This window comes from the organism of the source record quoted next, unplaced genomic scaffold (assembly GCF_019419815.1).
Source record: "Pyrus x bretschneideri cultivar Hongxiangsu unplaced genomic scaffold, Pyrus_bretschneideri_v1 Contig26, whole genome shotgun sequence".
Classification (NCBI taxonomy): Eukaryota; Viridiplantae; Streptophyta; class Magnoliopsida; order Rosales; family Rosaceae; genus Pyrus; species Pyrus x bretschneideri.
The window spans coordinates 3,835,755-3,907,843 of NW_025999568.1; the positions used below are offsets into that span (position 1 = coordinate 3,835,755).

Consider the following 72,089-nt stretch of genomic DNA (forward strand, 5'->3'; position numbering starts at 1 on the left):
ATCCATTCCCTTCCTATAATAGCATTATACGCACTTGGTGTGTCGATGATGACAAAAGTGACGAATGGAGTTTTACCTGCTGCAGCAACGGGGAAAGTCACGTCTCCAATAGACCGGACCTTAGTTCCTTTAAACGCATAAATAGGAGTTGGATTTGGCCTTATCTCTTTCTCGTCTAATTTCATCCTTCTAAATGTGCTCTAGAATAGAACGTCTGTGCTGCTCCCCCCATTAATCATTATCTTTTTCACTCTTGAATAGGCAAAGCGTAGCGACACAACCAGTGCATCATTGTGAGGGAATTGAATTCCTTCAAGGTTTTTGTAGCAAAAGGAAATGACTCTGAGATTCTCTAATGATTTGGACGCTTCAGGGGTTGATGTTATGTTGTTGTGCACGCATTTAGATTTCTCGATTTCTTGTCTTTGCGACTGAGAGCGTGCTTTGCTTTATTCAGGAGGTTAGGGTCCACCATGTATGACATTGATATCCAACACCCTTTCATCAACCCCGATGTTTCCTGTTATTGCTTTAAGCCCTCCATCATTCTTACATTTGTCCTTTAATTCTACGCGGTATTGTGATAACATCCCCTTATTCAGCATAACTTCCACTTAGTTCCTCAGGCTTTGACAATCATTGTTGGTATGACCAAAGTCATTGTGATGAGCGCACATCTTGTTCCTGTCTTGTTTCTTTAATGGTGCTTGAATCGATGCTGATGCACTAAAGATTCCATTTTCCTTGATCTCATGGAAGATTTTGCCCAAGCTTATTGTCAGCTTGGTGTGTGGGCGATCAGGCTTGGATCTTTCATTAAACCCATCTTTCAGATCATGTGAGAATGTTCCTTCTTGCCTCGGTTGGGTCGTGGGCTTCAGGATACACACGGTAGTGCCCGTTGGAGATGCAGCAATAGTGGTTGTGGCCTACTTTGACTGAATAAGTTCCTCTTCCTCTAGTCTGATGATTCCATCAACTAGGGCCATCACCTCCCTCATGTCCAGTGTTTTGATCAATGACATGCGCATCTTCGTTTTGGGCAACACCCCTTCTTGAAATGCCAAAGACGTTGTGTGAGAATCACATTCTTCTAGGATGAACATCTCTTCAGTTAACCTAGTCATGTAGCTTTTAAAGCTTTCGCCAACATTTTGTTTGGTGCTGAACAAAATCGTAACATCTTTTCTTGGCCTCCATTGCATACGTATTAAGATATGAATGCTTCATAAAGCTCCGTGAAACTTCTGATAGACCTCGGTTTCAGTTGTCTAAACCAAGTTAAAGATGATCCCAAAAAACTTGAGGGGAACAACTTGCACAGGAAAGCCTCGTCGTCTCCTTCAAGCGCCATATGTTTTTGGAAATGGTAAATGTGCTCGACAGGATCAGTCGTACCTTCAAACAACCTGAACTTTGGTTAGGTGAACTTGTCAGGTTTTTTAACTTTTAGGATATCCTCTGTGAACGGCGATTTGCAGATCCCTCTAGCTGCTTCTAAAGCAAGTTCCACCGGGGTCTATGGCTTGTATCCGTTCACAATCTTCTTAATTTGCTCTCGCAAATAAACCTTATGTACCTTCTTCGATCATTTTCCCTTGTGATCCTCTTCGCCTTGATTTTTCATCACCTTAGCACGGTTGCTGGATGGCTTGCTACTAGAGCTACCCTCCTTATCTTCCTCTTCTGCATGCTGTCTCTTGGTGTCGGTCACATCTTCCACTGTGTTTCTAGCTTCAGCCTTTTTCAACGCCTTCTCTGTTGTCTTTTTTGTTTCACGCAATTCCCTCATTAGCCTTCTAAGTTGTTCCATGGCGAGACTCGGTTCACTATTTTGGGATTGAGACCTCGCATGCATCAATCGAGTCCCTGCGTCTCTGGAAGGATTCGAAACTTCCTGTGAAGATCCAGTCATACTTGTAGCTAGATTTTGTTTCATTCCTACAAACGGCACTAACTGTTGGAGCGAGATTTCTTAAGAGAAGAAATACCTCCACAGATTTGTTTACTGCAATCCTCATGCTCATGTTTGTCGAATCCCTCGCCAAAGGTGTCCCCGGACAATCTTCCTCCGTAACTTGTGCGAGCGAGGTACCTGCAAAAGATACTCCGACGCTTAAGTCAGTTGATTGATTTTTGTTCTCTCCCTTTTCTATGGGTCTCCTCTCTATATTTATAAGATCGCATTCTTAGCGACCAAGTACCACTATGTGGGAGAGGGTATAATTCACTATGTGAAGAAATGAGTTAGGACTACAACAATGGCTAATTCTTAAATGTGAACCCATTTCTTATTTTTACTTCTTAGAGCATTATGTTTATTTATGACAATTGATTAAAAATATCATTTGACATCTTAAATAATTCTGGTGTTACTAGGAAGGGGGAGGATTCTCTCCCCTCCTAATATTTTTTTTTTTGTTGTACAAATGATATTATCTACACTAAAGGGGAGGGGGTGGGTTACATTAATCTACGTCAAACGGTTGCGATGAGAGGAGAGAAGGGAAGGAGATGGGAATAGGAAGGGAGAGAATCATACTCCTGCTAAGAAAGAACCCCTACTTTAGATCTCTGCGTACTTTTCGGTTGCCATCTACGCAAACTTTCTCAGGGTCATAACTATACATATGTGTCAAAATGGAGAAAGGAAAGGAAAGGAAAAAAAAAAAAAACATGTGGAACCTCCAAACAGTCGATTCATTTTCCATTCATCAAAAATAATTTTTTTCTTTAATCAACAATGTGATTATTTGTGTTTTTTCTCGCTAGGGTTTATGTTGTTCTACAATGGCGGGCGTAAGTAAGTTTGAGAGCTTGAGAAAAATGATATTTTGGGTGCAAGGTTATTTCACGTTGGACATGAGAAGTGTATTTAGAAAACAAAATCATTTGAAAAAAAAACACTTTTAAGGCCTAAATAAATTATTTTTTTAATAAACGATTTTATATACACTAAGGGGTAGGACCGTGGGAGAGTAGGCCAAGTCTCACAATGAGCTAACAATAATGTGATTCAAACTCGCCTTTAGCGAGAATCGAACATAAGACATATCACTTATAATTGAAGAGGAATACTACTAGACTGTAGTACTAAATGACCCAAATATAGCATTTATACTAGAGCAAATAAGTCATTCAATAAAAAATGTACATGTTTAACAAATTGTAAGGTGCCAACAAAACCACCAATTTTAACAAATTGTAATTAAGGTGCCAACAAAACCACCCATTTTAATTCCTATTACAACACAAATCAATATACGAAAATGAAGGTAAAAGGTATTTCTTTGTTGAAAAAAATTGAGATTCCACCATAAAATTTTAAAATCAAATATATAAAAATGATGGTAAAAGGTTATTTTTGATAAATGTACCCATGTTTTTAGGAAGCCTTTAAGGGAAGAGATCCTCATTTCTTTATAAAAATGGGGATCATTTGTGGGGCCCACATCATATCGAATTTTAACAATTCGAACCGCCTATTTTTCAAGTTGCAACTCATAAATCATCCTTACACAACATTAGTCCAAATGGAAATATTTAAGACATTTAATTGAGTTCAAAGAAATTGACCAACATTTTGTTCTCTAAGAACCATTGAAATTTCATCGTGATAATTAAATAGCCTAATGATTTCGAATTGAATTGAATTTTTGCAAGGACGATCTATGAATTACAAACTAGACGATGCGGATCGTGATTATTTATATTCCATGTCATCATTCATATCATTTATTAATTGAAATCCTTCACACCACTTTTGATTATGACCATTGGATGTTATAAAATCTAAAGGTTAAAAAGAAGTGTAAACATGTTGCCACAATAGGCTAGCAATAATGTGGTCCAAATTCGCATATGATGATAGTGAACCTAAGACCTCTCACTCAAGTGAAGAGAAATACCATGAAATTGTAGTGCTAAGTAGCAATCACGGATTTTATTTAAAATCTCTTCTATATAAACAACAACATTTTGATTTTTAATTTAAAAATTATAATAACGTACATAGAAATACATATTAATTTCAAGAACTTCAATAAAAAATTGAAAACTAACAAAGTTTTAATCAAAGAGCATTGATAAATAGGGACTGAAAGTCTCCGTAAAATTAAACACCAAAACTTCTTCATTACCTTCCAAAACTGCAATTACACAAGTTGAAAATAAAATAAACTAAAATAAAAACATTTGGTATGTAAGAACCTATAATTGACAGCTATTAAAGAGAGATTTTTTTGTGCTTCGAAGTATCGAGTATTATAGATGTTTTAACCATTAAATTTTTATTTAAAATTATAAAAATCAAATCTAAGGATTACACATTCACATTCATAACACCCAAGAATTTTTAGACTATTGAAACTAGCATATGGTCTAATTTTTGGGTTATCATAAGTCATACCGCGGATACATGTACATGTGATTTGATTTGAAGCCACATCAATTATTTGAAGTCATACTGAGGATACATGTACATGTGGTTTGATTTGAAGTCACATCAATTATTTAAAGTCATATCGCGGATACATGTCCATGTGGTCTAATTTCCCAACATTGCATACGTTCAGATGGATCAGGATCTTGTCCTGTCCTGAGCTTAGGAAATTGAGCATCTGATTAAATCATACCGTTCGTTAAATTTTAATCCAACAACTACAAGATATAATTTTTAGAGAAACTTCATGTTTATAACCGTTAGATTTTAATTCAACAATTCATGTTATTTACTTAAAAAGCTTAACCTTCTAAGCTCAGGAAAGGATCCTAATCCCGTTCAGATGTATTAAATTTGACAAAATGCATAACATTCGTTGGTTATACACGTCTCATCGTGACTTTGTAGACTTCTTTACCTCCCAAAACTGCAAAATACATAAGAGATGACAAAATGCTGCCATCACCGTTATCGAAATTTCCTACAGATCATTTTTCAGTCACCAAGACTTTTTGTAAATGGACAATGTTATGCACGCTATGTTAATAGTACGTATAAACTAGTCTCAACCTAGGTTCAATGCTTGAATTGTTTCACCATATCAATAATGCTTTGTCTGTATCAAAAGGTGAACTTGATGTGCTCTACACCGTTGGTTTGTTTTATGCATTTAAATGATTAAAGGATTAAATACTTAAGAATATAATTAAGAAAATTTTAAAATATTAATAACAATTTTCATAATTAAATGGGTAGAGAAGAACTTAAATAAGTTATTTAAGAGTTAAGTGTAGACTTGATGATCCAAATCCCACGTCTTAGGCTAACTTTTATTAGGTTAATTCACACTAATCCAGATGCGGAAAAGATAATGCAGTGGTGCTTTACATAATGACTTGATAGGAGTTATGCGAAATATTAGGTGGTTGATATACATGGATAAGAATTGTGGCAAGTGTCTGTAAGCTGTTTCATGCATTTTGAGCTTCGTTTTGATATTGAAACTTCGACGTAACTCCCACTTCAGAAATGCAACAAAAGTAACTTCGACTGTGAAACTTTGACATTCAAACTTTGACAAAACGATAGTATTTAAAAACTTGGACAAAACTTGACAGGATTTTTTTAAAAGAAAATTTTAACGAAAAACTTCCGGTACTGTTTATTTTAACGAAAAATCATATTTTTACACTAAAAAATCAATCCTAGTACTATTCACTTACAACATATTTTTTTCCTTTTCGTTAAAATTCAAAGTTTTCAAGCCCTTTTTATTAGTTTTTTTTTTCCTTTCTTTTTTTGGACAATGATAGGATTTATATTGACATTTGGATTTATCCATTATAGCATTTAGGAACTCAGAAGGTCTGCTTACACTCTGAAAAAAATTATTGTGCCCTTAATTTAAGTGTTTTTTTTTTTTTTGCCACATAGTCCTACGATCTAGTGTTATTTTTCTTCACTTGCAAGTGAGATGTTTTAGGTTCGATTTTCGTCAAAGGCGAATTTAAACTACACTATTACTAACTCATTGTGAGGCTAAAACCACTCTTTTATCCTTAATGTAAATAATATTTTTTGTTAAAAAAAATGTGTTTTTTAATTTTATTTATTGATTTTAATCGCAAAGCGATATCTTACCCCAACTTACAGTAATGAGAAGGAGGCGGGTTTCAACCAGGACGTAGTAAATTGAAAAATGAAACCTAACCAAGACAATATTTTATATTTCTACATGTTTAACTTACTATTTTCAAAGGGATAATTCTTGGGTACACGCAAGGGAGTACCTAACTTACTGACCATCCAATAATTTTGAAACACTTGTCATTTTAACTCTTCCAATATTTTACTATCTCTGTAACCAAACACCATCTGTGCCCGAGACCAAACACCTCTCCTCTTCTCCATCTTCTTTCCTTGTCATGCCAGATCCTTCTGCTTCATCCCAACCACGCTCCTCCAACTTCCTTCCTGCAATCGTCGACTCCATCTCCGCTCCCTTCTCCAACCGTCAGCCCCACTCTTCCAACCGTCGACCATGACGGCACACCTCCACTCTATCCATCTCTCCTCCGTCAATCTGAACGCCATCCTCTTCTCCATATTCTCTACAACATCAATCGGTAAGTGATTTCGACAAGAAAAATTAGTCAACCTACTGACAGGTTTGCCATGGATGTTGATGACAAGGGATAAGAGCCACGGGTGGTTGGGCAGATGGAGAATTTTCGGCGGATCTGCCATGGCATCAACAAAAGTGAAGCAAGAAGGCATGGAGATTGCCGCTGGTGGAGGAGAGGGATTCGGCTGGGCAAGGAAAGAAGATGGAGAAGGAGAGAGATTGGGCTGGGTAAGGAAAGAAGATGGAAGTCTGGGGTACAAAATGTGTTTGGTTACAGGAATAGCAAAATATTGGATGAGAATTAAAATGCCAGGTGTTGTAAAATTATTGGCCCAGATAAAATGGTTGGTAAAGTGGGTACTTCCCAGTGAATGCTCAAGTATTATTCTTTTAAAAATGCTAATAGCACCATTCTTTTAATAATTTTTTTAAGGAGTCATGTGATAATTTTACAATTAAAAATGATTATTTTACAGCGTCAGTAACAACCACAAGCAATATTGCGTCATTTTTTTTTTTTCCCTATCTTCTCTTAGCATATAACATTGGCGGTAGGGTGTCACAAAATTACCAAACCTCATTTTTGACTATATTTTGGATGATAAGAGAACATAGGAGCCCATATAATTACTCAGAAAATTGGAAGGGAAGTGGGTACGGCCGATCACATTTGAATATTTTTCAACGCAGTATAAGATTCTGAGTTTGGTACCTAAAAAGATATTATCCTGACTTTAATAATTTGTTTGAAAATTGTGAATTTTCTTCCCTTTGTGCACTTATAAATACCCTTGAAACTTCTCAAGGAAATGCATCTCTCAGTTTTTGCAAAGGTTAGAGAGAGAAGAGAGAGAGGAGATTTTGATTTGGAGTGGGAAATTTAGAGAAAAGCAATCATAAATTTCTCCACTCAATTCATTTCCTCTATATTTCCAAAGTATAGATTTTTGTTTTGAAAGAAAAGGATAGATTTAACATCCATCACCCCTTGTCATTCAACAAACGCAACAAATAAGTAAGTCCTTTTAGTTCTCCATACCTTGTTTGGCTGCCAAGAAAATTTCTCAAAACATCTAAATCTGATTTTTTGTCATATCCGGCCCGGCCCCACCACATCCTGGTTCGACTTTACCGTAGCACGATATTGTCCGTTTTAGGTTCCAATCACACCCACATAGTTTTATTTCTGGGAACTTAGACGAGAACTTCCTAATCATCCATCCTGAGATTGCTCTCGCGCGAACTAATTTAATTTCGGAGTTCCTACGAAACCCAAAATTAGTGAACTCCAAAAGGTCTCGTAAGGTCTCGTAGATATGATAATATGATGTGGGATGTTACATTTTTCATCCCAAAATCCAATTTTCTCGGCAAACAAACAAAGAGTTGATGCTATATTCTAAATTCAGTTTATTTTCAGGTGGTAAATCGAAATGGCGGGAACAGAGAAAGCCAAAGGTTCAGAGCTACATCATAAAAAGCGCCATAGCCGCAGCGGAAGCATAAGCAGGAGCCTGAGCAGGGCAAGTTGGCGCATGGAAGAAGTATTCGCGACTGCCACGCACTCGAGAAGAAGCAGCCAAGCGGACGAAGACGAAGAAGATCTGAAATGGGCTGCCATTGAGAAACTACCCACGTATGATCGGCTAAGAACAAGCATCATCAAGTCCCTTGGGGAAACTGAGCCTCAAGGAGTACATAAGCAAGTAGACGTTCTAAAGCTCGACATGAACGACCGTCAGAATTTCATTCAAAGGATTTTCAAGGTTGCAGAGGAAGATAATGAGACGTTCTTGAAAAAGTTCAGAAGTAGACTAGATAAGTAAGTCCTTGTTTTTTATCTGTGTGTTTTAGATTTTAGATCGATTATTTTTAGATTTTAAGTTGAATGGTTTTATAAATCTAATTTATTCCCTATTTCTAAAACTTACCATATTTAAGTAATTATAACACATTTATTTTTTATAAATTTACCATGTGAAATTTATTCAAAATTCAAATTCTTATATTTAAAAAAATTAAACAACAAAACAAAAACAATTTAGTTAAAAAAACTCATAGCTACAGAAGTATTTGTACATAAGTTCAGTATGAATATAAGGGTACATAAGTTTTGGAATAAATGTATCAGTACATAAATTTCGATATGAATGTATCAGTACGTAATTATATTATCCAAAACATACATATGTACGTAAAAGGTATATACATTTATATAAAGAAATTCACGTACAATAAAAAGTAAATAATAATATATGACTTTTTTATTGTGAGAAGTTAATAATAATTATCAATGATAAATAACATTTTTATTGTTTATGGGAATCAGTATATAATATACACACAAAAAACTCAATACTTATTACAATCTAATTAATGTTTGAAATTTACAATTAAATGCCAAACACTATAGTTAGATTTTCATCTTAGACAATGTTTTATTCAAAAAGTAATTTTTCAAGGATTAGAATAGAATTTTCTGTTTATCTTTTATGTTTTGGTTAAATTTCTTTTAAATAAGAAAAACAATATTCACACCCTCTCTATTTCTTACATTTAAATTAATAAATCAAAGAAAATTCGTAGATATAAATTATTAGAAATTTAAAAGTATGTGAATTTCCTTTTTTCTGTATAACCACGAAAAGAACCTGATTGCAACATAGTTAGTCAAATATTGCATCAAAAGGAACATGTTAATAAATCTACTTAAATCGAATCGGTACTAGTCGAAGAAATAGAAATTTCTCAATTTGGTAGATGATAAATGTAAAACGAAAAAGAAAAAAAGAAGATGGATCGCTGTTGGGAATCAAATTTTCCTTCCCCCTTCTTTCTTACTTTATTTTTCTCTCCCACATCTAAGCTCTAACTAATTAATTAATTTTTTTCATGTGTTGTTGTTGATTGCAGGGTTGGGATCAGACTTCCCACAGTTGAAGTAAGGTATGAGCATTTGACAATTGAAGCTGATTGCCATGTTGGAACAAGAGCTCTTCCCACCCTCCCAAATGTTGCTCGGAACATCGCAGAATCAGCAATTGGCTTACTTGGGATTAAATTGACTAAGCAAACAAAACTAACAATTCTCAAAGATGTCTCTGGCATTATTAAACCTTCAAGGTAATTAAGCATTAGATTTATAATCTATGTAATTTGCCATTCTCTGTGGTATGATAAGTTAATTGATATTTTTATTCAATAGACTAACAAATATTTTGACTGGTGATTAATTCTAAGTTAATGATGTTAACCTTTTTGTTGTTTTTCTGTAGGATGGCCCTTTTATTAGGTCCTCCATCCTCGGGGAAAACTACCCTTTTGCTGGCTTTAGCTGGGAAGATGGATCCAAGCTTGAAGGTCAGGCTTTGACTTGACCTAAGGGTTTTAACTCCTATAAGAAAGGGGATTTGATAGATTATTTATAGAAAATTTAGAAACAAAACACTAACTTCAGCCTCCTCTCTTTTTTTTTTTTTTTTTTTTGTTTAACAAATGATTTTATCTACACTAAAATGAAAGGGGTGGACTTAACCTCATAATATGCTAACAATAATGTGATTTAAATTCACTTTTGACGAGAATTAAATCTAAAACCTCTCACTTCAGCCTTCTCTTTTGCAAAACAATAGTTTTTTTTTTTTTTTTTTTCATAGGTCGCAACTTGCCTTTTAGTTCACATATTTTGTTTGTAAAACTTATTTTGACTTTTCAACTAGAGTAAAATTCAAAATAAAATGAAAATTTAATTGATATTGAACTTGTCATTCACCGAAACTCTAGATATTTAAAATGAAAAAATGTCGCTTTTAGTGTTGTAATAATTTTTTTGTTGTTGAATTATGTGAAACAGGTTAAAGGAGAGGTGACTTACAATGGTCACAGGCTGAATGAGTTTGTGCCACGGAAGACATCTGCATATATTAGCCAAAATGATGTTCATATAGGAAATATGACGGTCAAAGAAACTCTGGATTTTTCAGCAAGGTGTCAAGGGGTTGGGACTCGATATGGTATTTTATTAACCCATCTCATCAAAATTCACTCTCTTATATTTATCTTCGATCTCCATTTTAATTATTCAATGATTTATATGTAGAACTTCTTTCTGAGCTTGCTAGAAGAGAAAAGGCCGCTGGGATATATCCAGAGCCAGAAGTAGACCTTTTCATGAAGGTAATATTTTATATTTACATATGTAATATTATATATATATATATCACACACAAACCCCTCGTATGTACATCTAACTATATTTAAATTTCTGGGTTGTTTTTTCTTTTTCAGGCTACTTCAATGGAAGGACTTGAGAGCAGCCTCATTACTGATTATACTCTCAAAGTAAGTAATTTGAAAAAAAAAGCTTTACCCTAAACTAAAATGGTCCATCTTATCTTAATTTGCAAATTAATTATCAATTAGTTATGGTTCAAGTATGTTGCATTCATCTAAACTATCTATTAGCAAACTCTCTTTGTGAATTAAAAAGGGTGTAAAGACAATTTGGTTTTTCCATCACCCGCATATACTTTCGCTGTTGACAACCATGCTTTTGCAAGCAATATACTAAAACACCGTTTAGAATTATTCTTTTTATTGTAAATTTTTTAATGAAATGGTGATGAAGCATGAGCTCATCTTCTTGTAATTGCTAAGTAACATAATTTTTTATCGAATGGTACAGCTTTTGGGGCTTGACATATGTAAGGATACACTTGTTGGAGATGACATGCAGAGAGGGATATCTGGTGGCCAGAAAAAACGAGTAACCACAGGTCGGTCAATTCCTACCTTTTGTCTTTCTGACTGTTTTTAGAATAAAAAGGAATATATTTTTGAAAATTTTAACGAAAAATTTTCAATACTGTTTACTTTAACGAAAAATCATATTTTTACATTAAAAAATCAATTATAGTACTATTCACCTTACCCTTTATTTTATCCTTATCATTAAAACTCAAAGTTTTCAAGTCATTTTCATTAGTTTTTCTTATATTTTTATCATCACTCTCAAGTAATGGTAACAGTCATTTCCTTAATTATTATTATTTAATGAGTTTAAATTTTAAGATTTATGTCTATTTACCACATATATCCTGAAATTTAAACTTATTCAACAATGATAAATAAAATAGTTAGCATCATTGTTACTTCAAAGTGGTGATCAATAGGGTCGTTGATCATATGATCTCATGTTGTAGACCAAAGATACTAGTGGATGGTGTCACACTTTGAATTTTCTTTGCAAAGTCGTCTTACGTACAGTAAGAACTGGAATTTTGATGCACTTTGAAAAACAAATGTCTTTGCAATATTCAAAAGGATTTTTTAATATTGTTTGATAAGCAATGACTAAATTTAACTGAATAATATATGACAAATACCGTTTAAATAATTTTACACACGTCATTCTAAATCGCAAGTTAATTGCTATATTCATGTATTTTAAAAAAGGCTGTATTATATATGAACGTCAAATGTGCAAATGTTAAATTCTATACATTGCCGTACATGTACAATATTTTGAGAAAGTAATTAATACGATCAAATACAGGTGAGATGATTGTTGGACCTACTAAAACATTGTTCATGGATGAGATCTCAACAGGCCTTGATAGCTCCACGACGTTCCAAATCGTCAAGTGCCTACAACAAATTGTACATATCACTGAGGCTACGATCTTGGTGTCTCTACTTCAACCTGCTCCTGAGACATTTGATCTTTTTGATGATATCATTCTATTATCACAAGGCCAGATCGTCTACCAGGGACCACGTGAAAACATATTAGAGTTCTTTGAGACATGTGGATTTCGATGCCCTGAGAGAAAAGGAACTGCCGATTTTTTACAAGAGGTATAATCATGATAAAGTCTCACTTTAATATAAAAATGTTGTGACACATCTTATTATAAATTAGGAGCAAGTGACAAATTGCTTAAGACCCTCTTCCGTGAACAATTGTAATAAGCCTTTGCTAATCCAATTGCTTATTGTTATAAGCCTTTACATCCCATAACTACTGTCTAACCTTTTCAGGTTACCTCAAGAAAAGACCAGGAGCAGTATTGGGCGGACAGAAGGACTCCATACAGATATGTATCGGTCACAGAATTTGCAAACCGGTTCAAGCGTTTCCATGTGGGCATGAGGATAGCGGATGAGCTCTCAATCCCATTCGACAAGGCTCAAAGCCACAAAGCAGCTCTTGTATTCAAAACATATTCAATGCCCAAAATGCAGCTTCTCAAAGCATGTTTCGACAAAGAATGGCTGCTCATTCAAAGGAACTCATTTATTTACATTGTCAAGAGTGTTCAAATTATAATAGCGGCATTCATAGCGTCGACAGTATTTTTGAGGACCGAACTGAACACTAGAAATGAAGATGATGGAGCACTCTATGTTGGTGCACTTATCTTTGTCCTAATCGTAAACATGTTTAATGGGTTTGCTGAGCTTTCATTGACCATTGCAAGACTTCCTGTGTTTTACAAGCATAGAGACCTTCTTTTCCACCCTGCTTGGACTTTCACTCTTCCATCTGTCCTGCTTGGGATTCCTATATCCATCATCGAATCTACTGTTTGGACGGGCTATACATATTACGTCATTGGATTTGCACCGGAAGCTAGCAGGTACCACATTTGTCTCTGTTTAATTTCCTTTCTATATATTTTGTTCGTAAATTAGATTTCCATCATTGAATAAGATAGTCTGTTCATCAACCAAATGTTTGATTGAATTTTTATGTTGGTCCTTTCGCCGGTAGGTAAACTATTTCATGTTATTTTGTATCGATACGTAGGCACATAGTTCTTGTTACTTTGATTAGGTACAATATTATAAACACACGTATATGTAAGTTAATAAAATTGCAATTTACTCTTTTTCGCTTACTTTCTGTATGATACCAGTATATGTGGGTTGAAAAGTTTCTTGTCGTTGAGATACTAATTGCAGATATCAAAATATTTGCAGGTTTTTCAAGCAATTATTATTGGTATTTCTGATCCAACAAATGGCATCATCACTATTTAGGCTTATTGCTGGAGTTAGCAGGACCATGATCATATCAAACACTGGCGGGACTCTCACTCTTCTAGTTGTTTTCTTGCTTGGAGGTTTCATAATTCCAAAAGGTGAGTTGCAAATTTACTACGACAACAACAAAGCCTTTTCCTACTAAGTGGGGTCGGCTGTATGAATCCTAGAATGTCATTGCGCTCAGTTCTATGCCACATCTTACATTAGATCCAAGTACTCTAAGTCTTTATTGCAAATGTAGTTTTCAAAAATTTGTCAAAAACTAACAAAAAGGGACCAAATTAGTATTTCACTGAATATTCAACGAGTTGCTTCATCTGTGACAGGTCAAATTCCAAATTGGTGGACGTGGGCATACTGGATTTCACCTTTGTCATATGGCTTCAATGCTATCTCTGTAAATGAAATGTATGCTCCAAGGTGGATGAACAAACGGGTATGCTAAACTTAAGCTCTTCCTTGCACAAGTCGTTTATGAGCTACATTTGTTTAACGTAACAAAAAGGCTAAACTTCTGCATTTAACTTCCTTGTGCTGCAGGCTTTAGATAATGTTACCAGCGTGGGTGAGGCAGTGCTTAATAACTTTGATGTTTACCACAACAAAAACTGGTTTTGGATTGGTTCTGGCGCTCTTCTGGGGTTTATTGTTCTATTCAACTCCCTTTATACGCTCTCTCTTATATACCTAAATGGTAAGAGTCAATATTCCTTTTTATGTCTAACATGGAATTTCTTCTTTAGTTTGAACTTTTAAAGTGACAGTTTTTCATGGTTTTGTTTCAATAAATTAGCTCCTGGAAAGCCACAAGCCATCATATCTGAAGAAGCAGCAAACAAAATGGAGCTAGACCAAGAAGAATCAAATGAAGAGCAAAGACTGAGAAGACCACCATCCAAGAAAGTTTCATTGCCTCGATCATTATCATCTACTGATGGAAACAATACAAGTAAAAAACAGAAAAATATCGTCAAGTGTAATGTGAGCGTATTGTTATCCGAGTTTCTTACTGAATTAAACTTTTCTGTAGGAGAAATGGAAGTCCGACGAATGAGCAGTCGATCCAGCTCTAGTGGACTAGATAGAAATGCTGATTCGTCTCTCGAAGTCTCCGGTGGCGTTGCCCCCAAGAGAGGAATGGTTCTACCTTTCACTCCTCTTGCAATGTCCTTCGACAGTGTTAATTATTTCGTGGACATGCCAGCTGTAATATTTCTTTTTCTGTATTTCACTCTTTGTTTATCTGAAACATTTTCTTGTAGTCCAACTTCACTATTTAATTAGCTAACTTAGTTCACTATAACAGGAAATGAAGGAGGAAGGAGTAGCAGAGGACAGGCTGCAACTACTTCGTGAAGTAACTGGTGCATTTAGGCCTGGGATCTTGACTGCCCTAATGGGCGTCAGTGGGGCTGGGAAAACGACTTTGATGGATGTCTTAGCAGGAAGAAAGACTGGAGGTTACATTGAAGGTGACATTAGAATTTCCGGGTACCCTAAGAAGCAAGAAACCTTTGCAAGAATTTCTGGTTACTGTGAACAAACTGATATCCACTCACCCCAAGTTACTATAAAAGAATCGTTGATTTACTCAGCTTTCCTTAGGCTCCCTAAAGAAGTCAACAACGACGAAAAGATGGTAAAACCATGACTTGCACTGCTTCTCTGAAAAACGCGTAGCACAATTATTTAAATGCTGAACTGCATGTACTATATATGTTTGCAGATTTTTGTAGGTCAAGTGATGGAACTGGTTGAGCTAGACAATCTCAAAGATGCTTTAGTAGGGCTTCCTGGAATTTCGGGGTTGTCAACAGAACAAAGAAAGAGGTTAACGATTGCTGTTGAGCTGGTTGCCAATCCCTCAATCATTTTCATGGATGAACCAACATCAGGTCTTGATGCAAGGGCAGCTGCCATTGTTATGAGGACTGTTAGAAATACAGTGGACACCGGGAGAACAGTTGTTTGCACAATTCATCAGCCTAGCATAGATATATTTGAGGCATTTGATGAGCTGCTACTGATGAAGAGAGGAGGGCAAGTTATCTACTTAGGACCACTGGGTCGCAATTCTCACAAGATTGTTGAATATTTTGAGGTATTTTATCTGCTTGCAACTTTTTTCATATCTTAATTTTGTACAAAGAAATAATCAAAGGCATTGTCATCTAAGTCTATACTTACCGACTTAATTCCAGGCGGTTCCTGGCGTGCCAAAATTCAAAGAGAAGTATAATCCAGCTACATGGATGCTTGAGGCAAGCTCAACGTCAATTGAGGTCCGGCTTGGAATGGACTTTGCTCAACACTACAAATCATCTGCCTTGTATCAGTAAGTAGAAAAATAAATTGTAAATAATACTATTTAGTTGCAGGGTTCGGAATTGGCTGGTTTTTGGAGAATATAAAACTATTATTCCAATATTTATGACCAGGAGAAACAAAGCTTTAGTAAATGAGTTGAGCACACCTCCAGCAGGAGCAAACGACCTCTATTTCCCCACTCAGTTTTCTCAGTCGTCATGGCAGCAATTCCAGTCTTGCCTCTGGAAGCAGTGGTGGACATATTGGAGAAGTCCTGACTATAACCTTGTCAGATTCTTTTTTACCTTGGCAGCTGCCCTTCTCCTCGGAAGTATTTTCTGGGATGTTGGCTCAAAAATGTATGTGCTATGTACTCATTTTTTTTTAACTATTTCAAATTTTTTGTTCAAGAGCTTCCATACACGAATTACATGCTCATTATAATTTTTTCCTTATCCAGGGAAAGCAGTTCTGATTTGACCATGGTTATCGGGGCTATGTACGCTGCTGTTCTTTTCGTCGGAGTTGATAACTGCGCAACGGTGCAGCCAATTGTCGCCATTGAAAGAACGGTTTTCTATCGCGAAAGAGCTGCTGGGATGTACTCTGCATTACCTTATGCACTGGCACAGGTGAGGGGCAAATAAATACTTACGTTAACACACTTATAAATCCGATTTTTGTTGCTATCTAAAAAATTCTCATCCGACTCAAATAAACCATTTGTATGACATGCAGGTCATTATTGAAATACCATATGTGTTTATTCAGACCACTTACTATACACTGATAGTGTATGCTATGGTGAGCTTCCAATGGAAAGTAGAAAAATTCTTCTGGTTCTTCTTTATCAACTTCTTCTCCTTCCTTTACTTCACATACTACGGCATGATGACCGTTTCCATCACACCGAACCACCAAGTAGCAGCCATATTCGCCGCAGCTTTCTATTCAATCTTCAATCTCTTCTCCGGTTTCTTCATTCCAAGACCAGTAAGTACTAGTATTCTTCTTCCCACAACCATATACTTTAATTTAAATTGGATTATAAATGATACTGGGATTTATTGGTCTACATTAATCAACAAAATCACAGCGACCATTGAGTGTTCCGAATTGTGTTTGAATCTCAACTATTGGATTTTGATTTAACAGTTGGTGACTATGGATTTTTGTCCCCAATGGCAATCAAGTGATTAAAATTCGTTATAAATGTATGTTAACACGAATTATTTATCTTTTGAAATTTCAGAAAATACCCAAATGGTGGGTTTGGTACTACTGGATATGTCCCGTGGCATGGACGGTGTATGGATTGATTGTGTCACAGTACAGCGACATTGAGGAGACCATTACAGCACCAGGGATTACACCTGACCCAACTGTGAAATGGTACATAGAAGACCACTTCGGATTTAAATCAAATTTCATGGGACCAGTGGCTGGAGTTCTAGTTGGATTCGCAGTCTTCTTTGCTTTCATGTTTGCCTTCTGTATTAGGACACTCAACTTCCAGGTTCGGTAGAGGAACTCTTTGTATACCTTATACCTGTTATATAACTATATATGTGTTCGTGTTTTAAAAGTGAGATATGTCTCGTAGAGATTGTATCTGAAAGGCTCATGCATATTTTTCTGAAGCTACCACGGTGAAAGATGAGTTAGTTAATATGGCAAAAGCTATTACAAGGACATGACTAATAAAATAAAGAAAAGATCAATTGCACACAAGCGACGTTGGAATCGAATCACGCTGCTAGAATACATATTTATAATGGTGAAGTCAGAATTGGGACTTAACCCTGGATTTTCATGTTCTCACTCTCTTAGATGAGCAATTTTTCAATGTGGCGGAACAAGAAGTGGTACACTCCGTATCATTATACAAATTACGGGAAATGTATGTTAAAAAATTAATAACTTAAAAATAAAATTTTTCATCGCTTATATAAAAACACGTGGTGTACCATCCTTCTTACTTAATTTATGGTTGAGTTTTGGTTTGAAAGGAATGATTGGCTATGCTAGCACTTGCAATGTCACCACTGTAGGTTGAATGCAGTTAGCAGTGAATCCAGGAAAAATTATTCGGAAGGTAACATGTAAAGCTCACAAACATTTCTTAGACATATAATAACTTCAAAAATTAAACCATAATTCCATCATTCATAATTTATAGAACAAGTTACAATTGTCCACAACGCGTTTTCATATTTTGAAAACGCTGCATTATAACTTCATTATCAATGGAAGAAAAAATATTGCTCTCAGTAAAAACCATAATGCTATTTCTCAACCATTGATTTCCCATTCGGTTATGCAATGAACTTTTCACAATATTCATAGCGGAAAAGACTCTCTCCACTGAAGCAATAGCAACTAATAGAATTAAAGCCAACGTAATTAGCAAGTAAACATGATTATATACTAAGTTCCTCCCCATCTCCACCATTTTTTTTGCTAGACAACCAATTCATTTCAATTGAGAAAATTCTCTCTTTGAATGCATAGCAAGAATATAGTGGCCAAGTTGATATTTAAAAACAAAAAAAAAAAAAAAAAAACAAAACAAAATTAGAACGACAACTCCTCTTTGGCATTTTACCAAGCAATTAGAGGGCATGTATGAAAGACAAGTCAAACCTTCAAAGAAGCAACACCCAAGTCATCTATAGAGATTCACCGTACCTTGCCCCATAATGGATCCGCCAGTGAACACAATTAAACACTGTTAAAATGAAATCCTGTTACTAGTGAATTTATAGCTTTCTAGAGAGAAAGCTCCTCTTTGTCTCTAAAAACAATCCCACCTTGTTCCGCCCTTAGTTGTCTCCTCTGGTTGCCTTTTTGAGAGACTTTTTTTGCTGTTTTAATTTCATTACTTTTTCACCCTTCATATCATTTTGTCATCATTTTTTTAAACTCAAACTTCCATCCTCCAATATACCTTCCCTCTACCTCCCATCTTCATAATACATCCCACCCTGACCTTTGATCATATATAGAAGCAACGAGCCGAAGATGGATGATAGATTCATTTCTTTCTATCAATGCTCCTCCCCCAACATTGTCGGATTTTCCTTGAGGCCAAATGTTATGAGGGTTTTGCCAAAGTAATGGTTTTTTAATACCCCTTAGCCTCACCATTTTCCATTTGTTACTGTGTTCGTATGTGAAGGGACTGGACCCAGGTGCAAAGGAGATGGACCGGGCCGGGCCGGGGATAGCAAATTCTAATATAGGAACCGGACCTAACCCGGCCCGGTTGAAATGGGCCGGGTCCACGGGTCCTTGTTTTTTTTTTTTTTTTGGTTATATATATATATATTAAAAATAAGAGTTAATTACAAAAAACTACCTCAAGTATGGGTCAAATGACACTTTCATACCTCATCTTTTAAAATTGACAATGTCATACCTCATCTTACGAATTTGTGTCAATGTTATACCTTCCGTTAGCTTGGCCGTTTATTTCTCAGTTGAATGCTGACGTGGCTTGATTCGGGATCCATTTTTATTAAAAAATTAATAAAAAATTATTAAAAACAAAAAAAATCATTTAATATTATTTAAATATTAAAATAATAAAGAAAAATTATTAAAAAAAAAAAAAAAAAACCAACGTCGTCCTTTCCCCCCCCTCTCTCCCTTCTCCCCATATGCAACTACAACCCAGAAAAACAGAAGAGAGAAAAAAAAAAAAACCAATTTGTTTTCCTTGCTCCTCACCCCCTCTTCTCCCCACACCCACACACCCAACCTCCCCACCTTCGCACCCCACCCTCTACACCCAACCTCGCACCCACTACCTACAACCCCAAAAAAAAAAAAAAAAAAACCCAGAAAAAAAAACCCATTCTCTTGGGCGAGGAGAAAATGGGCGGCCGGGGGGGGGGGGGGGTGGGGGGTGGGTGGTGGGGGAATGGGTGTGGAGGGGAATGGGTATGGAGAGTGTGGGTGTGAGGGGGGCGAACTGGGTTGCTGCTGTTTGTTTGTTTTTTTTTTTTTTTTTTTCCTTCTCTCTTCTTCTTCTTCCCTCTTCTTCCCTCTTCTTCTTCTTCTTCTTCTTCTTCTTCTTCTTCTTCTTCTGCAGGGGGACGAACTGGGTTTCCAATTTTTATTTTTTTTCTTCTCTCTTCTTCTGCTTCCCTCTTCTTCTTCTTCTTCTTCTGCGGGTTAGGTTGGGGGGGTGTGGGGTTGGGTGGGAGGGGACGGGTTTACTGCTGTTTTTTTTTTTTTTCCTTCTCTCTTCTTCTTCTTCCCTCTTCTTCTTCTTCTGCAAGGGGACGAACTGGGTTTCCAATTGTTTTTTTTTTTTTTCTTTGTTCCTTCTTCTTCTTCCTCCTTTCTAGGTTGCATGGGGTTGAGTTTGTGGTGGGGGGAGGGGGATGAATTGGGTTTGGTTTGGTTTGGGTTTTTTTTTTTTTTTTTTTTTCTCTTCTTCTTCTTCTTTCTCCTTCTTCTTTTCTGGGTTGCTGGGTTGCAGGAAGATGATGGGGAAGAGAGAGGGGGGAGATGCACGAAAGGAGAGGGAAGATGATGGCTAATGTTTTTTATTTTTTTATGTACTTTTTTATTATTATTTTAATATTTAAATAATATTAAATGATTTTTTTTGTTTTTAATAATTTTTTTAATAATTTTTTAATAAAAATGGGTCCCGGATCAAGCCACGTCAGTATTTAACTGAGAAATAAATGGCCAAGCTAACGGAAGGTATAACATTGACACAAATTCGTAAGATGAGGTATGAAAGTGTCATTTGACCCATACTTCAGGTAGTTTTTGTAATTAACTCTAAAAATAATAATAACAAAATATAAAATTAAAAAAAAAAACTAACATTTGCACAGATCCATTTCCAGCAGATTCACAGTTAACTGGGAAACAAGTTTAGACATGTTAGGTGGTAATACCCTACAATTTCATGCAAAAATATCAAAACAGAATGTTACCCCCCCCACACTTAAACTAAACATTGTCTTCAATGTTTTAGACACAATTGAACACATTACACATAACATAAGGTAAGCAACAAAGGAAAGGGTTTAGGGACGCAAATCTGAGTGAGGAGCGATTCCCAAGTTCTTCCTTTGTTAATTGCATGGGTTGCCTCCCAAGTAGCGCTTTCTTTTACGTCTTGCAGTCGGACGATGCCACATTGATCAACCTTCATGGGAACCCACGGCATAGTGGGTTGTCTCCTCCTCAACATGCTCTTCAACACTTTCATAATAAGGCTCACTGAATGGGCGGGGATAATGATCTTCCCTGATTCTGGCGTTTGGGTTCCTGAAGTTCCTGTAAATGATCCCACCACCTTGAAATTGATTGGGTACCTGCACAAAAGAAGGTAACAACCTATTAGTTGAGATGGGAATTGGAATTGGGATTGGAGACTTACTAGAATGTTGTGGCAATGCCCCTAGGGCAGCCACCATCTCGCCAATTTTAGCACAAGGCACGGCCATATTGGATGTTTTTAGGGTAGTGGCGTGCTCGTTGTGCTCCAATCCGATTCCTTCCTTGATGGTGATTCTAGATGCAGCCTTCTTGATTGGTGCGGATCCTTTCGGCCTTATGTCCTTATGCACATCTATGACAAAACAAGATTGAACATCATTAGTATTCTTAATGGATTCAGAAACTTTAAAGTTAATCGTATCACCACCAAACTCCATAGTTAAGGCTCCCTTGGCCACATCAATCTTGGTGTGGGCTGTTTTCATGAAAGGTCGTCCAAGTAAAAGTGGCGATGGTGGAGAGTGGGTTGAATCCTCCATGTCAAGCACATAGAAATCTGCAGGAAAAATCAAGTGGTCTACCTGCACCAAAACATCTTCCAAAATTCCTCTCGGGTATGCATTAGATCTATCGGCTAATTGAATAATAACACCATCATTTTTAAGCTCTCCTAGATTCATAGATGGATAAATAGAGTATGGCATGACATTAATTGATGCACCTAAATCTAGCATAGCATGTTCGAACCTTGTATTACCAATTACACAAGGGATAGTGAAACTACCTGGATCTTTGCATTTAGGTGGCAGCTTTCTTTGCAATATGGCAGAGACATTCTCACTTACATGTACCACCTCTTTTTCCCGAATCCGTTTCCTTGTTGTACAAATCTTCTTCAAAAACTTCGCATACTTCGGAATTTGCTTTATTGCATCAAGGAGCGGGATATTGACATGCACTTTCCTAAACGTCTCCAGGATGTCTTTTTCATCCTCCTCTATCTTGGCTTGCATAAACCTGCTAGGAAATGACACATTTGGTGGAATCACATTAGAAATAATTGAGTTTGGACCTACCTTACATTTGTTGGATGGCCTAGAAGCTTGAAGTGGTTGCGGCAAAGGTTGCTCCACCTTTGCCTTGGCTTTACCCTTCCTCTCTTCCTCTTGCACAAACCTTTCATCCTCTTCTTGGCTTGATTTTGGTAGTTGTGGGGTGGTTCCAACTTCCTTGCCACTTCTTAAGGTGATTGCATTGGCGGTTTCAAAGCCTCCCTTCGGATTTGGAATGGTTGAGCTAGGGAGCTTGCCTTGGTCTCGGAATTGCCCTACAAACTCCTCAATCTGCCCAATTTGCTTCTCCAATTGATCCACCCTCTTTTCTTGATTTTGCATTGCTTTGGCTTGATTCTCTTGTCCCTGAGACAAATTAGTTAATAACTTAAGAAGCGTATCATTGTCTAGAGACGTACCTGAACTTGTTTGGGCAGATTGTGGAGGTGCTTGTGTGGGTGCGAATGGCTTGGTGAAGAAGCCCGGGGGTTGTTACCTAAAGCCTCCTTGTTGTGGTGGTTGTTGGGACTCCCTCCATTTGAAGTTCGGGTGGTCTCTCCAACCTGGATTATAAGTGTTCGAGTACGGATCGTTCCTTGGTTGGTTTTGGCCCTGAAATCCAATTGCGTTGGCGCTTTCCCATCCACCATTTTCTATGAGTTGTGGGCACTTCTCAGAAGCATGTCCTTGGATAGAACACACCCCGCATACAATCGGTCCTTGCATCCTCATTCCTTCGGCCATCTGAGACACAATGGAAGTAAGATTAGCTAATTGTGAATGAATATCGGGTGTGGAACTTACCTCATGCACTTGCTGCCGTGGGGGTCCTCTTTGTCCTACTCCTTCGTATTGTTGAGCGTTCAACGCTCGGTTAGCAATCAAGACCTTTGTAGCCATGGGTGTCTTGTCCACCAATGCTCCACCCGCCGAGGCATCGAGCTTCACCCGCCGAGGCATCGAGCATTTGTCGTTCAATTGGTAGGAGCCCTCGTAGAAGTATTGTAGAAGCAACTCCTCCTTCGTCTGATGTTGTGGACAAGAAGCAACAAGAGATTTAAAACGTTCATAATACGTAGGAAAAGACTCACCTTCATCTTGTTGAATTCCACTTATCCTTTTACGTAAAAGGATGATTCGAGAAGTTGGGAAAAACTTCTCCAGAAATGCCCTCTTCATGCTCTCCCATGATGTGACGGTTCCGGGAGCTAAGTTATACAACCAATCCTTGGCTTTGTCCATTAAAGAGAATGGAAAAGCCTTCATCTTCAAAATACTTCCGTCGACGTTGACGGGAGTCATGCTTGAACACACCACCTCGAATTCCTTCAGATGCTTGTTCGGATCCTCCATGGACAATCCATGGTACTTCGGAATGTGGTGGAGCAAGCTTGACTTCAACTCAAACTCCTCGGTCTTGCCTTCGGCCGGTGGGGGATATTGGATACACAAGGGTGCGGCATTATCCAATCCCGAAGCGGAAAGCTCCTTGAGTGTCCGGGTGTCTACGGCCATGCCTTGTGGTTCTTCAAAGATCCTTGCCGTGGGTTCCTCCTTCTCTTCTAGGACTTGTTCTTCAAGCTCAGGTTCCGGGCTTGGTAGATTTGACTCGTGGTGCTTCTTCCTTCGTCTCAAAGTCCTCTCAAAATCACTGTCAAAGTCCGAGATACCCTCACGAATCGGTTGAGAACTCCGAGTCATACACTAGTACCTAAAACAAGAAAAACAAAACAAGGTCAGAAACTTTAACAAAATAAATAAACAGAAAGTAAACAATCCAAGGGATTAGCAAAGTTGCTAATCCCCGGCAACGGCGCCAAAAATTTGATGCGAACTAAATAAGCACACAAATTAAAACCCTCTTGTGACAATTGTAGTATATGTATAAGTAAGGATCGTTCTTAACCGGGGATTAGGAGGGATTGCAAAATCACTTGGAAACTGACTAAAAAACGTAAAATAAAGGTTAAAACACTAAACTAGACTCAAAGAATGCAAAACTAAACACTTCAAACACTAAAACAAACCAAAAACTCAAAACAGCACCCAAAACACTCAAAACTGCCTTAAAAACACTTTCTGGGCAGTTTTGAGCACTTTGACTACTTTGGATGAAATTGGGTAATAAAATGAATCAAAACACTTAGAAACACAAACTAAGACACTTTCTAACTAAATTGGACACTAAAGTAAAGGGGGATTGAGGTTTTGACTAAATTAAACTAAATGCACAGAATGTAATTAAGGGCAGATTGTAAATATGAATGTGATGAAAATATGGATGAATGCTAGCTAGAAGGTTCTTCTCCACACATGTTACACTTGCATACAAGATGATTTTCGGTTGGTTTTTCGATGAATTATGAAACTCAACACCCCGGGTTAATTAGGTCCGCTTAAATTAACCGTCAAGTTCTCCTTAAGTTAATGAATTGGATGAGTTAGCGCAACGCAATTCAAAACATTCTCCAAAAGTCCTTTACGTGAAAAGCACAATAAAGATACAATCAAAGATCATTAAGCATCATGAAAACTATAAGTGCTGACGAGGCCTTCGTTACTATGATGAGCATGAAACTAGTGCCAATAATTCATTTAACGCGATTGTTTGTAAGCAACCTCCACTACTTGTGAATATAAGTTCATAATTATTAGGTGAAACTCACTTATATTCTAGCGTCATATTCATGCATGAAAATTAAGCGTGCACTCTCAATAAACATACATAAATAAGTTATCAATCAAACAGTTAAACAAATTGAATCTACAACTCATGAAATTCCAATCAAAGGTAATCAATTCATATTGCAAGCATAAACATGGTTTCGAATCACCCCCTAGCTAACTAGGGATTTAGCCTCTCATGTTCACAGAAAGAGAAATAAAATTGAATTTAAACATAACGAACAAAGGATGGATTACACCTAAAACGCCCAAGGAATCCACTTGAATTTCTGCACGTTTTAAGGTCCTCTTTCTTCTTCTCCTTGCTGCGGCAGAGATGGTTTTGGATGATTTGGGGTGAGTTTCTGGGTTATAGATGGGTTTAGGGTGGTAAAGGTGTGCGGCAAGGGGTGTGGATGGTGTATGGAGGTGTGGAATGGAGTGAGGAATGGTGGGAAGGCTGCGGCAAGGTTGTAGGAAGGTGGGTAATGGCTGGAATGGAAGGGGAATGCACGGGTTGATGAATGAATGGGAGAGACAGCTAGGGGGAATATATGTATGATGGTGGCTGAATGATGAAGAGTGAATGAATGGAATGACAGCTAGGGAGTGAATGATTGGAATGACAGCTAGGGAGTGAATGATGAAGGGAGTCACGGCTAGGGAGTGAATGATTGATGGTGGCTGAATAGAATGCATAAATAATGCATGTAGGGTGCGGCTAAGGTTGTATAATATGTAGGGTTTTAGAAAATAAACCCTACCTTATTATAATTAAATCAAAGGCTTCTAGAATTTAGGAAATAAAATCATAAATTAAAGGGGGAATGATTAAAGGGTGTGGCTATGGTGGGAAAGGTGTGGAAGATGGCTGGAATTAGGAGAAGGAAATAGGTTTAATTCAGAAATAAAAGGGCAAGGTGGCTGCAAGGAAAAGGATTAGGGTTTAGGTGCATAGAATGGGCCTAAAATACCTCCCCTTGCACGGTAAGGGAAGGGGAGAAGGGAAAAACCCACGGCAAGGTTGTGTAATTGGGCTAGGGCCATTGTTTTGTGTCCTAAAGTGCCTACAAGGCCTTCAAAGTGGCTAGAAAATACGGACGTTTAAGTTTAGGAAAGGTTACCAAAACGGGAAACCTAGGGTTAACTTTCCTACTTCAAGTAGGAATCCTTGTTTGAGTAGGATTCCTCGTTTTGGTAGGAATTCATCGTTTGGAGTAGGAATTCGTCGTTTCTTCAAGTCTTCAACTCATTCATTCCTCTTTTGCTCTAAAAGACTCCAATTAGCATCTTCTTGCACACTTTGGCCTTATAATCTGAAAATACACAAAAGTGGCCTTAAACACTAAAATAACTAAGTAAACACAACAAAAATGCACGAGAACAAGCTCATTAAGTCGCATGAATACGCTCCTATCACTGGGTTGCAGGAAGATGATGGGGAAGAGAGAGGGGGGAGATGCACGAAAGGAGAGGGAAGATGATGGCTAATGTTTTTTATTTTTTTATGTACTTTTTTATTATTATTTTAATATTTAAATAATATTAAATGATTTTTTTTGTTTTTAATAATTTTTTTAATAATTTTTTAATAAAAATGGGTCCCGGATCAAGCCATGTCAGCATTTAACTGATAAATAAATGGCCAAGCTAACGGAAGGTATAACATTGATACAAATTCGTAAGATGAGGTATGACATTGTCAATTTTAAAAGATGAGGTATGAAAGTGTCATTTGACCCATACTTGTGGTAGTTTTTTGTAATTAACTCTAAAAATAATAATAACAAAATATAAAATTAAAAAAAAAAACTAACATTTGCACAGATCCATTTCCAGCAAATTCACAGTTCACTATCAGATATCAGTGCAGTGCAGATTTTGCACTACTCCCTGCATAGATCACATCCAATCCAAATACAAAGTCCAACATTCAAGTTTATAGATTAACAACGTTATATCGTCCAGCATCGTTCGATACATTAAATACGAGACATTCAAAATAACATCCGAGAGACATTTAAAGATCAAATCAACATACAAAACATCTGAGAGTCCAAGACATCCAAATTATGGAGTCCAAAATCAAATAATCCAAAATAACATAAACATGACATCCGCAATAAATTCCGCATTAACATCCGAAACCACATCTAAGAAACTGATTAAAAATCTGAAGAAAAACTTTTAGGAATGTATCAGGTCTGTATACTATGGACCTAAGTATTAATCTTATAGCTGGTAAACACCTTTTAGAGTTGGGTATAAATGATGCAAGAGAAGTTGAGGGAATGCAAAATAAGTCGATCCAAGTACAAGCACATACGGTGAAGAGGCTTTAATTTTTTTTTTTTTTTTTTTAATGTAATAAAATGCAATTTAGACAAGTATTTGAAGGTTCATTGTGTTTTAATCTTTCTATGTCACATGATTATTGTACTAGATGTCATAATTTGATTTTAGAACTTCTCTACAACACTAAAATAAGTCGATCTAGTTATACCTGTTGCTGTTGGTAGAGATGCTGAACTTGTAAGGGACGTTAGCTCCACAGCTGGAATATGGTGCCACTCTTTTCCAGACAGCTGCAAGAGAGAAACGATAAAAATGTATGAGTTACTATTGACCATCTGGGAAATTTACAATAAAACTGTATGATAAATGATATTTAGGAAATAGAGGTATTATTTATGAGAATAATATCTTTCCTTTTATACTTATATTAGGAATCAGGATATTCAAATGCATAGTCAGATATCTATTATAATCCTGACAAAAATAAAGGCAGAGAATACAGAACCAGGTTTACGCAGCATGGATGCCTTTATTCTAGACAGAAGGTAATGAGGGGGTAAAACAACAAAAACAAAGGCAGAGAATACAGAGCCAGGTTTACAGTCCAAATAAACTACTAGGAACCAGGTAATAAACTTGAGGACGGGACTACATCCCTGCGAACCACCAAAAAAAAAAAAACGAACAGAAGTATTAACCACGTCTACTACTGTCAAAGAAAGCTAGGATACAAATTAATGGACTATTGAGAGCAAAAGAGAGACTTGGTCCAAAGCGTCACGAGTTCTAGATTCTGACACTCCCATCCATGTTACCAAAACATTTTCATCCCCCCAAACAATTCATAACACAGGCAACAAACAAAAATCAAAGTATGCATTAGCCATCTTTCTCAGCATCTCTACCACCACTAATCCATCTTTCATTTAACAAAAAAAAAAAAAAAAAATCAAAGTATGCATTAGCCATGTCAACGACTCGATATAGAGAGATTCAAACTTAATGAAAGCCATTTCTCATAATAAGTTCTAACGAAGTTTCAAAAGAAACGGCACAAGACCTAAATGTCCGAAAAGACTTGACGCTCCATTGTCTCGATTCCCAGTCTACTTGATCTTCTTCTTTGGCATCAGCTGCATTAATAAAAGATAACACGAATAAAGAACAAAACTAAAACGGTAAGGGTTGAGAAGGTAGGATCAAACAGACATCGATATTCAATCAGCTATATGAAATACCTGGTTGCTGTGTCCCCACTTCTTCTTCCTGCAGTTAACCGCAAGGGGGTGCAGGCGGGCATAGCACCTGTTCACGAGTATTTATATATGTGAGATACAAAGAGAATCAAAGAAAAGAAAAATAACTCTCAAACTAAAGAAAGTAAGACACTCAATCAAGTCAGACGAATGGTTTCGGTGTAAATATAAATCAAACTTCTTAAACTGAATCCAATATGACATTGGGATTTGGCAATGTAAGTACTCATCCACATTCTCTTTTCTAAATCCAAATCCTTTTATATAAAAAAACCACATAGATTTTGTCTCAGAAGCAAACAGATCAATCATGAATCATCAATCCACTACAAAATTAAGTTAATTAACTCTAGTAACCTAGTTCAAAAACCACAGACATTCTCGGCCCTCTGGGTTCTCAAAAGCAAACAGATCAATCATCAATTCAATCATCAATCCACTGCAAAATTAACTCTAGTAACCTACTTCAATCACCAATTCAATCATCAATCACCAATTCAATGCAATCATCAATCATCAATTTATTCATCAATCTACAAATTCTAATTAAAAAACCCTAAAATCCCTACACCCGAAATTCAAATTAATAATAAAACCCTAATTCAAAATTACCTAAATTTTAGAGGGATGATGGCTGCGTCCTCGATGGCGATGATGGGGTGATGGTGGTCGCGATGGCGGTGGTGTTGTCGAAGAGGAGAGAATTGAGCCGTGGTTCTGGGACTTGTGTTCTTTGGGATGTTGTCGTGGAGGATGGCTGGATGGGTGGTGCCATTGTTGGTTGCGACGGCTTTGGGATGTTGTCGTGGAGGATGGCTGGATGGGTGGTGCCATTGTTGGTTGCGACGGCGGTGAGGCTGGATGGGTGATGTCGTCAAGAAGATGATGGAGTTCGAGGGAGGGAGTGAGTGACTGTCTGACACTAGAAGTGGAACCTAGACACAAGGGACATCGACTAGGGTAGAATTAACGATTGAGATTGATGATAGGATATTATTTAATCTCGGTCGTTCATTATTATTAGAAACGGGTCGGTCCGGGTCCCCTTTTTCTAAGGATTAGGACTTGGCCCACCCCGTATTTGATAGCGTCCCGTCCCGTCCCAGCCCATTTACTCTCTACAATATATGTACCTGCCCCGAATTGGCATTACTCGCCCCGACTCATGGGTCTAGGGACCGTTTGCCCAGCCCTAGTTGGTATATCCTTTCAGGGGTTGGAGAAAGTGATTTGGATCCATTGACTATCTCTTGGTTTGATGTTTCTGGTGACATAGTCCGGTTGTGTTGTACTTTTGGTTGCGGGTTTGTAGTTTTTGTGTTGCGAAGTCTGGGTCCATTTGACCACTTGATCGTTTTGTTCAGCATGGCTGCCTTGGTGACTGCTGACAAGTCATTTGCACCGATGGCAACAATTGTTTACTGCATTTAGATGATAAAGAAGAGGGTTTTGTTAGTTTTTTGTCTGTTTTCTTATTAGGTTTGGCTTTATGTGTATTTGGATTTCCCCATTATGTTTTGGTTTTGGGTTGTTTTACCGTTCCTTGTGTTTGCCTGGTGTATTTTTTTTTCCTTAATGAATGATACTTTTTGACAAATGTCAATTAGAAACTTCAACTTTGGTATTTGAAAAACTAATATCTAGGTATCCTAATTTAGTATTGTTGTAAAAACCCGCACACTGGACCTTGTTCTTTTGATGTAACCAACGGCAATAGACTAAACTAGCAAATATAGAAAACTTAGAAACACACAAGAATTATACTGGTTCGGCAGAACTTATGCCTAAGTCCAGTTGTGATTTCCCTGATTTCCCTAGGTAGAGAAATCACCACTTCTTTGATTAATAATAGAGATTACAGAACTTATGCAAACCCTAGAACTAATCTCAAAACTCTCTGCTGTTTTTCTGTTTTTTCTCTGCTGTTTTTCAGCCTTGCCGCACCCTATTTATAGATATAGGGTTGGCTTACATGTCCTTTACAGATTATAATTCCTATTCTAAGTGGAATAGGAAATTAGACTTCCTTTCCAATTCCAAATAGACTTCTAGGATTTCTAATCTAAATTGAATAAGGAAACTAAGATTCTTTCCTAGCCCTTTTAGGAGAAGAATTGGTGCACCCTTTCCCTAAAACAATCCTAAACAGAAAAGGACACAAATTGACGAGCCAAAACTAACAATCTCCACCTTGGTGAGTCAAACCAAGTCTTGATCGTTTGCACCCCAGAGTATCTTTGAACCTTCTTGAAGTAGCTCTGGAAAACTTCAAGAGTCTTCACCTTGGCAACCTCCTTCTTGCCTCATTGCACCTCAGGTGAGGAGGTGCTCCACTTTAATCAATCAACGAGATTGATCAAGTTCAAACAATGCTTGAACTTCTTGGCCGGCACTATCTTTGTAAGGAAATCTGCGGCATTGTCATCCGTATGAACCTTTTCAATCCAAATTTCCTTAGACTCCACCCAATCTCTGATTCTGTGATACCTTGCTTCAATGTGCTTTGATCTTCCAGAAAAAACCTGATTCTTTGCCAAGTGAATGGCACTTTGACTATCACACTTAAGCTTCACACAATCTTGAGTGATTCCCATTTGACTTACCAAGCCACTAAGCCAAATTGCTTCCTTTCCAGCTTCGGCCAATGCAATATACTCTGCCTCTGTGGTTGATAAGGCTGTAATTGGTTGCAGTAGTGCCCTCCAACTGATTGGTCCTCCTGCGCATGTAAACACATAACCAGAAGTTGACCTTCTCTTGTCCAAGTCCCCTGCATAATCGGCATCCACATATCCTAACACCCCTGCATTTTCCTTTTGCTTCTCAAACATAATCCTTTGTCGCCAAGAACCCTTCAAATAACGCAAAATCCACTTGACTACATCCCAATGTTGCTTTCCTGGATTTGCCATGTATCTGGAAACGACACTGATTGCTTGAGCTATGTCAGGACGTGTGCATACCATTGCATACATGAGGCAACCCACGACATTAGCATAAGGCACCTTCTTCATTTCTTGTTGCTCTTCCTCGGACGTAGGACACTGTTGTCCACTTAACCTGAAGTGAGCTGCCAAAGGAGTCGAAACTACCTTTGCTTCTTGCATGTTGAACTTCTCAAGAACCTTCTGAATATACTTGGCTTGTGATATCCAAATCCTTCCAGCGGTCCTATCTCTCTGAATTTCCATGCCAAGGATCTTCTGTGCGGCACCTAGATCCTTCATGTCGAACTCCTCGCTCAACATCCTTTTCAAGTCTTGAATTCTAGACTTGTCTTGACAAGCAATTAACATGTCATCCACATATAGCAATAGCAATATGATCATCCCATCTTGGAACACATGATAGTACACACAACAATCATACAAACACCTTCTAAAATTAATTTTCAGCATGAATGAATCAAACCTCTTGTACCACTGTCTTGGAGACTGTTTCAGGCCATACAGGGACTTCCTTAGCTGACATACTTGGTTTTCTTTCCCATATTCAACAAACCCTTCTGGTTGAGCCATGAATATCGTCTCCTCTAAATCCCCATGAAGAAACGCTGTCTTCACATCCATCTGCTCAATCTCCATGTCATGCTGAGCTGCCATTGCTAAAAGCAATCGGATAGAAGTATGCTTGACTACAGGTGAAAAGATCTCATCATAATCCACCCCTTCCTTTTGCGAGTACCCCTTAGCCACAAGCCTTGCTTTGAATCTCACGACATCTTGTTCATGTAGTCCTTCCTTTTTCCTAAATACCCACTTGCATCCAACTAGCTTTCTGTCTTTGGGTTTAGGAACCAACTCCCAAACAGAGTTCTTGTAAAGAGACTCCATTTCCTCTGTCATAGCACTTATCCAACTATCTCGCTCATCACTTGCTATAGCTTCTCGATAAGTAGTCAGATCTCCTTGACTAATGTTAAGAGCATAATTAACTTCGTTTTGGTCAAACCCAAACCTGTCAAGTTTCTTCTTGTTCCGCTTAGGTTTGTCCAGTGCTATGCATCTTTGGAATGCAGGTGGATTGTTGGGTGGAGTTTGACTCCTTTGGGATATCTGGCGGATTGGAGTACCTTCAATCTGTCCTGTTTCTTGCTCCACCTGATTCCTAACTGGTGAATGATGTTGATGCTCTTCTTCTTCCTCAAAACCATCAGATTCGGCCTCTTGCTCAATTTGCTCCGCCTGAGCTTCTTCTTCATCTGACCTGATTAACGGAATCTTTGTTGCTTCAATTTCAGCATCATCCTTCTTCTCCCTACTGCTCTCGACTTTATTCAGAGGCATGGTTGTCTCATCAAAGACAACATCTCGACTGACAACCTTTTTCCTGTTGTTGAAATCCCAAAGCTTGAAACCCTTCACTCCTTTCTCAAAACCTAGGAATATGCAAAGTATAGACTTCGGTTTTAGCTTGGACCTTTCATCACTTGGAATATGTGCATAAGCACTACAGCCGAACACCCTGAGCTTGGAATAATCCACCGGCTTCTCAGACCATACCTCTTCTGCACTCTTAAAACCGAGAACTGCAGATGGTGATCTGTTAATCAAATAACTTGCATGATTAACAGCCTCTGCCCAAAAACTATCAGGCAATCCTGCATGAAATCGCATGCTCCTTTCTCTCTCCATGAGAGTTCGGTTCATCCTCTCAGCAGCTCCATTTTGTTGGGGATTCTTCTTTACTGTGAAGTGCCTTATGATGCCTTCCTGCTTGCAGTAATCGGTGAACTCATTACTTGTATATTCACCTCCATTGTCACTTCTCAGATACTTGATCTTTCTTCCAGTTTGATTCTCGGTTTCTGTTTTCCATTCCTTGAACTTTGCAAAAACCTCGGATTTCTGCTTCATGAAATAAATCCAAACCTTCCTAGAAAAATCATCCATGAAAGTAACAAAATACCTGGCTCCACCATTTGATTTAGTTGGAGCAGGACCCCAAACATCTGAGTGAATATAGCTGAGTCGCTCCTTACTTCGGCTATCTGCACTGCTACTTGCGAATGATACCTTTCTTTGCTTCCCAAGAACACAGTATTCACAAAAGTCCAGTTTGCAAGCTGACACGCCTTCCAACAGGCCTTGCTTGTGTAATTCTTGCAATCCCTTCTGGCTTATGTGCCCGAGCCTATGATGCCATAGTTCAGTCTTGTCTTCTATACTTTGATTTACAGAAACAGCTGCTCCCCCGACTATAGTGGTCCCAATTAACTTATACAACTTATTGGGTTGTAGGTCACCCCGCATTACCACTAGCGATCCTTTGGTTACCCTGAGTCTTCCTTTTTTAGACTTGTACCCATAACCGGCCTCATCTAAAGTACCCAAGGAAATCAAATTCTTTCTTAGTCTAGGGACATACCTGACGTTCCCCAAAGCTCGTATCATCCCATCGAACATTCTGATTCGAACAGTGCCGATTCCTCTTACAGGACATGAAGAATCATCCCCCATTAAGACTTCCCCGCTGCTGACTTCTTTGTAAATATCAAACCATTCTTTTACTGCACACATATGAAACGTGCATCCAGTATCCAAAATCCAATTGGAAGCCTTGGAGCCCGATGTTACCGAAAGAAGTTCCCCGTCACTCTCATGTTCGGTGACTGCACTAGCGGAACCTGAGCTTCCTTCCATCTTGGCTTTCTTTTCTTTCCAAATCTTGCAGTTCCTCTTCCAATGATCGGCTGAACCACATTCGAAGCAACCTTCCTTCTTTTCCTTTTTCTTCTTGGATTTTGACCTACCTCTGTTGCCAGTTTTCTCTTCCCTTGTCTTTTCCCGCCCCCTCTCCTTGCCTTTGGCATAAAGGCCTTGAGAGTTTTCAGTTATATCATCTAGTTTAGCATATGACTGAAGAGCTTGAATTACGTCTTCAAGCTTCAAGGACTCTTTTCCAAACATTAGAGTTGTTCGAAAGTGCTTGAAAGACGAAGGTAGAGACCTTAGCAGGATGATAGCCATATCATCATCTTTGTAAGTTTCTTCGACTTTCTGAAGATTAGCTATGCAATTCTGGAACCTGCATACGTGATCTTCAATATCACCTCCTTCTTCTAGTCGAAGCCCGAATAGTTCATCCTTTAGAAAAAGTTTATTGGACACGGTTTTGCCCATATAAACATTCTCCAATTTTTCCCATGCTTCCTAGGCAGACATCTTTTCGGTGATGTGTGACCGAACTGATCTTGTGAGATGGATCTCGATGGAACTCTTGGCCTTCTTAAGAACCTTATTCCATGTTGCTTCTGTCATGCTTTCCGGCTTCTTACCATCAAGTGCATCATCCAAATCCTGCTGTATCAGTACGTTCTTCATCATCCTTTGCCAGTCCGTGAAGTCATCCTTGCCGTCAAAGGGTTTTAACGCAGGTCCTTGATCCGCATTCATCTTCCCTTTTAACATCGTAGAACACCTTGATCCTAGCTCTTGATACCAATTGTTGTAAAAACCCGCACACTGGACCTTGTTCTTTTGATGTAACCAACGGCAATAGACTAAACTAGCAAATATAGAAAACTTAGAAACACACAAGAATTATACTGGTTCGGCAGAACTTATGCCTACGTCCAGTTGTGATTTCCCTAGGTAGAGAAATCACCACTTCTTTGATTAATAATAGAGATTACAGAACTTATGCAAACCCTAGAACTAATCTCAAAACTCTCTGCTGTTTTTCTGTTTTTTCTCTGCTGTTTTTCAGCCTTGCCGCACCCTATTTATAGATATAGGGTTGGCTTACATGTCCTTTACAGATTATAATTCCTATTCTAAGTGGAATAGGAAATTAGACTTCCTTTCCAATTCCAAATAGACTTCTAGGATTTCTAATCTAAATTGAATAAGGAAACTAAGATTCTTTCCTAGCCCTTTTAGGAGAAGAATTGGTGCACCTTTTCCCTAAAACAATCCTAAACAGAAAAGGACACAAATTGACGAGCCAAAACTAACAAGTATTTGCACATCCTAAATCTAAACCCTAAATCCTCAAAATCTAAATGATGATGTAACCATTGTCAAAGCGTGGAGTATGCAATCACAAGCATTGGCATAATTTTTTTTCACATTTTTCGCACTTATAAATTAATTATTATGAATTATCACACATTCTGAACTTCATCTAAAAACATTGTTCACTAGGGTTTGGATGGTTTTAAAAATCCAATTATTGATGTATCCATCATTAAAGTGTAGAGTATGCGATCATGAGCGTTTACATATTTGTTTCCCATTTTTCACACTTGTAGATTAATTATTATGATTTTTTTAATGTATTTTGATTTTTCTTACAAAATACCAAAGCACAGTAAAAAATTTACAATAATTAATTTGAAAGTGTGAATAATGTGAAAAAAAAATGTAAACACTCGTAATCGCAACCTCTACTCTTTGACGATGGTATATCTCGTTTGCATTTTTAAAACCATCCAAACCCTCATGACTTCATTTTTAGGACGAGTTCGAAATATACAAAAATTCATAATAATTAATGTACAATTGTGAAAAGTTTGAAAACATATTCATGTCATAACCCGTACATTAAATAATGTATTGTACTCCGGATGAGTGTAAAATGATCAAAATGCCCTTGATGTGAGTGTCTTGAATAATTATGGACGTTTAAGGGTTAGTTTGGAGTTGTTGTGCTGTGAAAAAAAGTGTTGTTTCAGAAGTAGACGTAGAACTGCTTTTGCTTTCTACTGTTTTAGACCCATGATTTTGATAAAAAAGAACCTTCTTTTTTCCACCAAACACAATTTTAGCCCCAATTTTTTTAAAAAAGCTACTTTTAAAATAATTTCAGCAATGCCAAACTAGTCATAAGTTTAATTTCAATTTCTCATGTTTTCTAATTTTATTTGTCATGTTTTCTAATTTTGTTAAATTAGTTTTCATACTCACGAGTTTGTGGGCGAAAGCAGAATAGAATTCGGAACTACAGAGATTGAGTTATAACTTTTTAGTGAAGAAGGGCAATCTAGTAATTTCAATTGAATAATTTTAAGTGGGTCTTAACCCCACTCTCCCTTCTTCTTTCTCATTCCTGTAACTATCCCTTTCTCGAACTCTCAACTCTCTTACTCGCTTTCTAAACCATCATGAAGAACCACCCAATCACCACCAACTTCGACCAAATTCCACCTTGAAACCACCGTATTTAGGTTGTGAGTGATTTGGGGATCACGAAAGTGGTCTTGCATGTGAGAAATGGGGTCGGGGAAGGGACGAACTCATTCATCGAGGCTCTCCCAACAAGCTCGAGTTTGAACCCTACGAATTTGAGGTCTCGTTGCTAAACCCTCGATCATTTTCATGGATGAGCCAACATCATGTCTTGATGCAAAGGCAACTGCCATTGTTATAAGGGTGGTTAGAAATGCGCTAGACAGTGGTAGAACAGTTGTCTGCATAATTCATCAGCCTAGCATAGATATCTTTGAGTCCTTTGATAAACTCAAGTGAAGCATCCAAAAGTATACTCACTTGATCTTAATGTACTCTTTTTCCCTACGATTAGGAGCATTTTTCCTGCTAGGTTTTTGCTACCTAAATAGGTTTTAATGAGACACCCATCCTAAGCTGATCATACCCTTGTGAGTTTGCTACTTGCGTCAAGAAGACATATAGTTTTGACTTAATGCAAATTCTCACATTTCTCCTTACTCTATGAATTTTTATCTTAGTTTAGGTTTTACCATAGTGAGGTTTTGTGAGTTTTACCTTTTATGCATCCTTCCGTTAATTTGAGACTGCATTCGTTCATTGTGCTAACAACTCCATCAATTGAACTTACTTCATCATTAAAGACCTAATGCGCCCTTTACTAGAGTATTTACACACTAAAGGGGGAGTGTTGCAGTCTTAATTAGGTTAGGAATGTGGTTGTGTAAATCCTAGGAAATCCTTATGGGATTCTACCATATGTTACACTTTAGATATTATCTTATTAGAGTTGTAATCCTATTAGGGTAATGAATTAACCTTCCCTACTACTATAAATAAAGGCACAATGGGGGTGAGAAAACACACCTCAGAGATCACCCAATTCTCTCTATGCTTGCCGCACCCTCTCTCTCAATCTCTCTATAATTCTTTAGTTAAATAAGCCTACAATAGTAGTCGATTTTGAAGTAATAAAGTGTGAGAAATATTAGTGTTAAGTCATCATCTATTACAATGAAGTTCACAAGGCTTTGGAGGGTTTTACAAATGAAGTTCACAAGGGTTTGGAGGTTTTAAAAATGCAAACATTGAAGGTTAGATTTTCTTTATACATATTCTACTTCTGACATTTAAGCTTATATCTAATATGCAATCTGTTTGTGAAATTTAGATCAAATATAAACATGTGAGACAAGTTAAGTTTTGTGAAAACCTTTTGAAAAACCATGCAAACCTTAAGATTGTGACATTCGACTTCAGTGAACTTACTATAGGTGTTTGAGACCCTCTTGTCCTACATTAGGCAACAATATTTTTTCACTAGATTTTATGTAAGCTTATTCCTTCTTCTTAGTAATTAGAACTTGGACCATTTGGAAATAGATTGAAGGCTTGGGCCTTATAGTTGTGCGGCTTAGACTTGAATATAATATAGCCTAAATACAATTAATATTAATTAATCAAGACAAGGGCCTTGGGCCTTGGGGCATTTGGGGCTTTGGAATTTAAAATTAATCAGATTCATTAATTTTAAATTTTCGGATTAAGTTTTTTAATTAATTTATTAATTAAAAACGTTTTGATTAAAAGACACAACTATTAGAAAGAGTTGTGTACTTTCAAATACGCTAAACATGTATTTGAAAGGGTGTGAAAGAGCCTATATATTTCCAATCATAGTATCCAAGTGAGATTATCTTTTCTTCCTTTTTTTCTTCTGTACGAAATTTCCAGAGAGTAAACACACAAAGCAAATTCGCTAGAATTCTAGAATCCAGTGCAAGTTGTAGAATTAGGTAGTTGAATCCTGGTCGAGCAGACGTTGTAGAACCATAAGCACAAGAGTGGGATGAAAATATTGTTCGAATGACATAACTTTTACGCTAGCCTCTACCTTTTATGATCAAGTTAGTAGCATTGATATTCTTATATTAGTTTCTGTATTTATTGTATAATTTCATTCTACACATCAAGTATTTTTTATTAATAAAATATTAGAATTTCAAGTTTTGTTTATTTCTGTTATTTTTTGTCTATTTCTGAATTGTTCTCCAACAATCTTCGAACAGTATGGAACAATCAGGAACTAAATCTTATTCTGAGAAGCTTGAGAAATTTAAGGGCGGAGACGTTAAAAGATGGTAGCAGAAGATGCTGTTTTATTTGACAACCTTGAATTTAGCTAATGTTTTGCACAAGACTACACCTACTGCAGATGGAGAAAATATTTTTTCTGCAGAAACTTTAACGGCTATAGATGCCTGGAATCATAATGATTTCCTCTGCAAAAACTATATTCTCAATGCATTAGATGATTCATTGTATGATGTCTATGTAGTATGCAAAACAACCAAGGAACTTTGGGAATCACTTGGGAAAAAAAATATAAAACTGAGGATGCTGGTTCGAAGAAATTTCTCGTGGGCAAATTTTTGGACTACAAAATGGTGGATTCCAAGTTCGTTGTCTCTCAAACTAAAGATCTCTAGAAAATCATCCATGACATTCATGTTAAAGGGATGGTGATCAATGAGTCTTTCCAAGTGGCGTTCTTTATAGAAAAACTGTCACCTTCTTGGAAAGAGTTCAAGAATTATCTCAAGCACAAACGTAAGGAGATGACCCTTGAGGATCTCATTGTCAGGCTGAGAATAGAGGAAGATAACAGAAAGAATGAGAAGGGTCTGGTTTCGAGTATAGAAGCCAAGGTGAATGTTGTTGAAGGAAGTTCATCAAAGCAAAGGCTGAAGTTCTAGAAAACTAAGAAGAAGGAAAAACACTTTGTCCTGGTGCGAAAGGCAAAGACTTCAAGAAAATCAAGGGAAGTTGTTGGGTTTGTGGAAAGCAAGGCCATAGGGCTCAAGAATGTCGCCATCGAAGGGATCAAGGTCCTGTAAATCAAGGCAACAACAACCGCGCGAACCTGATTGAAAATAATGTGGATGCCTTGGCTGCAATGATTTCTGAAATCAACCTTGTATCTGACCACGCTGATTGGTGGATAGATACCGGTGCAACTCGCCATGTTTGTGGTGATAGAAATATGTTCTCTTCGTACCAGAAAATCGAGGGAAATGAGCAGTTATTTATGGGAAATGCATCTACATCTGTTGTGGCTAGAATAGGGAAATGTGTTCTGAAATTCACTTCTAGAAAGGAATTAACCCTTTTTGACGTGCTGCATATCCCCGATATAAGGAAGAATCTTGTTTCTGGTTCTATCCTTAGTAATAAAGGATTCAAACTAGTTTTTGAGTCCAATAAGTTTGTACTAACTAAAGGGGGAATGTTTGTAGGGAAGGGTTACCTTGCTGATGGATTATTCAAACTAAATGTACTAACTAATGCTATGAATGAAATAAATAATGCTTTTGCTTATATTGTTGATTCGTCTAATTTATGGCACTCTAGGTTAGGACATGTAAATTTTTGTTCACTTTTTAGAATGCATAATTTAGGTTTGCTGCCCAAAATTGATTATCTAGATAATGTTAAATGTGAGACTTGTACAGAATCATAATTTGCAAGTCAAAGCTTTAAATCAGTGCATGAAAAGTCCAATGATTTATTAGATTTAATTCATAGTGACTTGTGTGATTTTAGATCATATCCAACTCGTGGTGGAAAGAACTATTATGTAACATTTATAGATGATTTCAGTAAGTATTGTTATGTTTATTTACTTCATAGTAAAGATGAGACCTTGAATATGTTTAAGACATATAAGGCAGAAGTTGAGAATCAACTTAACAAGAAGATTAAAGTCTTAAGGTCCAATAGAGGAAGAGAATATGAGTCTCATGCCTTTGCTGTTTGTGCCACACATGGCATAAATCATCAAACAACAGCGCCTTATACACTGTAACAAAATGGTGTTACTGAACGGAAAAATAGGACTTTTAAAGACATGATCAATTCTATGTTGAATAGCTCTGGGCTTCCACACAACTTGTGGGGTGAAGTTTTACTTACTGCAAATAAAATTTTGAATCGAATTCGACCTAAATAGTATTCAAAGTTCGATCAAAGTCCCTTAATTTTGTACACCTCGTTATATTACTATTAATATTTATATTTTTATAGTTTTGACATTAATTGTTTGATATTTTATGAGATTTATAATTCTATAAATTTAAATTCCCTCATTATAATACTATTAGAAACGGTTACAATAAAAAAATTCAAACATTTTGATTGAATAAATGGATAAAAACTATGCAAAAATAAGAAACAATAAATGGCAAAAGAATGTATCCGTAGTGTTAAAAAAATTGGTACCTTTCACATATAACAAAGTGGTACATTAATAAGGAAGAATGGGTACATTATAAATAAATTAGGGTACAGATAAAAGATTAAAAAAATTATCAGTACAAATGAATTTTTAAAAAATATTTTAATACATGGGTACAAAATAAAACTAAAAATAAAATACTACAAATTAAAAAAAAATGCTGCAAATTGAAAGTGGGTACAAACTAAAAATATAAATATATGATACAAAGTTTAGGCATAAAACATAAATATACAATATGTAATTTTTCTATCATTGATTAAATATACAATGTCATGTGAAGGTGTACACATGGGTACAAACACAAATAAAACTTTAAAAAATATGGGCACAAAAAGAAACTAATATATGGGTACAAATTAAAAATGAAAAGAAAATTGGTACAAATTAAAAAATATTTGCAAATTAAAAATAGGTACAAACTAAAAATAAAAATATATGATAAAAAATTTAGCCATAAATATAAATATACTAATTGTAACATTTTTAACACTAAAGGAATATATTTTAAAAATAAAAATATTTTATTATTCAAATAATTAATGATGTTATTAATACCCAAGTACCTTAATCAAAAATTGAAAATGAATAAGATTTTAATCAATGAGGTAATAAAAAGAAGGATGTGAACCTAATTTCTCCTAAAGAAAATGATTGGAAGGGAGTTGAGTTGGTTTTCTTGCATTGAGTTTGCATTTTCATTTTAGTAAATTCTAGTAGTCTAAAATATCGGATCTGTAAACAACATGGGAAATTGCTTTAGCTATAATATTTACATGTATCAATATAATTACTATATGACAGCCATATATAATTTATGTGATATATGTATTTAAAACAATCATTATATAACCGTCAAGAAGATAAGGATATTAAATACAAATATATATATATATATATATTATAGTAATTATTTTTTTTCTTACTAGTGCAAAACTTTTGTAATCATTATCCTCAACTTAAAAAATATGTCTCTTCATTTAATCTTGTTAGAATAATGCTTCCAAAAACCAAGCCGAGTAGATCACGTTTTCTTTTTTGCCCGGGATCCAGCAGATCACGTTTGGATTGTGTGTAAATTTTGTCTTACTAACAATGCATTAAGTTGGAGTGGATTTGCAAGGTGACAAGTGGAATATGTAATTTGACACTTTGCAACCATGCATCAAGGATATTTTTGCTCCATAGCAGCATTATCACCTCATTAATTACCGTTAAATGTATTTTAATTTTGGGATTTGAATAAAAAAAATTTAAATCACATTTATTTAACGATAATTAAGGTTTAAGGTTCCATGTATGCATTCTCCCATACATTCAGTATATGGCCATGGAGATGTATAATTTGACACATATCGGCCATGCAACAAAAGCATATATATATACGGTCCAATAGATGATGTCGGTCAGTCCCATATGAAATGCGTGCTCTCTCTAACATGCATAGGCCATATGTGTCTTCCAAAACTGCACCAAGTGTGGAATTGCAGTGCCCAACGTCATACCCCGAATTTAATTTGCTCCTCTGCATTGGATTATAAAGACAATCCAGGCTAATTTATTATACTACTTTTTTCAGAAATAAATTAATAAATTGAGAATTGTTTGTTAGTCCCTTTTTGCATGTTTAAATATCCACCAACTTATCCAAGGAGAGCAGAGCAAACTCTTGCATGGTTGCACCAGTCCTTTGCACAAAATCTCTCTCTCTCTCTCTCTTCATCTCTGTGTTTTTTCAAGAATCTGAGCAACGAAAACCACAAAAGTAAACAGGTAACTTTCAAGTTTCTCATCAAGCAAACACTTTTGTTATTTGCACATGCAAGTTAGCTTAGTTGGCCCCTTCTGTTCAAGATCGAATTACCTTCCAGTAGTTTAAATACTGATTAGTCAAAAAAGGAAAATAAATAAATAAATAAATAACTAGTCATCAAGTTTCTTAATTTAATTATGATCTGTGCATGTCTCATTTTTGCTAAATTGATTATTTCAGGTGGGGACTTGGGAAGAAAATGGAAGGAACAGAAAAAGTGAGAGGTTCGCCGCTAAGGCACCACAGCTTTAGCAGGAGCAGAAGCAAAGGGTTAAGCATGGAGGACGTGTTTTCAAATGCCACTCACTCTCGACGAGGCAGTCGAAGAGACGAAGACGAAGAAGCTCTGACATGGGCTGCCATTGAAAAATTGCCAACATATAATCGGCTGAGAACAAGCATCATCAAGTCCTTTGTCGAAGGCGATGTTCAAGGAAATAACAACAACAAAGTGGTGCATAAAGAAGTGGACGTTCTAAAGCTCGACCTGATAGACCGTCAGAAATTCATTGACAGCACTTTTAAGGTTGCAGAGGAAGATAATGAGAGGTTCTTGAAGAAGTTTAGAAGTAGAATAGACAAGTAAGTTCTTTGTTTTTGTCTTTACCTTTCAGTAAAATATGAGTGCCTTTTCTTTTCATTCTTTTTAATATATAATTAAATATGGGGTGTGGCTACAAGCCTACAACTAACTTTTTGTGGCTTTTAAATGCACAAGGGTATTAACGGGGTAGATTAGTATCTGTTTCTTTTAAATCTTACTCGTTTATTTCACTTTGCATTAACTCCAACATGTTTATAGATTTTCGTTAAATATTAGTATCCTTCGATATTTAATAAAGATATTTAAACCACCTTCACGGCAACTTTAGTGTAGTCGAAGTTTTACTTTCGTATACTTTCAGTCTGTGAAAATAGAACAATGACTAAGTTTCATCAATTTTTCAGGGCTATAGTATTGCCCCTCCAAAAAGTGTCACTTACACTCCTCTGTATACAAAATTTTTCTTGCATTTTTATAAATTTGGAATGCATCAACTTTTTAAAGTGCCAATAAATTTTTTTTTTTTATTTTTTTTTTCAATATGTTAATAGAACATATGGTATGCTGGCCATCAATAATTAAAATGAGAAAACGTGTATATGGAATGTTTACCATCAATATAATAGTTGATTAACTTGCTCATATTGTAATTGATTTCAGGGTTGGGATCAAACTTCCAACAGTTGAAGTTAGGTTTCAGCATTTGGCAGTCGAAGCCGACTGCCACATCGGCACCAGAGCTCTTCCCAGTCTTCCAAATGTTGCTCGAAACATCGCAGAATCAGCACTTGGTTTAATTGGGATCCAAATGGCTAAGAGAACAAATCTCACTATTCTCAAGGATGCCTCTGGCATTATTAAACCATCAAGGTAACAGTACGACAGACTTGAGATTTTGAGGGTCCTATATGAATCATTGTTAGGAGGCTCTTTAATTCATAAGTTTTTCAATGCATAACAATCATAAAATTTGTATTTTTTGATAATTAATTCGTAAATATATAATCATATCATCACTTATAAACATCTATACTGGTACAAAAAATAAATAAAAAAATAAATAAAAAAAAATCACACCAAACAAAATATATCTACAACAATAAAATATAAATTCAAGTTTACCAAATTAAAAAAGATTAAACTCATAGTTTCTATATGGTTACCTTGAATTGCAATCTTCTAAACCTAATGATATATTTTGATTCGCCGCTTCACTTATAGAAAGACTGAATTTGAAAATGAACGATAAGGAGAGGAACTGAAAGAATGAAACTGTAGAGGAATGATGGTGAAGGCTTCGCGGTTCATCCTTGCCGGCAAAGCAGATTCCTAAATTGGTTTAGACCCCTCTTAAATGTACATGGTATGCCCACTCTTAAAAAAAATAAAAAAAAATAAAAAAACCTAAAAGCAATACATAAAAAGGGAAAAGGGATCAAATTTTAAGGGTCCAGATTAATGGATTTGATGAAAATGATCCTCTTCGGATCCCTTTCCCATAAACAGCAGGATGAAAGACAAAACTTGAGGAAAAAAGCTGGCATGTTTTCAACTACTTGTCAATTTGTAATATTTTTTTATACGTTCACTATAACATATATCTATTAAATCAAAAACAAATTTTAGGCCCCCCATAATCGAGGGCCGCGCCCGCCCCTTCTGATTACCCTTAGGCCATCTCTAACCAAGAGCTGGTCAGAGGGCTCGTTTTAGTCCTTTGGCCCTCCAAGATATTAATATTTTAATGAACAGTACATGGTCATATTTGTCTCCATCTCCAACCGAGGGCCAAAGGGCCATAGGGCTTGTTTTAGCCCTGTCACCATAAACGGTCTCCAACCGAGGGCTAAAGGGCCATAGGGCCAAACATAATTTATTATTTAAAAACTACAACTTAAATTCAAATCCAACGGCTAAATAATGTCAGCATGAAAAGTTGAAAAAATTATAATGTGAAAAATTGAAAAAATTTAAGAAAATATAATGTGAAGAATTGAATTAGAATGAAGTGAGATAGTATGGAATGGTGAAAATTAAGTGAAAATGGTGTAGGAATGGCTTAGGTATTTATAGGAAAAAAAAGGGAATTTTTAAATTTCATAAAAAAAATTTGGCTCAAAAAATTTTTTTTTTTTTTTTGAATCCAACGGTAACTAGCCGTTAAATTCAAATTTTGCCTATCATTCATGTCGGTTATATCCGACAAGAATAACAAAGAATTTTGGCCAACCCGGGGCTGGTTGGAATGGGCTAGCTCTTTGGCCCTTTGGCCTTTTCAGATTCTGTGGGGCTCACGAGCCCTCTGGCTTATCCCTTGGTTGGAGACAGTTTTCGGGCAATTTTCGGCCCTCGGGACCCTTCAGTTAGAGATGGCCTTAAGGCCAGCCTGAACACTACTAAAAATATTGGGCAAAGACCACAGATTCCATTGCCGCGGTTCAATAACGATGGCTTTCCTTGCTCAATGGTTACCGTTACTATGCATTCATGGCCACATGAAAGCAAGCCACATATGATCTGTGGCCAAGATGTAACATCTGTGGCCAACTGGACAGAAAGAGAAAAACAAAATTGTCAAATAAATCGGATACAGGACAAAAAATAAAAAAAATTTAAAAATAAAAAATAAAAAAATAAAAAAAACTTGTTTCCTTTATTCCTAGAAACTGTTAAAAAAACAAACGTGTGTGTAAGTGTGACCCAAGATCAAATGATAAGAATGTTGTATTGGAAATTATTCATCACATGAGAGTGAGTACGTAACTAAAATATTCACTAATGTACCAACTCGCTCTTAGTGTTAGTTTGTTTCTCTTTCACATGAGTTCTTACGAAGTTATCAAATTTTTTTATGGAATAAGTTATCGAATTGCCACAAATAAATTTGTGATAACCTTTCTTCGTGTTTTGTTTCAGGATGACCCTTCTATTAGGTCCGCCATCGTCAGGGAAAACAACCCTTTTGCTTGCACTAGCTGGGAAGTTAGACCCAAGTTTGAAGGTCGGTCCTCAACTCCAGGGTGTGCTTTGAACTAGTTAATTAATTACTTGCTTAACAGATTCTATTATAATTAAGACATCGTTAAAGTAAGATGTATGGAACAGGTTAGAGGAGAAATCACTTACAATGGATACAGGCTGAGTGAATTTGTGCCACAAAAGACATCTGCATACGTAAGCCAAAATGATGTTCATGCAGGAGAATTGACAGTCAAAGAAACTCTAGACTTTTCGGCAAGGTGCCAAGGGGTTGGGACACGATATGGTAAGTGACCGTTGCCAAACCAAACCAAATCGTATCATGAACTATTATCAAACTATTTATATGTATTTTATGAAATGAATTTGGCAATTAAAAGTTTGATGAATTATACGGGGTTATAGAACTTCTTTCCGAGCTTGCTAGAAGAGAAAAGGAGGCTGGAATATTTCCAGAGGCAGATATTGACCTTTTCATGAAGGTAACAAATATTTATGCCATATTACTAAACCTCCTTGTTGAAAGCATGATTTATTTATATCGGGATTTCTGGTTTATTTCAGGCTACGTCAATGGGAGGAGTTGAGAGCAGTCTCATTACTGACTATACTCTCAAAGTAAGTAAACCTCAAACCACAAAATGAAATCATTGTTCTTATTAATTTCTCACACATTTACACACTGTTCACCCATTTACATACATATATCAACGTCTCATTAATATTTTTGAGTGAACCAAACAGATTTTGGGGCTTGATATATGCAAGGACACCATTGTAGGAAATCAGATGCGGAGAGGGATATCTGGTGGACAGAAAAAACGAGTTACCACAGGTAAATTCCCTATTTCTTTTGCCGATTTTATAAACAAAAATTGGCCCTCATATCTTTTTGTATTATAGTTCAATGGAACATTTTTTGGTCTAGTACTTGTGCTAGACTATAGTTACTTGTGCTCTATAATTCCATAAATAGAATATCCACCAACAAAAATTATCTTTACCCTTCCATAAGTTGGAACATAAATTCCAATATTGATCCTAGTCCGCTCTTGAGCCAGATTAGGATATTACTTTAAACCCTAGATATAAGAATAGATCCCAAACTGCCACTAAGGCATTGTACATATACAGAAGTTCAATATATCAATTGGTCATATGAAGTGCAGACCAAAAATACTTTTGGTTGAGAAAATGTTTTAAGCAATTAAATTTGGTCGAGTTCGGGTTGAGAGGTCAGGCAAACCAAATTCAACCCTAAACCTTAAATTTCAACCAGGAGTATTTGTAGTATGAATTCATATTTTGAAAAAACCTTCCAATGTGCAACAAGGTTGTATGATACACATTTTCTACATATATAATTTGTTGACAATCTAAAATAAATGTTGGAGCAGGTGAAATGATTGTTGGGCCTACAAAAACATTGTTCATGGATGAGATATCAACAGGTCTTGATAGCTCCACAACACATCAAATAGTGAAGTGCTTGCAACAAATTGTACACATCACTGAGGCCACGATCTTGATGTCCCTACTGCAACCTGCTCCTGAGACGTTTGATCTCTTTGATGATATCATCCTTTTATCGGAGGGCAAGATCATCTACCATGGACCACGTGAGCATGTACTAGAGTTCTTTGAGAGCTGCGGATTTCGGTGCCCTAACCGAAAGGGAACTGCTGATTTCTTGCAAGAGGTAAAACCATGACCATCAAGTAGGAGGGTGAAGCCTATTGCTTAAGCCATAAGGCAGGCTCCACTTTTGGCTCGTTAAAATGTTTTGATACTTTTATAATCCCATTACATTTTTAGCAAACCTTTAACGGGCTTTAGCCATATTCCTAGGCCGATTTTACAACGCACAACTTCGTTCAAAATTTTCAGGTTACCTCAAGGAGAGACCAAGAGCAATATTGGGCAGACAGAAACAAGCCATACCGATACTTATCAGTCACTGAATTTGCGAACCAGTTCAAGCGCTTCCATGTAGGAATGTGTCTCCAGAATGAACTGTCAACCCCTTACAATAAGGCACGAGGCCATGGGGCAGCCCTTGTTTTCACAAGATATTCAATTTCCAAAATGGATCTTCTAAAAGCCTGTTTTGACAAGGAGTGGCTACTAATAAAGAGGAATTCTCTCGTTTACATTTTCAAGACAGTCAAAAGTATTATAGCAGCATTAGTAGTCACGACCGTATTCTTGAGGACGCAAATGCACTCTAGAAATGAAAACGATGGTGCGCTATATATTGGTGCACTTATATTTTCCATGATCATTAACATGTTCAATGGCATGGCTGAGCTCTCATTGACCATTGCAAAACTCCCCGTGTTTTACAAACATAGAGACCTTCATTTCCACCCTGCTTGGACTTTCACTCTCCCTAATGTCCTACTCCGGATTCCTGTATCCCTCTTTGAATCCCTTGTCTGGGTGGCCATTACGTACTACACCATTGGATATGCACCTGAAATCAGCAGGTATTTCATTTGGAACTTTATGTTTCTGCATAAAATTTTTGGCTTACACTATAATAGGCTAGCAACACGGGTTGAAAAAACACATTTAAAACAATGTTAATTTTCAGAATGGTAGTCACTTGTTGGGATACTAATTGCTGATATCAAAACATTTGCAGGTTTCTTAAGCAACTATTGCTGCTATTTCTGCTCCAACAAATGGCTACAGGTATGTTTTGGCTTATTGCTGGAGTCTGCAGGTCCATGATCATTGCCAACACTGGCGGGTCTCTAGCTCTGCTCACTGTTTCAATGCTTGGGGGTTTCATAATTCGTCGAGGTTGGTATGAAACTGATTACTAAACATACCTTTCAAAGTAATTAAAAAACCCACAGATTTTGAGCAATTTAGTACAATAGTATAAAAAGAGAGATTTCCTTTGTGACAGATGAAATTCCAAAGTGGTGGCGTTGGGGCTACTGGGCTTCACCTATAACATATGGTTTCAATGCTATTACTGTAAACGAAATGTTTGCTCCGAGGTGGATGAACAAACTGGTATGATATACATAAAGTTCTTCCCTCCATACATCATGGGAAAGCTAAAAATGATTAATAAAAGATGACTTCTGATTTTAACTTCATTGCGCTGCAGGCTTCAGATAATGCTACAAGATTGGGTGTGGCAGTGCTTGAAATGTTTAGTGTTTTCCCTGATAAAAACTGGTTTTGGATTGGCAGTTCAGCTGTTCTGGGGTTTGCAGTTCTCTTCAACATCCTTTTCACACTAGTGCTTATGTACTTGAATCGTAAGAATCGACGTTCTTTTTTATGTATGGCAAAACTTTCTTCTTATATTCTAGTTTTTCTGGAAACCTTTATCATGCTCTTTTTTTAACAAATTAGAACTTGGAAGGCCACAAGCGGTAATATCTGAAGAAGTGGCAGAGGAAATAGAAGAACCAAGACTTAGAAGACCCAAATCAAAGAATTCACTTTCACGATCACCATCATTTTCTCGATCATTAACTTCTTTGGATGGAAACAATACAAGTATGAAACAAACAGTGTTGATAATTCTACGTGTGTAATTTGAATAGTGTTGTCATGTTTCGTGTTGGACCTAAACATCTTGTAGGAGAAATGGAAATCCAGCGAATGAGCAGTCGATCTAATTCCAATGGACTAAGTAGAAATGCTGATTCATCTTTTGAAGCAGCCGGTGTTGCCCCCAAGAGAGGAATGGTTCTTCCCTTCACTCCCCTTGCAATGTCCTTTGACAGTGTTAACTACCATGTAGACATGCCCCCCGTAATATTCACTTTTCCCTATTTCACTCGTTATTCACTCAAATATTAATTGCAGTTTAGAATCTATAGCTAACTTTATATAATCCAACTTAGCTACTTCCCTAGCTTACCATGTTTATTATGACAGCAAATGAAGGAAGAAGGAGTAAAAGAGGACAGGCTTCAGCTGCTTTGTGAAGTAACTGGTTCATTTAGGCCTGGGGTCTTGACAGCTCTAATGGGAGTCAGTGGAGCAGGGAAGACAACTTTGATGGATGTCTTAGCAGGAAGAAAAACAGGTGGTTACATTGAAGGTGATATTAGAATTTCCGGGTACCCTAAGAAACAAGAAACCTTTGCCAGAATTTCTGGTTATTGTGAACAAAATGATATCCACTCCCCCCAAGTCACAGTCAAAGAATCGTTGATTTACTCAGCTTTCCTTAGGCTCCCAAAAGAAGTCAGCAAAACTGAAAAGATGGTAAATAGTATGATTTGTGTAATACTGTTCTGAACAATGTGTAGGCTATAGCAAAATTATTTAAATATTAAAAATACGTTTTACTATATTTTCAGATATTTTTAGAAGAAGTGATGGACTTGGTGGAGCTAGACAATCTCAAGGATGCTATCGTGGGGCTTCCAGGAATTACAGGGTTGTCAACAGAACAAAGAAAAAGGTTAACAATTGCAGTTGAGCTTGTTGCCAATCCCTCAATCATATTCATGGATGAACCAACATCAGGTCTTGATGCAAGGGCCGCTGCCATTGTTATGAGGACGGTTAGGAATACTGTAGACACTGGTAGAACAGTTGTCTGCACAATTCATCAGCCTAGCATAGATATCTTTGAGGCGTTCGATGAGCTGCTACTCATGAAGAGAGGAGGACAAGTAATCTACTCTGGACCTTTGGGCCGTAATTCTCACAAGATCATCGAATATTTCGAGGTACTTACCTGCCTAAAACTTTCCATTATCTCAATGTTGGACAAAAAAAAAAAGAAAATGAAAGGATGCGTTATTATCCATGTCCACAATCATTTCCATGTTGCAGGCAGTTCCAGGAGTGCCAAAAATTAAAGAGAGGTCTAATCCAGCTACATGGATGCTAGAGGTGAGCTCTGTAGCGACTGAATTCAAACTTGGAATTGACTTCGCTCAACATTACAAATCATCTTCCTTGCATCAGTAAGTCAAAATCAAAAGTTACAAGACTGCTAAGAATTTATAAAGTACACGATTGGCTGGCTTTGAGCTAATATAAATTCCTATCTATGAGTATAACCAGGAGAAACAAAGCTTTAATAAATGAGTTAAGTAAACCACCACCGGGAGCAAAAGACCTGCATTTTCCTACTCAGTATTCTCAGTCGACATGGGAGCAATTCAAATCTTGCCTGTGGAAACAGTGGTGGACTTATTGGAGATGTCCCGATTACAACCTTGTTAGGTTCTTTTTTACCATGGTCGCCTCCCTCCTGCTCGGAACTATGTTCTGGAAGATTGGCACTAAAAGGTTCTCTTCTTTTTCTTGGCTGCAAAATATAATCACTTCAAGAGTTTATTTAGACCAAGTACTCAGTTATTTATCTCCATATTCAGGGAAAGCGTAGCTGATCTGACCATGATTATCGGAGCTATGAATTCTGCTATATTTTTTATTGGAGTTAATAACGGCTCAACAGTGCAGCCAATGGTCGCTGTTGAAAGAACGGTATTCTATCGAGAAAGAGCTGCTGGGATGTACTCTGCATTACCTTATGCACTGGCGCAAGTAAGTTGAAGGACCATTTGCGTATATTAACACATTCGGATATCTACATGTAGTTACTACTTCCACGCATGTCAAGGCTAGGCGTATAACACTCCAGTATAGAAATACACCTAAAATTGTAAAACATTACTATATATTTGAGTTTCGTATCCTCCCAAATTTTGTCATTCAATATAATTTACTCATCAAAACCACCATATGATATGCAGGTTATTGTTGAAATACCGTACGTATTTATTCAAACCGCATATTATGTGTTGATTGTGTATGCTATGATGAGCTTCCAATGGACAGTAGCAAAATTCTTCTGGTTCTTCTTTGTCAGCTTCTTCTCATTCCTTTATTTCACATACTACGGAATGATGACTGTTTCCATCACACCAAATATCCAAGTAGCGGGCATAGTGGCATCGTTCTTCTATTCGTTCTTCAATCTTTTCTCGGGTTTCTACATACCAAAACCAGTAAGTATATATTCTTCTTCCCACAAGCAGCTTTTTTTGGAATTTGATTAATTTTACAAGTTATTAACACCATTGTTAACTTTTGAATTTTCAGAAAATACCCAAATGGTGGATTTGGTTTTACTATATATGCCCAGTATCATGGACAGTGTATGGATTCATTGTGTCACAGTTTGGCGATGTGGAGGACACCGTTAGAGCACCTGGGATTACACCTGATCCGACCATCAAATGGTACATCGAAAACCATTTTGGATATGACACGAATTTCATGGGACCAGTGGCAGTGATTCTAGTTGGCTTCGCATCTTTCTTTGCCTTTATGTATGCCTTTGGCATTAGGGCACTCAACTTCCAGATTAGATAGGAGAATTAATTTTCTTGTTATGCAATAAGTCATGACAGAAATTTAGAAATGCAAGTACATTTAAGAATGTCTGCACCCGATAAATGAAGGTGGCAGTCCTACAATCCTTGATTTGGGTTTGAAATGCCAATTCTTCTTTGTTAATTTCAAATGAGAGCCTTTTTGTGTAATTACAAATATCGCTGCCTTTTGTAGATCCGAATGTCGTAATGTTAGCTCGAGCCGCATGCTCATTCTCCTTCCTTCTCCATCCAAGTTCAAATCTCCTCCATAATTTCGAATAAATTAATTAGAATATTGCTCGAATAAAACAAAACTCTTCCCACCCTTTTACACTGCAACTGTTGATTTAACTACCTTGAGCTTGAATATTACCTCTGACACTATACTGACACTGCTCTGATACCATATACTCTATACTGATGCTATACGCTGAAACTGGAGCTACATCCCATATTCAAGCATATTCAAGTATAGAGTATAGTGATGCTATAGTATCAGAACATATTCAAGCATATACTGGTACCGAGATAGACAATATAACCTGAAGTTGAACGACGATCATTTGGATCTCCAGCCCAATCAACATCACTATATGCTTGCAAAGACAATAGACAAGGTTTAAAATGTATGCCATAAGTCATCGTACCACTGAGATATCGAAGAATCCGTTTGACTGTAACTACATGAGAATCCATGGGATGATGCATAAATTGACGACATTGATTTACTGCGAATGCAATGTCGGGCCTGGTAAATGTCAGATATTGCAATGCACCAACGACACTACGATACTGTTCAGGATTGTGGTAGGGTTGCCCTTCGTCCTTGAGAAGCCTGTGAGAAGGAAGACAAGGAGTAGCACAGGCTTTGGCATTTTGCATATCAACCTTTTGCAAGAGATCCTTGATATATTTAGATTGGGAAACAAATAAACCATCAGACTGATACTGTATTTGTAATCCAAGAAAATAACTGAGTTGTCCCAAGTCCTTCATATCAAACTGTTGAGTAAGAGCCAAGATCACTGTGGAAATGTCACTTGAACTACTACCAGTTACAATGATATCATCAACATATAGTAATAACACGACAATACCACGCTCAGTTTGTTTGACAAAGAGAGAGGGATCTGCAAGGGAAGGTTGAAAACCCAAACCTGGAAGAAAACTTGTAAACTTCGCATTCCAAGCTCGAGGAGCCTGTTTTAAACCGTATAACGATTTTTTGAGCTTACAAACATAGTGAGATGGATGATCATTACTGAAAAACCCCGGAGGTTGAGCCATATACACCTCTTCATTTAAGTCACCATGCAAAAACACATTTTTTACATCTAACTGTCTCAAATCCTAATGAAACTGAGCAATAAGAGCCAGAATTAATCGAATTGTAGTTGGTTTGACCACTGGACTAAAGGTCTCACTATAATCAATCCCCTCTTCTTGGCTATAACCCTTGGCAACCAACCGTGCCTTGTACCTAGAAATGGACCCATCAGGATTCTTTTTAAGTCGATAAACCCACTTGCAACCAACAAGATTTTTTCCACTTGGAAGGAGAACAAGATCCCAGGTCTGTTGCAAATGTAAAGCAGTGATCTCATCTTGCATAGCTGATTGCCATTTTGGTATTTTACTAGCTGCTTTATAAGTGGTAGGCTCAACAATAGAATGCTCAGATGAAGGAACAGTAGCTGAGTTTGCTTTTCGTTTAACAATCCCACTTTTAGACCGAGTTTGCATGGGATGAAGATTGACTGAAGAAACTGGAAGCACAACAGTAAGATTTTCAGATTGAAAATCAGGATCATCAGGGATTTGGGACTGTGTAGCTGTGATAGAGGTAGGAGATGCAAGTATAGTAGTGAACAACTCTGGAGCTGAAAAAGGTACATTCAAAGACTCTGAAGCACGAGTTGGTTCAACAAATGACTCTGAAGCTCTAGGGGTTAAGGATGTAGATGATGTAGATGATGATGATGAATGAATGAAGTGTGATAGTGCTGGTGATGAAGATGATGGTGGACGGGAAACCACTGTGTTGTTGTCTGTGAGAAGTGGAATAAACTAAGAAGACGTACATTTGGAAACACACTCTAAATGAGGAGTGTTAGACACTAAGGTTGTGTAAGGAAAAGTGTATTCATCAAACATTACATGCCTGGACACATACAATTTGCCTGTATTTGGTTGAAAACAAATGTAACCCTTGTATTGTCCTGCATAACCCAAAAACACACATTGGGCAGTTTTGGGTTGAAGTTTAGTAGTATTGTAAGGTCTTAGTAAAGGAAAACAACTACATCCAAATGTTTTCAAATGGGTTAAGATGGGAAATGTACCAAACAGACAAAAATAGGGAAATCGCATAGACAAAGTAATACATGGCATTCTGTTTATGAAATAAACTGCAGTAGCACATGCATGAAACCAAAACTGGGAAGGTAATTTAGAGGTGTGCATAAGAGTGAGGGCAGTTTCAACAATGTGCCTATACTTTCTCTCAGCAAGGCCATTCTGTTCAGATGTATAGGGGTAAGATTTTTTTATGTATTATGCCTTTGTCGAGTAAAAATTGTTTGAACTTGTTACTAGAAAATTCACCACCACCATCACTTTGAAAGATTTTTATTACACTGGAAAACTGAGTAGACACGAAAGCATGAAACTGCACAACTGTTTGAAACACCTCACTTTTATTCATTAATGGAAAGATCCAGGTAAACCTAGTACATTCATCAATAAAAGTAACATAAAACTCGAAACCTTCTATTGACAATGTAGGAGATGGCCCCCAGACATCACTATGGATAACTTCTAAGGGTTGTACAGTTTTATTGGTAGGAAAAGTGAAAGGCAATTTAGTTATTTTGCCCTCTAAACAAGAGATACACACATGCCTAGATTGGTCTAATGCAAATGGAACCTGAGATTGGTTCAACATTCTTGCAGCAACAAGATTTGAAGGGTGGCCTAATCTGTTGTGCCAAAGAGATGTGTTGACTTGATGACCAATGAGACAATGTTGGTGTTTAGGTAGGTGAGATGCTTGATATGCTTGCTTGAGTAAGAATGGAGGTATGTGAAAAGGAATCGGATACAATCCAGCTCTACACAGCCCCTAAAGAAGGATTCTCCCTGTGATCTTGTCCTGTATCCAGAAACAAAACTCATCACATATAAATCGGCAATGATTATCTTTACAGAGCTGATATACTGACAACATATGTTGTGACAGTTTTGGAACATGTAAAATTTCTTTCAACTGAAAAGCATATTTAGGAGCTCTTAAAGTTGAAGAACCAATATGGGATATTTCCAAACCTGAACCACTAGTTGTGGTGATAATATCAGTGCTTGTGAAAGGAGTTGCAAGATTGAGGTTTGCCACATATGGGATGTAGCTCCAGTGTCAGCCACCCAAAACTGTTCTTGTGGTGCAGAAGGTTGATAAGTGGCATTCATGGCAGTGAGATTTGTTGATGGGGACCTTCCTTGATAAGAAAAGTTAGCCCTGTGATAGCATTATAGTGCAGAGTGCCCAAATTTCCAGCAAATTTGGCACTGGATGGGTGAAGACGAAATTGATGGAGGAGAGTGCCTTTGAAAACAATCAGAGGCAATGTGACCTCTTTTGGTACAAATTTGATAGATCGGCACATCATTGCTATGCTCAGAGCAAGTAGAAACATAAGGTCTTGCAGGACCAAGAATACCTGGACCAGTATTGTAATTGTTACTAGAAAATCTTGGATTCCCAAAATGATTTCGACCTCGAGATTGGCCTCTGAAATTAGAACCTCTAAAACTGCCAGAATTGTAGTTATTGCCACCATTAGTATAGCCTCCAGAACTATAGTGTTGTCCTCCATTGTTAAAGCCTCCAGAATTATAGTGTTGTCCTCCATTGTGAAAACCTCTAGAACTATAGTGATGTCCACCAGTATTGGAAGAAGAAGAACCTCTAGTTTGATAATGTGATGACTGATTGCTATTTGTAGGAGAAGAATCCTCTGCAAGTAGTAATCCTTTCCCTTTATAGCTATGTCCTTGAGCTAGCATAGCAGGAACAAAAGAATTGGATAGTGAAAAGTTTTCAAGAACAACTTCCTCAGCAATCAACTGAGCTCGAAAGTCTTTTAGTGAGATAACATTCTCTCCCGCGAATCACTGTTCAAAAGGTATTGTACTCGGGAGGTAACCCTTTGAGAGCAATGATGACAATATCATCATCATCAAATGATACTCCAGCAGCAACCAAATGATCACGGGCATCCTTTACCCTTTGTAGGTACTGAGAAATTGACTCAGTTCCCTTCTTAATATTTTGAAGCTCAGTTTTCAGTTGAAATATACTAGCTTTGGTGACAGTGGAAAACCTATCACGAAGACTCGTCCATATTTCACTTGCATTGGTACAGCCAATTATACAAGACATGGCAGTAACAAACAAAGTTGCAATGATTAGTTGCATTAAAGCACGATCATGGATCTTCCATATCTGATATGCTTCAGTTTCAACACCTTCAAGATCAGGATTATCAATGAACCTAGTAGGACACTGTCGAGAACCATCCACAAAGCCAAAAATCCCATGACTTTCAAGAAGCAATTGCATCTGATAATGCCAAACTAGGTAATTTGTATCATCCAGGTTCACAGTCACAGAAGTGGACACAGTAGGAGTTAAATTCGTAATTGGAGATTGCACAATTTGGAGTTGTGCAACAGTCACCATCGTTTCGCAAATCGTATAAGCAAACAGAATTTCTTGCAAGAATTTAGGGTTTTAAGACCCTTCTTGATCAATCTTGAGACGAAAAGCAATTTCAATTACACAGAGAAGATTATCACAGAGAAAAATTCGCATACATATTTCATCAAACACCTGATGTGCAAGAATCAAGCTTCGAAATCAAGAGGAGAAGGCACATACACTATAGCACTCCAAAAGAAGAATTGCATATCAGAAAGTTGCAAAGAGGAATGCAAAGTCAGAAATCGCAGAGATGAATGCGGAAGCAGAAAAAGAAGATCAGGATCGGAGAGACGCCACCACTGGCGATGATACCATGTTGATTCAACTACCTTGAGCTTGAATATTATCGATGGTGTTTTAGAGAGAGAGAAAGATTGTAAACACAGAATGTAGAGAGAGAATTGTACTTCTTGTTATTACTTCTTTTCACTCACTTACTGAATGAATACAAAGGTTCCTATTTATACACTTTACACTACTTGCACAGCAAGTAACAAATCTTTAACAAACTCACAACCATATCACTTAATCTCTTGACAGATGGCATCTTCTTGGCCATTGGATTGATCTTCCTTATCTATAGCTTTACATTCTTGACAGATGGCATCTTCTTGGCCATTGGATTGATCTTCCTTATCTATAGCTTTACAACAACTCCATTCGATCAAGAAATTAACATTTGGGGTGTGACTGGAAACCTTCCTTTCCTCGCTCATTGTAACCTCTTAACATCTGGTCTATGTCTAACCATTCTTATGCATTATAAAAGTTGAAGAATAAACATAGTATTGCGGGATCAAGAAAAATAATTTTGACCACTCAAACAATAAGAAATTTCCATTACATCAATTAGAAAAGAATTGTTGCTAGATAAGTCAAAACAATTGTAAGAAGAGGAATGCAATTCAACCTTCACATTTGTACATTCTCGTCGTTCAATAATTTTGTCTTCTTTTTTGCCCCCCTAAAACAAAATTTCTACCACTTTAATCCTTGAAACTTGATTTTCATCTCATTTTATCACATTCTATCAAACTCATTACAAAAAACATTTAACTTTGTGACCTGGCACTAGTAAAGCCCACTTACATGCTGACATGTTTGCCACATTAACTTAAAAAGATATTTAATATTTTGAAAAATGTAAAAATCATTAAAAAAATGCTTATTTTTAGCTACGCCTTCTAAAACTTGATTTTGATCTCACTTTACTCTATGTAACTCAAAAGTCATCATTTTACTCTATGAAACTCAAAATTCGTCTCACTTTGACTTGTGGACTCTCTCTTTTCCCTGAAACTCCTAGGTCGCCTTTTAAAACATAGTTGGGACCTAATACCAAATAAGACTATATCATATATGCAATAGGTTTGATTATAAATCTCCATTATGCATTCACATTGAACAATCAGAAAATGTTAAGTTTAAAAGAAATTGAAGAGATGAAAAAAAAAAAAATCAATTACCTGGTGCACCCAAATCAAACCCACATAAGAAATTAACATGTATAAAGCAATGTTGAACAAATTTTGAGATTTACAGAGATGGATTTTGAATTTCACGGGGCCAAAATGGGATCAAAATCGAATTCAAAGGGTAAAATGGAGCAAATTTTGAGTTTCAAATAATAAAGTGACGATTTTTTAGTTACAAGGAGTAAAGTAAGATTAAAATTGAGTTTCAATGGGTATAACTAAAAATAAGCCTTAAAAAATAAAATAAGGACGTAAAATAAAGGCTGATTTTTTTTTTTTTTTTTTTTTTTTTTTTTTTTTTTTGTAAAAGTGCAGAATAGGAATCTCTGGGTTTGAGGTTCTTTGAAAGCCCATACATAAAGCCCTAAGTTTGGCAATAAAATGTGAAGCTATTTGTCCAATTATTTTCTATGAAATTCTAAGTGGGTATTGAATTTCTTATGAATTTTGGGCAAGTTGGAATTTGGGCATTTAGAAAATTGGAGGTTTTATGGTTTCTGTGAAGGAAGTTTTGGAATTCGAATATGGGTTATGATACTGGCTTGAATGTGAATAGATCCAAAGGGCCGCATTGCCCCTTGAGTGGGAATGAAACAGAGATATTTTCTTTTCTTTTTTAAGGGATTCATCTTTTTTTTCTTCTGAGATATATTCTCCAGATCAGGATAAAGTTGTTGCTTCTACGAAACCCTTTCTCTGCATCTTCTTCTTAGCAATCACCTTGGCCTATTCCTTATTGCAACCAATCACTTTGGATAATTTGGTTTATAATAATGAAGTTAATTTTTTATTTGTTACTTTATGTGCCGCTCTATTTTTGTCGGCGTTGTTGCTAACTCTGGCCAATTTTCCCGTCATGTATGGTTAGCTGATGCCATGGAAAGGCCTCCATTTCGGCTCTTATATATGCCGCTACTATGGAAGCAGCATGAATTCTTATAGCTTGGCTTCTTCTTTTCAAAGTTATATCTTACATTTTAAATCTAATAACTTTGATAGGTATAATATCATAATTTTAAGAGTCTTTTTGTTTTTTTTTTTTTTGGCACAAACGATACTACCTAAACTAAAGGGATGGGGGAGTGGGCTAAGCCTCATAATGGGTTTGTCATAATAATGTGGTTCAAATTCGCCTTTGGCGAGAATTGAACTTAAGGCCTCTCACTTATAAGTGAAGAGGAATACTACTAAACCGTAGTACTAAGTGACTATTTTTAGAAGTCATTTTAGCTCTTACTAAAAAAGATACCATGAAATGCTCAGCTGATTCCACAATGTCTCAATTCGGTTATAATATGTTAGCTCAAGGTATGGATCTTATCGAGCCACTTTATTTCATTTGATTACTCATGCTTATTCAAATGCATTGTTGCTCTTAGGATATAGAAGAATTATTCATGTGATTGAAGCTATTATTGGATATTCTCCACAAAAAAGTTAGAATATGATTCTTATGGGCTGTTTACTAATTACAAAAACTGCTTTTTTATTGGGTACACTGTTTCTTTCTAGTATTCCACCCCTTGCTTGATTTTTGGCCCAAAGAAGGAATTGTTAATAATAGTTGGTTGTATGGCGAAAAAAAGAAAAGTAGTTTGTTCTATTCAATGTCTCTATCAGATAAAGATAAAGAAAGTTCCGAAATTATTAAAAAAAAAATGCATTTATTAATTAATTATTGATGAAAAACAATAAAATGATTTAATAGTAATGAAAATGTAAAAAGCGTGGTGCAATCTTTTGTTAGTATTACTCATGACACTAAAAGCATTTTCTGATATCACATGAGTCGGACAATACTGACACACCTTGACCTCGATGTTCAAGTGGATGTTGAGATTGAATCATGCTGGTCAGCACCTGTAAGGTGATGCAAGCCAAACATGCATAAATAGTGTAAAACTTAATTTATAATTGGGATCGACTAAAATTTTGGTAGAACACCCCCTAAAATTTCATTATAGACCAACCTGCAAATAGTGCAACTTTATCTATCAACAAACTTCCCCAAGGGGCCACACCTAGTAGGTCTCAAACCCTCCACTACATGCATGCAAACTGTTCAGAGCATAAACATAAAGTGCAAGCGGAAGTTAGAATATTTAACTGAAATCTATAATCATGCGTAGGTGGAACAACTAGTATAAATGTTCCACATAAAGCGAAGTCACAATTTTGGGAGTGTGTCAAAGCTGCCAGCTAAATCCTCGACATTGATCCAATTACTGCTACCAAGTCCTAGAAGGAGCGCTAAACATACAAATGTAAGTGAAAGAAAAATAAAGTTTTCCAAAACTATTTTATTTTCTAAACATACTAACCCTTGATTTTGAAAACACATATAATACCACATATAATTCCTAAAAACCTAAGCATGCAATAAAAACTGAAAATTGATATATACATGTATACATTGTGAGAAGATGCACGCGCGCGCGTTTTCATATAATACCACAAATAATTCCTAAAAACCTAAGCATGCAATAAAAACTGAAAATTGATATATACATGTATACATTGAGAGAAGATGCGCGCACGTGCACACGCACACGCACACGCACACGCACACGCACACACATACACACACTAAGGTGATACTTATCAACCAAACATAACTAGTGGAAGTTGGATAATATAATCGTGTTATTGCCAAGTAATCTCGAGGCAATGACAAGCTGAGAATATAACTGTGTAATCATGTCATTACTGAGGAATCTCAAAGTAATGACAAGTTGAGAATATAAATGTATAATCATGTCATTACCAAGTAATCTAATGACTAATTGAGAGTATAACTGTATAATCATGTCATTACCAAGTAACCTCAAGGTAATGACAAGCTGAGAGTATAATTGTAGTACCCCAATATATGTGTAAACTGCTATATAATCACCCACTAGCCATAGCTAGTGGAAGCTGGATATATAATCATGTCATTGTTGAGTAATCCCGAGGCAATGACAAGTTTGAAGGACATGTCCACATTATGGACAAGTTGAAAATACTTATACACGTGCAAGTTGTGTCCTACAACCATGGACGTAGTACAATACTATAAATTTGTATGAGTGTTACATACCACAAGATAAGTAATAAACAATCCAACATTCATAAAATCATCATCGTAATAAATCATGAATTATATATCATAAATCATAAATCTATATATCTCGTAAATCATAAATCAAAATTTTGAAGATATATCATGAAATAGGTGAAACTTTAAAATATAATTGAAGTTCATTTTTGCTAGGCATGCTTAGAATGTAGATAAATAAAACATTTCTGAAATAAAAGTCCACTCACAGTTACCACAACCTGCTCACTCTGAAGGAGTCTTATCTTTCATCAGTCTGGAATAGCTCGTACCAAATTCCATCCCAATTCACCCACCAATCTACAACTTTTCCTCTACACACTCAGTTCGATGCGACCACCACGAAGCTTCAACGAAACTGAAAGCTCTTATTGTGAATAGCAACTTTTCCTCTTGAGTTTGAGGCCAAATGCTGGAGGAATTGGCCCAAATTGGAGACAATCCGAAAAAACGTCAATGTGTTTGGACCTCGTTTACTTTGTACACTGGATTTCATAGGGTAGGTATGGTGTCAAATCGAATAGGCTTTTGCAACGAATCTATAATCTCCGACCTCATGTGATTTCGTTATATGTGTGAGAGAATTGACAAATCTAAAGAGTAATATAGTTTAATGTAATCATTAAACTCCTCGGATTTCATGAATTTTAATTGATGCATATAGAATCCAGTGAATTGTAAAAGGAATTGATATGAATTTTGTTATGAAGTTTAATGGGATTTTATGGAGATTAATAAAGTTATTAGGCAATTTTTTTTTTTTTTATATTTTTTTTTGGGTAAATTACATTTTCATACCTCAGGTTTGGAGTCTATTTCAATTCCTTACAATATCTTCAAAACATTTCACTTTCATACTTTAAGTACTATTTTATTTCAAACAAATACCTCCATTACATTTTCTATCCATTGCTCCATTAAGTGCTGACGTGGTTACCAAATGTCTGCCATGTGGCAAAAAAAAAAATTTTTTTAATTTTTTTAATAAACCTAAATCTTCTAAATATTAAAAAAAAAAAAAAAAAAAAAAAAAAAAAAAAAAACTGAAACCTTATCCCCTCATCCTCCTCTCTTCTCCCCGCAACCCCCAAACCCACCTCCCGATCTTCATCTTCTTCCTTGCAACCCAGAAGAAAAAAAAAAAAAAAGTTATAAAACTAGATCCCATCACCCCATCCCCCCTCCCCCGCGTAGAAACCCCCTATACGTAAACCTTCAACCGAAAAAAAAAAAAAAAAAAAAAAAAAAACCCAAATCCCGCACACCCTCCTTCCCAGATCCCGTCAACAACCCCCCCCCCCCCGCGGTGTCGGAGCCTCATCATCTTCCATCCGTCGTCCGCACCCATCCTCCACCTCCTCCTCTGCACCCATCCTCCATCTCCTCCGCGCACCCATCTTCCCTCTTCCAACCTGCAACCCAGAAAGAAGAAAAAGACAAAAAACCCAGCGCACCCACCCTCTGCACCCACCCTCGCACGCACCCTCTTCCCTTCTCTACACACCTCACTCCTTAAATCCACACTCATTGGGAGACGGGATCTGGGTTGTATGGAAATGGAGAGTTTTTATTTTTTCTGGGTTTTTTGTTTTTTTTTTCTTTTGGGTTGCAAGTAGTGGGTGGTGAGGAGGAGGTGGAGGGTGGGTGTACGGTGGGTTTGGGGAAGACGGGAGGGGGAGGAAGATGAAAGATGGGGTTTTTTTTTTTTTTTTTTTTTTCTTTCCTTCCCCTTTCCTTTTCTTCTTCTGTGTTACAGGTTGGGTTGGGGGGTAGGGAGGGATGGGGGTTGCGGGTTTAGCTTTTGTTTTTGGTTTTTTTTTTTTTTTTTTTTTTTTTTTCAGACGATTCATTTTAAAAAAAAAAATTAAAATATTTTTTTTCCACGTGACATATATGTGGCAGCCACATCAGCACTTAACGGATTAATGAATGAAAAATGTAACAAAGATATTTTTTTGAAATAAAATAGTACTTAAGGTATGAAAGTGAAATGTTTTGAAGATGTTATAAGGAATTAAAATAGGCCCCAAACCTAAGGTATGAAAATGTAATTTACCCTTTGTTTTTTTTTTTGGTAAGAGTAAAATCTTTATTGAACTCATTGGAATGCAAGACATAAATTCAATTCTTGCTCTAATTCTTCATCCTCCATTTCACTTTCTTGTTCATCTTCCTCAATTTCTTCATCCCTATTTCCTCCCTCAATGTCTTCCTCCTCCAACAAGTCTTCTTGAATTATTTTATCACCCCATTCATATTTTGAAACATATTACCTACACAATCATCAAAGAAAAATAATGAATAGGATGTTAAAAGGTTAACAATCTGCGTATCTTCAAATTAAAGCCATTCATTTTTCCAGAATTACAACATTGATAAGATTGCTTACCACACATCTTTGTCTTGCAAACTATAACATCTCATAAATAAAAAGAGAAAGATTTACGAATCAAATTTATTGTATTCGGAATGAAAATCATTGACACAAACACATAGCATATTGTGTGTGTAGTACTTAAAGAAAGATTTTTGCAGAAGTTGTTCATATTTTGTAGTTGGCTTTGAAAGTAAGGAATCACGTTGAAATATGGAGGATGGGTGCCTGTTTAGTAAGGACTTTTAATATACCTTGTACTCTAGAATGCTTCAAAATCAACATATTTATTGAATCCTACAAATTCCTTGACTTTTTGAATAATCTCTGGTTTGGAAAATCACTATCAAAATCTTGATTGAATACCACTAGATTTTAACTAAGGGGGTTGCTTTCAATTAGGATTATGTAAGATTTTAAAAAAGTTGGAAAATTCATGGGTATTCAATTAAGATTTTAATTAGGGCCTTGAGTGATGGTACATTTTGGACCCTTCAGGGCTGGCTGTGGAATATATTATCTGTGAAGTCTAGGTTTATTGTTTGGCTTCCCTTGTCAAATATTGTAAATTGTACCACACATGCTATAGATAATTTTAGGGTTAAAATATTGCTTTTGGGATCATATGCTACTCAAAATATCATTTCAAGAGCTTAACTTCTCTCATCAAAGGTTTGTTCGTACATATGTATTTCATGCCATTATTTCCATTTTATTCTGTCTAGTGGTTTCGTCCAGTCAAAACTTCTCGCTGCTTTCACTCAAGTTGGGCACACACTTTAAGACAACCCACATGGGCTTTCTGACAGTTTTTTCCTCGATAGTGTTTTTCAACCTTAGATTTTTCCAGATTGATTTTGCACATGACACGTAGCTTTTCTGGTCCCCTTTCTGTCTGGACTCAAGCCCTCTTTAAAAGACAATCTAGGGTTTATTTGTCTTTGGGGTTTGGGATTGGAAAATTTTTGAAAGCTTTATTTTTCATTTCCATCTCAAATCTCCTAGGAGCATCAAGCATATTTTGTGGGTGATGTTCTTCATCCAATATTTCTAAATCTATTTTTGAAATTGCTTGCTTAAATTCGTTTTATATGCTCATTTTTTTTTACTAGGAGTTTTATATTTTCAGAAAATAGTTGATTTTAGCTTTGAGCTATCTCTTGTGTTCTTTATTGCAACCCTAGCCACAAAACCATGTTCATGTATTAAACACCCAATCATTGCATATTAGGATGGCATTGTCTTCATGGTTTTATTTTAATTTTGTGGTTAAGTTTTAGAAGTTTCAAATCTTTAACTGACCTCTTTTTGGATTCGCGTCAGTTTCATCTTTCAAGTGCTTGATTGGTGAAACTGACTAGACATTGAATCCAGATCAATTTGCATCAACTTCATCATAACATCATTTGCATAAGTTGATTTGATTTCGGTGCCACAAGATGAAGAGCTCAGAAGAAGCTACCACTTCATGAAGACCGAATGAGTTCATCTCGTATAAGGCAAGATAACAGAAAGGTAAAGTTGCTCCATAAATAGGGATCAATGAATTGTTTTGCGTGGTACTTTGTAAGAATATTGTTGATACTAGTGGATTGGACTCAATGGAAAGTCCTCAGTTTTTTAACCCAGAGGTGGGTTTTTCTGGCAAAAAACTTCTTGTGTTCTTTGTCTCTTAAACTTGTCCACATATCTTATTTACTTACATATGCTTCATGCATCCTATGAATTATTATCTGATATGTGTTAGAGACTAAGGTTGCACTGCATATTATGAGCAATGAATTACACTATTGTTGACTAGGATAACTTGTAGTGAACTAAGTTTGATTTATAGATTTGCATTTGATTAACTAACGAATCTGTACTTAGTTGAATGGTGAGCTTAACTAGTCAATCCAACATACTTTAATTCATAATTGCTTTGTCATTGTTGTTTGCATAATGAACTGATATGTAAATGTGTTCAAGTTTAGGAATCGTTGTTGTGAACCTAATCTGGAAAGACTCTAATTAGTGAACATATTGGTCAGTTAGGATTTGTTCTTGTAGCTACACTTTTTATCACTAACTAACTTGTAATTAGTTGACTAGCTCATTTGACTAATCCACCATGCAAAGTTAAGTTTTTATTTGCAGGATATTTTACCTAGTACCCAATTTCATTATCCAAATTGTTAAGTTCATTCATAAATCTTTTACATCAAAATAAAAACCATTAAGTGGGTTATTTTGCTTGTGTAGGTTGGGAAATCAGGAAGTTGATTTCAGATACAAAGTCTGGAGGGACCTGGGCTTTCATGACTAGGGAAGAAGACCTGTGATACTGATATTCGGCTTCTTTCACTTTTTTTTTCTTCAATTTTTTATTTAATTTTACATTTTTAAATTGATTTTTTTAATGTTTCTTACATTTTCCAAATATTAAATATATTTATAAAGTGATGTGGCAACAAGCTTCTAAAAAACGCTAGGTACTAGTCAGGCGGCTAGGCTGGGTCTAGATGCCTAGGTGTGAAGCTTTGCTGGGAGTGGCTTGGCTAAGAACATTGGGAGACATTGTCTGGAACTTTGATAAAATCCCTCTTGCCAATCCCCATCTCCCTGACTCGTCGGGTACTAGTGGTACACAGAAGTCATGGGTGATCATTGGTTCGATGCTTTAGGCAAAACCAATTCCCAGGGTGTGACGGGCCATGTGTACAGGGCCTGGGTACATATTCACCGCACCATGCTGATCCGCGATTACTAGCGATTCCAACTTCATGTTCCCGAGTTGCAAAGAACAACTAGGCAGATTTAAGTAAATCTATGATATTTCATGTAAATAAGTGTCTGATTATACTTAAAATATGTATAATTTCATCATAAACTACAAAATAGAATGACATATATATTATGAAGTACTGGAACATAATGAAAACATGGGGAACAAGGATATAATGTGTGTTCATTTAAGTATGCAATCTCTTACAATTTTTTGAAAAAAATAAAATACAAAATGAAAGTTATCTATTTCCTATCTAAATGAGTCTGACCTAAGCGGATTTGAACGTGCTAGACGAGTGCTTAGGCGGTCTAAGCGGGCACTTAGGTGGTTTAGGCGGGCGCCTTAGCAGGTCTTGACATCCTTTCTTAATTTTCAAACGCCTAGGCATTAATCGGGATGGTAGTTAGCCGCCTAGTGCCTAGGCAAGGCCTAAACGGCACTAGGCGGGGATTTTTAGAACAGTACGTGATAGACATGTAATCATGTAATATAAGTGAGCTCCACCAGTGCACATCACAAACTTAACAGTTTTCCTAAACCATTATTTTTTTCAGACAAGGGACAACAGGAACAGTTGCATTGGAGGTTCCATTCACATTGATGCAAAGGGCATGAACCTCCTTCCCAGCAACTGCAGAAGTATGTTAATTTGGTCCATAACAATATTGATACAACCAGGAGGCTTAGAGCAATCAAATTTAATGGCTTCTTCAGTTTCAGAAGTTCCTTGAAAATCACTGTATGAGACATCAGTCACACTAACTACCGAAGTCTGTCATTTATCAAAACAATTCACAAACATATTGTTAGTACTTCATCAATTAAATTTGATTTTGCTAATCAAACCTTTAATTAGTACTATATATGAAATACATTAACATACGTAATTTTTGCAATCATGTCGACCATTACAATAATGTTGGTCAATGATAATCGGATTTTTGGCTGCTACTAGTTTGATTTGCTTAAAAGATATATTCTTCGCATATCCACAACTGCCCTGGATAAAAAGCTAAAATAAATGAATAGATGTAAAAAATAAAATTTGGATAAATGGAATGCGACTCTAGATATAAAGAGAAAACCCCTTAACCACGAATTACGTAATACCTGCCATGTCTTAATTCTAGCCTCATTTTGTGTGCCATTAAAATTACAATTTCTTACATGAATCGCCTCTGCTGTGCCGTAAGCTCCATGTTCACCTAAGCTTCCCACACTGATGGAGTTGGAAATTTAGCACAGTTTATGAAAGTATTTCTTGGTAATAAATATACATAAAAGCAATGTACTAACCTAATTCCATGACCTGGTCCGCATGCAATGTTGGTGATATTTATATAAGACGAGCCATTAATAATTGCAATACAATCATCACCTATTGCAAAATCCCCCAAAAATATATTAATCATTATGACATTACATAACAAATAATTGAGAGCAACTAGCTAGTTGTCTAGTGGGATCATTCTCAAATTGAAAGAGTTTCAAGTTCGAATTTGGAATTTGATAAATAAAAAGGAATTATTATTGGTACTCTAAAAATCTCATTTTACACTCCAAACTTTCTATAACTAGAAATAAAAATATAATTGTAAGAAGTGTAGAATGAGATTTTTGAAGTGCTAATAATAATTTCCAAATAAAAAACTAAAACAAAATTCGAGGATAAGATATTGCTAAAAGTGAAACAAAATAAGATTGATATACGGATTTTTACCGGTTCCAATTACGGAGTCATGAATATTGACATTGCTTGACACAGAGATGTCAATTCCATCTGTGTTGGGACTATTTTCCGGTGCAATAATATGAAGATTAGAGATAGTAACATGTTTGCAATTGTTAATACTAATACGTGCCTTTGGACTGTCACGGTGTGTAAGTCCACTCAATTGAAGATTGTCATATTGGTTAAAGTGCAGAGCCTGCAACAATTATTCATAATTGCATTTTTCGAATTCGACATTAATTTGCTAACAAATCAATTTCATGCTAGGAGAGGAAATGTCACCTTTGGTCGTTTACACCTGACCTTGTTCACCTGGAAATTAATAAGTGATAATTCTATGTTATACTTGAGCAACTGAATTACTTTCTCTTCTGCACACTTCTGTACTTAATTATTTCGAGATTTTATTTTTATCATACAATTTAAAGAAAAAAAAAATAAACATGCATGCGTGAAAAAAAAATGAATGTGTTAAAACCACTTCTGCTAAATTATAAAAGATGTAAGAGCACATAAATCAAATTATCAATGTTAAGAAATTTACATTTAAAATGTGATTAAGTAGGGTAGCGTTGCTCCACCATGGTGAACCCTACCCATTGATTTCTCCGGTTCCATTGATGATGAGGTTGGTCACTTTTAAAAATGTTAGCCATGATTCGCTGCCACACTCTTTCCATGCATCCAGATTGCTAGGTGCCACAATTTTTCCCAAAATCTGAAATCCAACCAACTCAATAAAGTAATTAAGCAAGCCTAATACATACTTGAGGAATATACATAACGAAGCAAAACTCATGAATTAAATTCTGGTATTATTTCTATGGCTAGTTGCTTTACCTGGACATGGACAGAGCTAGATTTGCAAGGGCCTGAGAATTTGGTAGGTTGTAAAAGGAATATTTTATTCGCTGGTATTTCAAGTGTCGATGATATCCCTTGCGTTTGTACGCATGAAACATTCCACGCTTTCAAGAAAGCCTTTCATGCAAATATATATAGTTAGCAAATTGCTTGTTAATGAGAATAAAAATGACAAATTTAAGAAAGCAAAAAACAGTTCATGAAAATAAACGCATGTACGCACATAAATGTGCGTAGACAGATGAAAAATTTACTGTAGAATCATCAGTTTTGCCATCACCAAGAGCACCGTAGTCAAGCACATTAAAAGTTGTCAGACCACGTCCAATACTAAAATTGGACGACGCAATGCAAAGCATTAGAAAGCCAATTACAAGTGCATTCCTCATGATTAAGGCACCTAAAAAAATGTGACTAAATCGTAATAACATAATTGTAGACATTTTAATGGGGATAGTAAATATAAAATGCAAACCATATTGTGACAACCCATCCCGGACTTTTCGTACCGTAGGGGTGAAATGACAATTTTGCCCCTAATGGATAATTGTTGTTTGTGTGGTTGTTTTGGGTTTTTGGTTGGTTGCATCCCAGCCACACATCCATCATCCTCCTCATCCCTCTCCCTATTCTCCCTATCTGTCCCGAGCCCTCTTTCTCTTTCCCATTCCTATTTTCTTGTACAGACGACACCCAAAATCCTTGGAACCTTCACAGATCGAGGAAACAAATTACATATTCGTGCTCATGAGGTCCTTAGGAGTTCAACCATACCCATTTCAGGTAAGGATACCTTCGTTTTCACGTTGAACTCGGGATCCCCCGATTTGGTCATTGTTCATGCACACGTTAATTCTTGTGTTTTTGGGAATTTCAAGCTTGTAGGAAGCTTGGTGAGGTCCTTATGAGGCTCGGGGTGGTTCGTTTGAAGGTTTTGGACGTCGAGATCGTAAGTTGCAGGTTTGGCCGGAGTTGGTGGTCTTTTCCTGGCGAGATTCCGTGGGTTTTAGAGCTTGAAAGTGGTATGGATTTGTTCCTCTTGTTGTAAGCTTCATTTTGGTACCAATTTTGTGAAATTTGGTTGAAAAACGAAGAAGATACGAAGTTTTGAATTTTTCCCGGTTTTCCAGCGCCGGCGGCGGTGCCGAAGTTTGGCCGGAGAAGATGACGGAATATTCCGTCAGTTTGGACGGAATATTCCTAACGGCGTTAACGGAATCCGTCAAAGTTAACGGAATATTCCTGACGGCGTTAACTAACGCCGTCAGTGTGCCAAGCACGTGCCTGCGCGTGGGCGGTGCGTGTGGCCGTGCCTTGGCCGACGCGTGGGGGCGCGTGCGGTGTCGGAAAACTTTTCTAAAAATATGGGGATGTTCGTGAGGTTGAGTAGATCACGTTGGTATATTCATACACCCCATTTGAGCATTGGATGAGAAGTTATTTCGTAATGTTGGTTATGTGCTTTAAAATTAACGTATTTATAGTTGTTTCGCATATAGGTGAGACCTATCCCAAGGATGAGCGCAGTCGCTCGAGGTAAGGGGGTTACGACCCTTCTACATACCAGTGAGTGGGCTTTTGGTTTTCTGTATATACCTATATACTTGTTTTTCCCAGAAAATGAAATGAAATGTTTATACGTTTATATGCCATGCATTATGTTTGCCATTGATTATGCATTTTTAGTTGCATATCTATATGTGTGTTGGTGCTGTGGACACACAGGTAAGTGCCAGGTAAGTTATGGTTTATGTTTATGTTCAATAGTGATTTGAGATGCATAGAGAGCTCATAACTTGCACCCCCAGTGTTAGTGCTCCCGCCCAGAGTTGGGCACAGTCCTTCACGTGATGTTTACCTCCCGCACCACACGCTTATCTTGGATCCAAGTTAGGTGCACAATCTTGTCATACAGACCACTTTAGGTGGTTTCGACTCGTAGGTGACTCGCGATTATTTGCCCAGTCTTCACGTGATCGTAGCACTTGAGCGTACTTATTATACATCCAGTCCTGTCGTACAGACCATGTTAGGTGGTTTCGACTTGTGTGCAAGTATAGTTAATGAGATGGAGATTTGAGCTCTAGGTTCAGCCGTACAGGTCACGTTAGGTGACTTCGGCTGACAAGTTATATGGCATTGTTTGGCATTACCTGAGTACTTGCATTTTATTTTGAGGCATTTGGCATGGCATATTTCTGAGCATAACTTATATATATATATATATATATGTATATTCTATTTCTGGGAAGTATACAGGTTTTATGGCAAGGGGTTAGAACCTTGTTTATGAAATGGTTTTTGAAAAGCTTTGTTTTTGCCCACTCACGCTTTCTGTTTTGCGCCCCTCAAAGTTCTAGTTTGGCTAGCGCTTTTGGTGGCTCCCCAGAGGATTTTCTCGGCTTATCTGAAAAATTATCATCAGTG

The 72,089-nt window shown here is 36.7% G+C and overlaps 2 protein-coding genes, 1 long non-coding RNA gene and 1 pseudogene across 9 annotated transcripts; 2 read left to right on the forward strand and 2 right to left on the reverse strand.

The window, feature by feature from the left end:
• Positions 1-7,377: 7,377 nt before the first annotated feature.
• Positions 7,378-17,505, forward strand: LOC103944820 (ABC transporter G family member 36-like). Of its 2 annotated transcripts, XM_009355280.3 has the most exons (22): positions 7,380-7,581; positions 7,987-8,388; positions 9,480-9,689; positions 9,842-9,926; positions 10,420-10,579; positions 10,666-10,742; positions 10,854-10,907; positions 11,251-11,341; positions 12,121-12,422; positions 12,606-13,204; positions 13,548-13,708; positions 13,940-14,049; positions 14,154-14,307; positions 14,407-14,562; positions 14,644-14,819; positions 14,920-15,252; positions 15,340-15,714; positions 15,815-15,948; positions 16,052-16,279; positions 16,381-16,552; positions 16,659-16,913; positions 17,173-17,505. In XM_009355280.3, the coding sequence occupies exons 2-22, from the start codon at positions 8,000-8,002 to the stop codon at positions 17,443-17,445; spliced, it is 4,494 nt and encodes a 1,497-aa protein (XP_009353555.2). In that variant the 5' UTR covers positions 7,380-7,581; positions 7,987-7,999; the 3' UTR covers positions 17,446-17,505. The 2 variants fall into 2 exon arrangements, with proteins under 2 accessions (XP_048443027.1, XP_009353555.2); XM_048587070.1 differs by lacking the exon at positions 16,659-16,913 and having other exon boundaries at positions 7,378-7,581.
• A 9,293-nt stretch (positions 17,506-26,798) lies between these two features.
• On the reverse strand, positions 26,799-29,224 carry LOC103934503. The gene is made up of 4 exons (XR_665296.3): positions 29,044-29,224; positions 28,414-28,480; positions 28,236-28,308; positions 26,799-27,465 (listed from the first exon to the last, which is right to left on the reverse strand). It is a non-coding gene; the product is annotated as an uncharacterized LOC103934503 (long non-coding RNA).
• A 13,681-nt stretch (positions 29,225-42,905) lies between these two features.
• Positions 42,906-52,592, forward strand: LOC103944887 (ABC transporter G family member 29-like). Of its 6 annotated transcripts, XM_048587228.1 has the most exons (22): positions 42,925-43,128; positions 43,171-43,288; positions 43,911-44,120; positions 46,167-46,251; positions 46,356-46,515; positions 46,635-46,711; positions 46,794-46,847; positions 46,974-47,064; positions 47,627-47,928; positions 48,117-48,715; positions 48,874-49,034; positions 49,144-49,253; positions 49,351-49,504; positions 49,602-49,648; positions 49,887-50,006; positions 50,133-50,465; positions 50,561-50,935; positions 51,042-51,175; positions 51,276-51,503; positions 51,590-51,761; positions 51,971-52,225; positions 52,320-52,592. In XM_048587228.1, the coding sequence occupies exons 1-22, from the start codon at positions 42,984-42,986 to the stop codon at positions 52,590-52,592; spliced, it is 4,203 nt and encodes a 1,400-aa protein (XP_048443185.1). In that variant the 5' UTR covers positions 42,925-42,983. The 6 variants fall into 6 exon arrangements, with proteins under 6 accessions (XP_018502373.2, XP_048443185.1, XP_018502374.2 ...); XM_018646857.2 differs by having other exon boundaries at positions 42,906-43,288; positions 49,602-49,748; positions 49,834-50,006; XM_018646858.2 differs by having other exon boundaries at positions 42,925-43,288; positions 49,602-49,655; positions 49,861-50,006.
• A 15,066-nt stretch (positions 52,593-67,658) lies between these two features.
• Positions 67,659-70,051, reverse strand: LOC108867063 (annotated as a pseudogene).
• Positions 70,052-72,089: the final 2,038 nt, after the last annotated feature.

What these genes read in the sequence shown, in the direction of transcription:
- LOC103944820 (XM_009355280.3), top strand. Translation starts at nt 8,000, where the DNA reads ATGGCGGGAACAGAGAAAGCCAAAGGTTCAGAGCTACATCATAAAAAG. An exon ending in AAATCATCTGCCTTGTATCA is followed by an intron (nt 15,949 to 16,051) that starts GTAAGTAGAAAA and finishes ATTTATGACCAG; the next exon opens with GAGAAACAAAGCTTTAGTAA. An exon ending in GTTTCTTCATTCCAAGACCA is followed by an intron (nt 16,914 to 17,172) that starts GTAAGTACTAGT and finishes TTGAAATTTCAG; the next exon opens with AAAATACCCAAATGGTGGGT.
- LOC103944887 (XM_018646857.2), top strand. Translation starts at nt 42,906, where the DNA reads ATGGAAGGAACAGAAAAAGTGAGAGGTTCGCCGCTAAGGCACCACAGC. An exon ending in TTTAGAAGTAGAATAGACAA is followed by an intron (nt 43,289 to 43,910) that starts GTAAGTTCTTTG and finishes AATTGATTTCAG; the next exon opens with GGTTGGGATCAAACTTCCAA. An exon ending in GGGTTTCATAATTCGTCGAG is followed by an intron (nt 49,035 to 49,143) that starts GTTGGTATGAAA and finishes CCTTTGTGACAG; the next exon opens with ATGAAATTCCAAAGTGGTGG.